Below are 72,089 nucleotides of genomic sequence, written 5' to 3'. Positions count from 1 at the left end.
CTGTTTTCTGCTGATTGAACACATCAATGATTTACATTACATTGTTGTAACTAGGCAAGGGTCAATCTGGATAGTCATGACGAGCAAAGCTTGCTTGTGCTTTTCAAGGAAGCATTGCAGCAGTATCGGTGTTACCTGAGGAAATCACACTTTGATGGCAAGTCTATAAACGAATTTCCGGTGAAGTCTCCTGTGCTAAATTTAGACGACATTGAATGGAAAAACCTTGTTATGCACTGGTCTCGTTCCCAGGATGAGGTACTGTCTATGAAATCACATGACAATTTGAACTTCTACTTTTCCGCATGTGCCTTATGGATCTTTTTTGCAGGAAATCTGCTCGAAGAAGAATTCCGGTTTGACAAGAACGACAGGATATCGCAAATATGTTGCCCGCTTCTTTGCTCTTGTTAGTACCTGTTCTCCTGTATCACTGTACTTGCATACATACCTAGTTCATTATGTGACAGCAGTATGCATGATAGCTTGCTTATCAATTGTTCGCTCCAAATTATCTAATCTGTATGAATGGTTACATTAGTGTAGAATATATCCAATGCCAATGTTTTTTTAGCTCTGCATTGTTCTTGTAAGTACATGTTGTCCTTTATCAGTGTACTTATAATGACAGGTAGTTGTTCATGTACCATCACTCTGTAGCTTATTTTCCTTTGCCCTCCATTTTCTACACATCAGATCTATATTTACTCTTACCATAAGGTTGGTACTGAAGAAGTTTAGTTGTGCATTGCTCTTGGTTGTACCTTTTGCCTGTATCGATGCACTTACATTTATAGCTACTTGGTTATGTAGCATCACTCTTCATCTTATCTTAAATATTCTCCATTTTTTTGTATATTATCACATCTATATTTACTCTTAACAAAATGTAGAATAAAGGCAATGCTTTTGAAGAAGATTATGTGGTAAACTTCTTGAATTGCCCCCCCCCATCAGCATGGACAAGGCCTTTATAGAGCCTGTCTTCACCAATAATGTAAGTTTGTCCATCTCAAGCCTTCAAACTTTGTTGTATATATTTGGTTAGGCGTGATTGAAACAGCTGTTTATTTTTGGTGTTTGCATCAAATTGCTTGTTTAAAGTTTATTATATGTAGTTCATAAACAAAAGTTCATCCTTTCTCAATTTAAGTTTTTAGTTGTACAACCAAGTTCCTTCTTCATACCATGTAAATTAAACTATACAGAGCAAGTGATCTTCTTTTGCACTGCATGTATGCTTCTGTTCTTCATCTGTAATCCAGTGGTGTGGTGAACCTACCCACTACAGCACAATGTCATATTCTACAATGTCTTAACTATGAAAAATGTCATGTCATTCTACTATTATTTAAACCATCTCTTTATTTGCCAATCTAAAATGGTATAAATTGACAGCACACTAACCATTGATACTTATGAGTTCTTGATCTGTAATCCAGTGGTGTCGTGAAGCTGCCAACTCCTTCACAATGTCATTTCCTGCCATGTCTTGACCTGAACAATACCATATTGTGTTAATGCAAATTTAAACTGTGTCACTTTATTTGTCAGTAAGAAATGTGATGAATTGTCAGCACTGATACTTTTATGTGCAAAACTTGTCATCTGTCTGCTTGTTTATCTTTCAGAGTGAGGAAGATATAAGTGTTGAACAAGCGCAGTCTCATCATCTTGCTCAGCTGCTTATGCTGCAGCTCCCCAGCAGGGCTAACCTTTCTTGAACTCTATTGAAGTGCTGTCGGTTTTGTATATTATTTTGTCGGCGTGTTTATTTGCACTGGTGGTGATCTTTGATGCCCAGTGTATGTAATCTGTTGTCTGCTTGTGCTTTATTATCATAGTGGCGAACTTTGATGCCCAGTGGATGTAATATGCCATAATTTCTTTATTGTATAGTATAAGTTTTTTCTTATTCACGATGCTGCAGTTATTTTACTGTATATATATCCTGTCTTCGCAGTAAATCAGCCAAGCCGTAAAATTATGGTACATAATCGGGCCGTCATGCAATCACGATGTAGGTTGGGCCTGAAATGTGCCGATCAGCTCACGGGCCGGCAGCAGCCCGAAATGAACCCCGGCCCATGATTGTGCGAATCAAATCACAGGCTTTTAACAGGCCGAAAAATTGTCTCGGTCCTTGTTTGGCCCAATCAGATATCGGCTGTGAGCAGGCCGGATGCAAACCGGGCCGTAGTTAGGCCCAACTATATGACGGGCTTTTAACAGGCTGAAATTAATATAGGGCCGAAATGTTAAACGGGCCCTTAACAGGCCCAAACTAATATCAGACCAAATTACTAAGTGGGCCTTTAGCAAGTGGGCCCAAAAGCATAGTGTCAAGTTGACGGGCCGAATCTGATATGGGCCATAATTAGGCCCAAAACCTCTTAAAGGGCCAGACCTGATCTGGGCCGTAATTTGGCCCAGTACGTGGTAGGCTTTTAATGGGTCGGATCTCATATGGGCCACTATTAGGCCCGGAGCGTGGCAGGCCATTAATAGACCGTATCAAATATGGGCCGGCATTTGGCCCAAAACATGGCAACCAGTTAACGGGCCGGCCTACTAAGGTCCTCAAAATCTTGTGGGCCTACAGCTGGGCCGGCCCATTAATGTCGGTGAAATCTCATGGGCCTTTATCTGGGCTGGCCCATTATGATCCGCAAGAATTTTGTGGGCCTTTACCTGGGCCGGCCTATTATGGCACACAAAAATCTTGTGGGCCTTTACCTGGGCCAGCCCATTATGGCCCGTGAAATCTTGTGGGCCTTTAGCTGGGCCAGCCCATTATGGTCTGCAAAATCTTGTGGGCCTTTAGCTGGGTCAGCCCATTATGGTCCGCAAAATCTTGTGGGCCTTTAGTTGGGCCGGCCCATTTAAACTTGTTGGGTCGTGCCATGTGCCGACGTATCATAGGCGCCTTCTGTCCAGTGAGTGGATGGCATCTGTCCCGATGATGAGCCGACACGTGTTTCCTCTAGCCAATGATGATTTTACATGTGGAAAATCCCCATTGGTCGGGGCTGTTAACGGGTTATCGGATCCAAAACCTGACCTGATAGCTTAACGGCGTTCCGTTACGGTGGATGCCACGTGTCGTCACCCTTGACGAAAGCACTTCTGTGACGCGCGATTTATCATCATGGAAGTGGACACTTCCGTGATGATAATTTTGGTAATGTCATGGAACACTTCTACGACAGCGCAGGTATGACTATCTTGATTCTGTCATAAATTTGTCATGGATGTACATGCATGACAAAAAAAGCGACCTACTGTGACAAACACGTATCATCACGGAAGTTTATTTTTTTTGTAGTGATAGCCCCATGGACAGAACCATTCCTGGTCTACCTAACTAGGCAGGAACTTCCGAAGGACCAAAATGAGGCACGCTGCATAGTGCGGCGATCTAAGGCCTACAGGGTCCACGATGGAGAATTGTATAAAAAAAGCACTACCGAAGTCCTTCAAAGGTGCATCTCCGAAGAGGAAGGGCGGAACCTTTTGGCAGAAATCCACGCCGGACTCGACGGTCATCACGCGCAGCCCGGGCTCTTGTAAGCAAGGCCTTCCGTACAAGATTCTATTGGCCAACGGCCCGGGCAGATGCACAGGACTTGGTCCAACGTTGCGCCGGTTGCCAGCTCTTTGCAAATCGAAGCCACATGCCACCCACCGCCCTCCAAACAATCCCCATTACGTGGCCCTTCGCGGTTTGGGGGCTTGACATGGTTGGACCCCTTAAAGGGGGAACCCCCAAGAAAAAATACTTACTGGTCATGGTGGATAAATTCACCAAATGGATAGAGGCCAAACCTGTTAAAATAGCCGAATTCGGACCAGTGATAGACTTCATATCTGGGGTCGTACACTGTTATGGCGTCCCCCACAGCATCATCACTGACAATGGTACAAACTTCACAGCCGATGAGGTAAAACTCTGGCGCAGCAAAATGGGCATCAAGCTCGATTATGCTTCAGTCTATCACCCATAAACCAACGGACAAGTCGAGCGAGCAAATGGTCTTATAATGAGCGGCATTAAACCCAGATTAGTGTGTTCCTTAACGGAGTCTAACACGCACTGGGTAGAGGAGCTCGACTCCGTACTCTGGGGGCTGCGGACCACGCCGAATCGTAGTACCGGATACACACCCTTCTTTATGGTGTACAGCGCAGAGGCAGTCTTGCCCTGTGACATAATTCATGACTCACCTCGAGTGCGCATGTACGAAGAAAGAGAAGCCGAGCTCGATCGGCAGGACAGTCTGGACACCCTGGAGGAGGAGCGCGACGTAGCCAAAGCCCGTTCCGCATTTTATCAGCAACAGGCTCGCAAATATCAAAGCAGAGAAGTACGGGCCAAAACTTATAACGTTGGCGAACTAGTTCTATGCCTGCCGGATAAGAAAAAGAACAAGCTCGAGCCCAAATGGGAAGGTCTCTTCATTATTGACCAAGTTCTGACCGGCAGAGCGTACCGACTGCGGGATGCATCGACTAGTCGACTCGAGCCGAACCCATGGAACGCGGCCAGGCTCCGAAGATTCTACGCCTAGCGCCGGACCCTATGTTCGTCCCCTCCCTTTGTCCATTTTTTGCATATACATTATCTGTCTTGTTTTTCTTTCTTCCTTTCTTTTATTATTTCTCTAGGCCTTTAAGGGCCAACTTGTGCCTCGCTTGCACATTATAGATTCTCTAGCCGCGCACATAATACCTGGGGGCTTCTTTCACAGAAGCTTAATTATTCATCTGGGCCTCAGGCCCCGAACATGTTTCATGCTTCCGCATGTACCTTTTTTCGCCATTATATGCATCGATATGACTTAAGTTTTGGCCAAGCTGGGTTGCCTGGCTCTTGTATTTATGCCCTACGTTCCTATTAATTCGGCTAGGGCATAAGGGGAGCACCTCTGCGATTGTTACTGCCGGGTCAGCCGAACGTGTACCTCAGACTGGGTGAAGCCGAAAGCTAGCGTTCTTAAGGGAATATTCGGTCGGTGAACAAAAGATGATTTTTATTTATTGTCCATATCTACCTCCAGATGTTTTTCCTGCGTTTCCTATCGCAGTCCGGACATGCACTTTAGGGCATGCTTACCCAGGGAAAGGAACCCTTAACGGAACTATTCTCCATGGAAGATGTTTCTTACTACCCATGTAATATAGCATAACTAGTTGGGTACTTGTTTGTTCAAGCACTAATGACCCCTACGCCTGGTCTCCACGCATACCCCAGTTCTTATATAACTGAGCGGGTATTTAAATACACTCCGGACTATCGGGTCCCGAGGTTGAAGCGAAAAGGTCCGCCAAGAAAAATGATCTACGATCCGGCTAGAAGGCATTATACATGTCACTTTCATTACATAGTCATGCAGACTGACTAAATTCCTCTTCTATACCATCCCATAGGCGGTCTAGCTTACAATCCTGTTGGGAATACTTTGCGGCTAATTCTACTTGCTCATAAACTAAGCTAACGGGGATCTCTTTTCCGTCGGGCCCCACAGGTCTGACCTCGGCCATGTTATTTGGGTCTGCCTTGGTATACCGCGTCTTCACCATGGCCCAGTCTTCTCTGGCACCCTGTCAGCAGGCCGATATCTTCCATAACCGGAAGCGCCACTGTGCTCCTTTGAGCTTCTCTGCAAGCTCTACAACGCCCTCTGGTAGGGAGACGGATGGCCACAAGGCCTGGGCAACACCCTGCATCACCTGCCGAACTTGTTCGTGCAGATGTGACAGCTCAGATAGAAGATCACCCGCAGGCCCAGGCATTTCCTCCGCGGGACGACCCGTCAGCATACCTACAGACATAACGTTGTTAGTCGGCTTCTTCGCCGAACTCCTTTAAAAGGATTCATTCAAGTACTGAAAATGCCGCGCCGAAGCCGCTTATTCTCCTTCTCGGAGTCTGCAAGCTGGCCATGAACGTCTTTTAGTTCCACGCTCAGCTTAATATTAGCATCTTGGAGATTGTTTTTCTCCCGCCTAACCTCAGTCAGCACGCGTTTGCCAGCCTCTAGCTGTCGCATAACATGCTGGTCCTCCGGATTTTCTCCGGATTCATCTGCGACATCTATTGTTAGATCTGCAGCCATGCCGCACATTATATGGTAACCATCATTCTTTAAAGTAAATGTTACCAGCAGGTGACTTTTTCAGTTCCTGCAATGCGGCAACAGCAGCCCGCAGTTGGGTCTTGCATTGCTCTAGCTCCTGTGACAGTCTAGTATTCTTCTCTGTAAGAACCTGCACAATAAAGATGATCCTTAAATCAGTTCTGCTAACTGTTTCAAGTCTCAGGGGCTACTGATACATATAAATCATCAGATTTACTTACCCGCACATCCTTTACATACTGATCCGTGGCTCTGGCTAGACCATCTTGAGAAACTTGGAGATACGCCTCTCCAGAATTGAAGGCATCAAATGCCTCTGGCGAGAAACAAGCGTCACGGAGTACGGCTCGGCAGCGCCTATGATTCAGGGCACTTTCCACTTCTGAGTTTGTAGCGGACAATCTATCCGCATCCTCTGTAGGGGGATTATCCGGCGCCCGCCCTATATCGGCTTCCGCCTCTATGTCCAGTCCTGGCGCCCGACTGGTGGAAGCGTCATTAGTAACATCGTCGGACATATTCCGGCGAGCATTTTTTCTGTTAAAAAAACACGGGCATCATTATATTTCGAGAAAGACGACAACCACGGAGCGGGGTTTTTCATACCTTTGCGCCGGCGTCTCCGTCCTGACCGCCTTCCTTTTTGGCCTACCCGGCCTCGGTGCCTCTTGTGGGCGAGTTGTTGCGGGTTCGGCAGGGCGTCCCGAATGCCTTCCCTGTAAAAATGCCATGTGTATGGTGGGTGAGGTGTCTAAAAGGGGGATCCTAGTTTTTGGAGTTGGGATTTTTGGTTTTTCTTACGTGCGATGCAGGGAGCAGTCCGGGATAGTCGGCCGTAATGGCCACCATGGCATCATCGCAGCCTAACTGATAGAACTGCCGGTCTATCAGCTCCACAGATATAACCGGATCTTCTTCAAGTCCGGAGTCGAGGGCCCGGTCAGGGTCCTCTGGTTGTGGAGAAGGGCTGCTGACCTCCTTTATGGCTTTTCGCAGTTCCTGCCGCAAAGTGGCAAGGTGAATACTTACGACAAAGAATGCGGGAAAAACGGGAGTAGGGAGATGTAACTTACCCAGCTTGGAGGATTGTACATGGAGAATCCATCCCGTGGCTTGATGCGAGTGAACTCCTCTTCCTCACCCTTGAACAATTCGGACAGAATTTTCGCTAAAGTGGCAGCATTGTCCGGACCCTTACACCTGCAGCGGGTGGCGTCGTCCGCCCCATTATAACACCACAAGGGGTGCCCACGATATTGAAGTGGTTGCACTCCCCGCATTATGCAAATCAACATAACTTCGATTACTGTCAATCCTGACCGAGCCAGTGCTTTAATTCGGTTCATCAGATAGAGGACTTCTCCATTGTCTTCCACCTAGGGGCTCCGTGGGCGCCATCTTCGGTGTTTCTTCAGAGGAGCATTGTTGAACTCAAGAAGACCCTGCCGAACAGGGTCCGAAAGGGGAACGTCCTCCATATAAAACCATTCTGAAGGACAGTCTTCGAATGACTTCTTCAGAGTACTGGACAGGTATCCGGTATCGGCGATGCGCCATATTTCGGCTCCGCCCACTTGATAAAGTGACCCCCTCTGTGTGCGAGGGACGAGGCAAAATAGCCTTTTCCACAGCTCGAAGTGAGCCTCGCAGCCCAGGAACAACTCATAGAGAGCAACATAGCTGGCGATATGTAGGATGGAGGCGGGGTGAAATTGTGTAATTGGAGGCCGTAGAACTCCAGGAGCCCGCGGAGGAACGGATGAATTGGAAATCCGAGTCCCCTTAATAGATAGGGAACAAGGCAGACCCGTTCCCCCATAGAGGGACAGGGAAAGCTCTCCGCTTGCTCCCCACCATTGTAGGTGGCAAGCCCGGCTCAAACGGGCACCATGTACTCTGGAGGGAGAAATCCCTTAGTCTGCAGTTCGACTAAACGACTGTGTGGTACTGAACACCTCTCCCAATCACCGGGCTTAGGGCTTCGGGGGCGGGAGGAGGAGCTACGGAGGTCGGCCATGCTGGAATGGATCTTTCCGGAACGCGCTCTGATGGACTCTCGCTGAGGGAGGATGGTATGGATCGGATCTAAGGATCCCCATCCCTTTAATAGACAATTTATTTATCTGGTTAGGGAGGCGAATGTAAAAACACCCTGGCACCTCGTATTCATTCGACACGTGGGAGAAAGCCATTATTGGGCACAGAAGCCAAGAGGTCCAAACATTTATGGGACCGGACACTGCTTTACAAACATTCGAAAGATGGAGAAGAACCCGCCTTGCAATGCCGAAGACAATACTGCGCGCCGGACTCATCGTCATTGAAGCCTGGTTCGTGGGCTACTGAGGGAGTCCTGGATTAGGGGGTATCCGGACAACCAGATTATATCCTTTGGCCGGACTGTTGGACTATGAAGATACAAGATTGAAGACTTCGTCTCGTGTCCGGATGGAACTCTACTTGGCGTGAAAGGCAAGCTAGGCAATACGGATATGTATATCTCCTCCTTTGTAACCGACCTTGTGTAACCCTAGCCCCCTCTGGTGTCTATATAAACCGGAGGGTTTTAGTCTGTAGGACAACATATAATCATACCATAGGCTAGCTTCTAGGGTTTAGCCTCTCCGATCTCGTGGTAGATCAACTCTTGTAATACTCATATCATCAAGAATAAATCAAGCAGGACGTAGGGTTTTACCTCCATCAAGAGGGCCCGAACCTGGGTAAAACATCGTGTTCCCTGCCTCCTGTTACCATCCAACTTAGACGCACAGTTCGGGACCCCCTACCCGAGATCCACCGGTTTTGACACCGACACCTGGGCTCTCCATTCATCAAGTGAGCTAATGTCAAAAAGCCTCTTCTCACCAGCAAGTTTGAAATCATAATTAAGCTCTTTAATGGCCCAATATGCCTTATGTTCTAGTTCAAGAGGTAAGTGACATGCCTTACCATAAACCATTTTATATTGAGACATACCCATAGGATTTTTGTATGCAGTTCTATAGGCCCATAATGCATCATCAAGTTTCTTGGACCAATTCTTCCTAGATCTATTAACAGTCTTTTGCAAAATTAATTTAAGCTCTCTATTGCTCAGTTCTACTTGACCACTAGACTGTGGATGATATGGAGATGCAATTCTATGATTAACATCATACTTAGCAAGCATTTTACAAAAAACACCATGAATAAAATGTGAGCCACCATCAGTCATTAAATATCTAGGGACTCCAAACCTCAGAAAAATAACTTCTTTAAGCATCTTAATAGAGGTGTTATGATCAGCACTACTAGTTGGAATAGCTTCTACCCACTTAGTAACGTAATCAACAGCAACTAAAATATGAGTATACCCATTAGAGGAAACAAACGGTCCCATATAATCAAAACCCCAAACATCAAATGGTTCAATAACAAGTGAATATTTCATAGGCATTTCTTGACGTCTACTAATATTACCAATTCTTTGACATTCATCACAAGACAAGATAAACTTACGGGCATCTTTCAAAAGAGTAGCCCAATAAAAACCGGATTGCAATACCTTATGTGCAGTTCTGTCTCCAGCATGGTGCCCTCCATAAGCCTCGGAGTGACACTTGCGTAGGATCTATTCCTGTTCATGCTCAGGTACACAACGTCTAATAACACCATCTACTCCTTCTTTATAAAGATGTGGGTCATCTCAAAAGTAATGTCTTAAATCATAGAAGAACTTTTTCTTTTGTTGGTATGTGAAACTAGGCGGTATAACTTTAGCAACAATATAATTAGCATAATCAACATACCGTGGAGCAGTACGAGAAGCATTTATGATAGCTAATTGTTCATCAGGAAAGCTATCATTAATAGGTAGTGGGTCATCAAGAACATTCTCTAACCTAGACAAGTTGTCTGCAACGGGGTTCTCGGCTACCTTTTTATCAATAATATGCAAATCAAATTCTTGAAGCAAGAGAATCCATCTAATAAGTCTAGGTTTAGCATCTTTCTTTTCCATAAGATATTTAATAGCAGCATGATCAATGTGAATAGTTAGTTTAGAATCAACTATATAAGGTCTGAACTTATCACAAGCAAATACAACTGCTAAAAACTCTTTTTCAGTAGTAGCATAATTTCTTTGAGCACTGTCTAGAGTTTTACTAGCATATTGGATAACATTTAATTTATTATCAACCCTTTGTCCTAAAACAGCCCCTACAACATAATCACTAGCATCACACATAATTTCAAATGGTAAATTCCAATCAGGACGCTGAACAATAGGTACAAAAACCAAAGCTTTCTTAAGTATTTCCTTCCTCTACAATAACCTTTATTATGCAATTTGTCGCTTTTATTACTTCCATATCACACGATCGTATAAAGCTTATTTCCTCCACACCAATCAATCATACATATTTAGAGAGCAATTTTTATTGCTTACACCGATGACAACTTACTTGATGGATCTTACTCAATCCATAGGTAGATATGGTGGACTCTTATGGCAAGACTGGTTTAAGGGTATTTGGAAGCACAAGTAGTATCTCTACTTGGTGCAATGAATTTGGCTAGCATGAGGGGGAAAGGCAAGCTCATCATGTTGGAAGATCCAAGACAATATAATTCATCTCAGATGTAAGAAAACATAACCCATTACGTTGTCTTCCTTGTCCAATATCAACTCTTTAGCATGTCATATTTTAATGAGTGCTCACAATCATAAAAGATGTCCAAGATAGTATATTTATATGTGAAGACCTATCTTTCTTTATTACTTCCTATTAATTGCAACGATGACCAAAACTGTGTTTGTCAACCCTCAACAACTTTTATTCATCATACTCTTTCTATGTGAGCTCATTACTCTCCATAAGACTCACATGATCTCTTTGTTTCTTTATATTTCTTTCTCTTTTCTTTTATTCCCATAGGATCATGGCAAAATAATCAAGCCCTTGACTCAACACTAATCTTTATTATATAGCTCACGGACTCGATTACATAGAAGGATAATAAAGCAAAACTCATAGCTAGATCACACTAGGAACTTTTATTCTACTAGATCAAGATATTATCAAAAGGATTGAACTAAGAAAAACGGTAAAGATAAAGTGATGGTGATACGATACCGGGGCACTCCCCCAAGCTTGGCAGTTGCCAAGTGGAGTGCCCATACCAGATACTCAATTCTTCTTTGTGGGTGGATACGGTGGTGATTTTGTTGATGGCGTAGGCTTCTTCCTTAATTTGCGCTTGAGCACAGAATTTTGGTCCCTTAGGTCCTCGATCTCCTGCTCCAAGCTTAGTATCTTTTTGCATAGTTCCTGCTTATTCTCCTGCAAGAGGTGAAAAGGGATAAACTCGATCTTAGGTTTCTTTACCCTATCCGGGAGGCTTGACTTTTTGAACTCCACATGCATGTCCCCAGGTTGAGGTAGTGGGACTTCATCTTCATCTAAGCTCGTCTCCTCCTTTCCCTTAGGTTCATAGTCCTCTTCTTCTTCCGTAGTCCAACCGCAATGCTCCACATCCCCATAGACCTTAGGATCTGCAGGTTAATCAGCCACGTAGCTTTCTCCTTCCGAATCCTGGGACGACATGTTGCTTATCTGCAGCAGGACAGCTCAAAACAAAGACCAGAGATATTTGTGTGATATGGGTGTCAAAACCCCCGGGAGATTATATAATGAATTTTTACCGACCAAAATACGTGTCGTGTACGAAAACGGAGTCCGGAGAGCACACGAGGTGCCCACGAGGTAGGGGGCGCGCCCAGTAGGGTAGGGCGCGCCCTCCCCCCTCGTGGAGCCCTCGTGTCCTTCCCGGACTACTGCTTATTTTTCTATTTTTCTAAATATTCCAAAACAGAGAAATATTGCCTTAAAAACTGTTTTGGAGTTGGTTTACTTACCGTACCACATACCTATTCCTTTTCGGAGTCTGAAACGTTCCAGAAAGTGTCCCTTATGTATTCCTCCGGGGTTACGGTTTCGATAACATTGGTTTCAACATTTATGGGATTACCTGAGATATAGTGTTTGATTCTTTGACCGTTCACCACCTTCGGATTGGTGCCTTCGAAGTTGTTGATTTTTATGGCACCGCTCGATAATGTAAGGACCTTCCCATTTAGAGAGAAGCTTTCCTGCAAAAAATCTTAAACGAGAGTTGTATAGCAATACATAATCACCTACATTAAACTCACGCTTTTGTATCCTTTTGCCTTGTTCAAGAATTCATCCGATTAAACAGTTAACTTGCCGATTAATCCCTACTCATATGGTCACCGAGTACCCAATAAACCGATTAATCGTCCGATTAATTGATTAAATGGTTGATTAACTTGCCGATTAGCCGATTAATCCCCTACTCACCAGCCAACCGAGCAGCTACCAGTTAACGATTTCCTCAACAATGTCCTTTTGTCGTGCCATCTTTTAACTTTTTCTTTAAACAACTTGGCATTTTCGTAGGCTTGGGTTCTCCATTCATCAAGTGAGCTAATATCAAATAACTTCTTCTCACCGGTAAGTTTAAAATCATAATTAAGTTCTTTAATAGCCCAATAAGCCTTGTGTTCTAGTTCGAGAGGTATGTGACATGCTTTTACATAGACCATTTTATACGGAGACATACCCATAGGATTTTTATATGCAATTCTATAGGCCCATAATGCATCATCAAGTTTCTTGGACCAATTCTTTCTAGACCTATTAACAGTCTTTTGCAAAATTAATTTGAGTTCTCTATTACTCAATTCTACTTGACCACTAGACTGGGGGTGATAAGGAGATGCAATTCTATGATTAACATCATATTTAGCAAGCATTTTACGGAATGAATAAAATGTGAACCACCATCAGTCATTAAATATCTAGGGACTCCAAATCTTGGAAAAATAACTTCTTTAAGCATTTTAATAGAAGTGTTATGATCAGCACTACTAGTTGGAATAGCTTCTACCCACTTAGTAACATAATCAACAGCAACTAAAATATGTGTATAACCATTAGAGGAAGGAAAAGGTCCCATATAGTCAAAGCCCCAAACATCAAATGGTTCAATGACAAGTGAATAATTCATAGGCATTTCTTGACGTCTACTACTATTACCAATTCTTTGACATTCATCACAAGATAAGACAAACTTATGGGCATCCTTGAAGAGAGTAGGCCAATTAAAACCAGATTGCAGTACCTTATGTGCAGTTCTATCTCCAGCCTCATGGAGCTTTAGTATCTCCTTTCTTACCACTTCTTTCATTTTAGGATTCAGCCGGCGTTGATGATCACGAACTGGTTTAGCATCTTCTTCCAAATTAATTTTATGTTGACATAGAGTGGGACTAATGCCCTTAAGATCATCAAGAGTATACCCAATAGCAGCGTAGTGCTTCTTCAGAGTTTTCAATAATCTCTCTTCCTCATGCTATGAAAGGTTAGCACTAATAATAACAGGATATATCTTTTTCTCATCAAGATAAGCATATTTAAGAGTATCAAGTAACTGTTTAAGCTCAAACACGGGATCACCCTTGGGTGGAGGAGGATCCCCTAGGATTTCAACAGGTAAATTGTTTTTCAGAATAGGTTCCTGTTTAAAGAATACTTCATCCAATTCCCTTCTTTCATTCATAAACATATCATTTTCATGGTCTAGCAAATATTGTTCTAAAGGATCACTAGGAGGTATGGCAATAGAAGCAAGACCAATAATTTCATCCTTACTAGGTAATTCTTCTTCCTGGTGTTGTCTACTAAATTTAGAAAAATTAAATTCATGAGTCATATCATCTAAACCGATAGTAACATCTCTTTTGCAATCTATGGTATCATTAACAATATTTAAGAAGGGTCTACCAAATATAATGGGACAAAAGCTATCTTTTGGGGAACCAAGAACAAGAAAATCAGCAGGATATTTAGTTTTCCCACACAAGACTTCAACATCTCTAACAATTCCCATTGGTGAAATAGTATCTCTATTGGCAAGTTTAATTGTGACATCAATATCTTCCATCTCAGCAGGTGCAATATCATGCATAACTTCTTTGTATAAGGAATAAGGTATTGCACTGGCACTAGTGAAAGAACATGCGGTGCCCCCATGTTTGGTTTTGGTAATTGAGGACAATCTCTATGGACTAATGGTTGCTTTGAGTTATATTTGAAGGTTTTGTCCATAGGCTTTTCTTGGAGTACATGTGTTGGTTTCAAGGATAGTTTGTGTCGACCAAGGTGCTATTCAAGGAATTACCTAAATATTGGTCTTGTGAGAGGTTGCTCAAGACTAAGTCAAAGAGTGAATCAAGTTGATCAACCCACAAAGCGTAGAAGATGTACCGAGAGGGATCAAGTGATCCCATGGTATGGTAAGCATTGTCAATTACGCTTTGTGTACTAACCCATGGTCTTCGTGAGGGTTCTTTGTGGGGTTAGGTTGCGGTGTGCAAGTTCAAGTGGAGCATCACGAAGAGATCAAATGCTTGAAGCTTGCCGTCCTTTGTGGTGACAATGGACTTGTGAAGATGGGCGGAAGAGTGGCTCACCCATAGTGGAGTATGGGGGAGCAATCAACTAGTCTTCATCAAGTCAACACAATCAAGAAAGGTTGTGGTGTGCAAGTTCAAGTGGAGCATCACGAAGAGATCAAATGCTTGAAGCTTGCCGTCCTTTGTGGTGACAATGGACTTGTGAAGATGGGCGGAAGAGTGGCTCACCCATAGTGGAGTATGGGGGAGCAATCAACTAGTCTTCATCAAGTCAACACAATCAAGAAAGGTTGTGGTGTGCAAGTTCAAGTGGAGCATCACGAAGAGATCAAATGCTTGAAGCTTGCCGTCCTTTGTGGTGACAATGGACTTGTGAAGATGTGCGGAAGAGTGGCTCACCCATAGTGGAGTATGGGGGAGCAATCAACTAGTCTTCATCGAGTCAACACAATCAAGAAAGGTGGTCCAACTTGAGGGAGTCAAGATCGTCATCATCTAGCTCAAGTGGACCATGTGCAAGGCAAAGGTTTGCCCTTGATAGGTTTTCTATTTTACCGGTCTCATGATGGTAGTTGGGAGACCGGGTTATAGGATCGATTGTCGTACTATCAAGGGGGGGCTCTCGATGAGTAGCTTGATCGTATCGTTCGCTGAGAGCTCAAACCATTGCATCCTTGCATCATCTTTTTTGGTTCTTGTTTGGTTCTCTTTGTGAGTCTTAGAGCTTTTGGTCATCTTGATGACAAGCTCGAGTTCATCGAAAACGGAGTTCACATGCATCTTCTATGATGTTTTCGATGTTGGAGGTTATGCTCGTTCTTCTCTGTTGGAGGTCTCACTCCTCCATTTGTTAGGCATACCTCCCCTGCCTCTTCTTACTATAACCAGTCGTTGTTTTGATGCTACTCGTCGTCTTGTTTTCAACAAGCTTGAGTTTGCTCAATTCGGAGCTCATATGCAGAAGTTATGGCAGTTCTTGTTTTCTTGAGTGTGGTTTTTGTCTGATCCCAGCGGTAGTACTGCGAGCCCAAGCGGTAGTACCGCTTGGAGCTCTCAGCCATAGTACCGCTGCAGTGCCGCTCTTCTACCGCCTCGATTTTGGGTCCTACTCTTTTCGTGTCGGGTTTAGCAGTAGTTGCATGGCAGTAAGGCACGGTAGTACCGCCTAAGCGGTAGCACCACTCCGGTCGGGCGGTAGTACCATTTTTGCTTCACTGCCGCCATACTCTGCTCTGCCTGCCTCTTTTGGTCACGTGTCCTGCTCCTCCAGCGGTAGTACCGCTGGGGTGAGCGGTAGTACCGCTTATATGCGGTACTACCGCCCCAAGGTTCATGTTTTGTTGCTCCTTTTCCCTGTTTCTTCCGCCTGAGCGGTAGTACCGCTCGTGGAGCGGTAGTACCGCTCGTGTGCGGGCTGAGCAGATAACGGTTGGATTTTCCCCCTCCTATAAAAGGGGGTCTTCTTCCCCAATGAACCTTATCCTTTAAGCTCGTGTTCTTCCCCCATTGTTGACCTTCTTCGAGCTTGCTAACTCTCAATCCTTCCATGGATTCTTGCTAGTTTTTGAGGGAAAAGAGAGAGAAGATCTAGATCCACATTTCCACCAATTACTTTCTCCTCTATGTGAGGGGAACCCCTTGGATCTAGATCTTGGAGTTCTTGGTGTTCTCCTTCTTGTTCTTCCTCTCATTTTCCTCCCTAGCATTAGTTGCTTCGGTGGGATTTGAGGGAGAAGGACTTGGGCACTCCGTGTGCCCTTGCCATTGCATTTGGTGCATCGGTTTGAGTTCTCCATGGTGATACGTGGAAGTTACAAGTTGAGAAGCTTATTACTCTTGGGTGCTTCTTACCCTTGAGCTTGTTCCTCTTGGGTACTTGGGCGCCCTAGACGGTTGAGGTCACCTCGGAGCCATATTCCATTGTGGTGAAGCTTCGTGGTGTCGTTGGGGAGTTAACCCCAACCTTGGTGGTGTTCGGAGCTCAATCATTGTGGTGTAAAGCTCTGGGCAAGCGTCGGGGTCTCCAATTAGGTTGTGGAGATCGCCCCGAGCAATTTGACGGGTACCGATGACCGCCCCCAAGGGTTGCCAAAGTGTAAGGGTTCGGTGACCGCCCCCAAGGGTTGCCATTTGTACGGGTTCGGTGACCGCCCTCAAGGGTCCCTTAGTGGATGTCGGCATTCTGGGAACGGGGGTCCCCAGACTTGTCTGCCTGCGGCCTGCGGCGTGGCTCAAAGGGGGGCCCAGCACGGCCCGTCTTCACCAACACAAACCCAAGACCCTCGCGAGGGGCCAAGCCTCGCGGGGCGGACAACGCGGAGCTACCTCGGTCGCGGCCCGTCAGGCTGGCTCATGAGGAGGCAGAGAGATCAAGGCGGGGTACCTCACGAGGTGCCCGTGACGCAAGCCATGACGACTCAGGGCGCCAGGCGGGTGCCAGCCCGCGCAGCGTCCTCCTTTTCTCTTTGGTGCAAAGGGGGCAAGCGCAGCCGCGGAGTACCGAGGCATCAGGAAAAGGTTGCCATTTCGGTGCAACGAGACCAAGACCAGGAGGACTACGAGATGGAGGTCACCATGGAGCCCAAGACGGCGTCATCACCAGAGCTTTGCGCAGGGAAGACTACTTTTGTCAGGATAGCTGATACTTGTTGTCCCCCTTCAAATTAGCCCGCCATTGTTGGCTCCCTTCCCGCTCGATATTTGAGAAGAGGACCAGGGCCTCTATAAATAGGACCAGCCACCCACAAAGCAGGGGTCTCTCGAAAAGGGGTTCGGTCGGTTGGAGGAAGCAGAGAGAGAAAGAGAGAGAGAAAGGTGACTGAACTCCTCCGAGCAGTTCATCGCCCCAGCCAAGAACAGACCCTCGCGAGGCTGTTCTTCCTTGTATTGTTCATCATCATCAGTCCAAGAGGCAATCCACCACACCACACACTGGAGTAGGGTATTACACCACAACGGTGGCCCGAACCAGTATAAACCCTGTGTCTCTTGCGTTGTTCTTTCCTTAGTTTTAGATCCTAGCATGGCGGAGGGGTGCAGGTAGGTAGGAGGCGAAATCTCTGTGCGCACCCCAGTGTTCGAACCTCAAGGGTCTGCCGGAACCCGAAATCCGACATTTGGCGTGCCAGGTAGGGGTGCGCCGGAATTCGTCTTCCACCGCCCCGTTCTCCTCCGACCATCACGCCCCAAGTCTGACGCTTGTCGGGCCCGCGCCGAGCACCGGGCCGCACTTGCTTCCCGCGTCACCCAGACGGCCCCTGTCGGCGGGCATCCACGCCGTTCCCCATCACCTGTCGTCAACGCCGCCACCGGCCTGGCGGGGGACGAGCGGCAAGCATCGTCCCAGCATCCATCCGTGCGGCAAGACGGCCGCACCGCCACTCCCTCCCTCGCCCCGGCTGGATCTTCATCCCGCGCGCTTCGCGCGTCCATGGAGGCTCGGGCCGCGCTCATCGCGGCAAACGAGCACCTGCGCTACTTTCCCGTCGACGACGTCTACGAAGAATGGCTCGACCGCGTCGCCGAGCTCGTCCGCGCCGCGGGGGGGCTCTCCTGCGCCATTCGTTCCACTGCACCGCACCCCGCCCCGCGCGGGCGACGAGGCTCCGGCGGCGCCCCGGCCGCCTCCTCCTCAAGAAGATGCCATGGATCCAAGGCGCGTGGCCCCTGGGCGGAACCCGCTCCGTCAGGCGCCAGCGCGGCAAGAGCAGATCTGCCAGGAAGTCCCTCGCCCGCAAGAAGCTGCCCGGGCGCTCCCTGCTCCAGCACGTCGCGACCATGCTCCTACTCCCGCGCGTCAAGACCCCGCGCTGCTCTTAGCTGCAGCACGTGGGGACATGCAAGACCAAGCTCCCCGTCACCCAAGGCCACCCGTGGCCACAGCAGGCTGCCGCGCCTACACCACCGAACTACACAGCGTCGCGTGGCCCGGCAAGTTCAAGCCAGACTTTCCTCCTCGCTATGACGGCACAGCTGACCCTGCAGAGTTCCTCCAGCTCTACGAGCTGGGCATCGAAGCTGCCAACGGAGACGAGAAGGTCATGGCGAACTGGTTCCCCATGGCACTCAAGGACGGGGCCCGCACCTGGCTCCTGAACCTGGCTCCAGGCACAATCTCCTCCTGGGACGAGATGCGCACCCGCTTCATCGCCAACTTCCAAGGCACTCGCGACCGGCCACCCGCCGTGAGCGACATGCGCCGCATCAAGCAACAGCCCGGGGAAACCCTGCAGAAGTACATCCAGCGCTTCAACAACGCACGCCTCAAGATTCCCAAGGTGACTGAAGAGGCCATCATCTCAGCCTTCTCCGACGGCGTGCGCGACGTCAAGATGAAGGAGGAGCTGGCGATGCATGAAGACCTGTGCACTTCCTTGGAGCTATTCAACCTGGCAAACAAGTGCGCCAGGGCTGAGGAAGGGCGTCTCTCCCTCCTCGAGCTGCCTGCCGCAGACCCAGAGGAGAAGAAGCTCAAGGCCAAGGATGTGAAGCGCAAGGGGGCTGCCGTGCTCGCGGCAGAACCAGACACCAAGTGGGGCAGAGATTAGCCTGAACCTTCCAAGGGCGGCCGGTACTGTGTGTACCACGACCTCCACACCCACAACACCAACGAATGTCAAGAACTCCGAGTTGTGCGAGAAGGAAGGATCGGCCGTCGCCCTGACCGCGGTGGCCGGGGCTACGGTCGAGGAGGAGGAAGGAACGCAGGACGCTGGGAAGACCGTGGCCCGTGCCAAGGGTGGCGCGACCTACCTCACGAGGATCGCTGGCAAGACCCGCCTCGTGAGAGAGGATGGAGGGATCAGCCTTGCGAGGGAGACTGGAGGGATCAGCCTCGCGAGGATCGCTCGCAAGGCAACGCAGGCCTCCCACCGCTGCCGCCGCAACCAAGGAGAAACGATGACCGCCACCAGGACAAGGAGGCTGGGGACTTCCAGGAGCCGCGCGCGATCGCCTGCATCCTGGGCGGGGCTCAAGCCCCAGCCTCTCAACACATCTTCAAGCAGTTCGCCCGTGAAGTGAACACAGTCCTCCCCAGGCTCGAAGCCACGCGCCCTCTCAGGTGGTCGGCGTGCGCCATCACATTCAGCTCAGCAGATCAGCTCAAGTGTGCGGCTACAGCCGGAGTTCTCCCGATGCTTTGCTCCCCAATCATCAGCAATGTGGTGGTCACCAAGACCCTCATCAATGGCGGGGCAGGGCTCAACGTCCTGTCCGTGGAAACATTCAACAACCTCCAAGTGCCCTACAGCCAGCTTCAGCCAACCAAGCCCTTCTCCGGTATCACCGACGGCTCCACGGTCCCGATTGGGCAGGTCCGCCTCCCTGTCACCTTCGAGGCACGCGACAACTACCGCACCGAGCTCATTGACTTCAACGTCACCCACATTCGCCTACCGTACAACGCCATCCTTGGATACCCAGCGCTGGCCAAGTTCATGGTCGTAACTCACCACGGCTACAACGTCCTCAAGATGCCAGGAAGCGGCGGAGTCATCACGGTGCCATGTGAAGAGAAGGACGCGGTGTGTTCCCTGGAACAAGCCTTTCAGGCCGCATCACTGGAAGACCCGGATCGCGGAAGCAGGAGGCTTCCCGAGGCCGCCCCCAAGAAGAAGAAGACATCGTCCGGCCCGGCCCCTTAGGAGGCAGGCCCCTCTGGGCCCGCGCCTGCCCAGGGGGAACCTCCCTCCATCGCATAGAAAAGCGCGTCTGGCGCCCTCCTCGGGCAGGGCTCCGGGGCTCTCCCCTGGAGGGCCACCGACCTAGCTAGGGTCACGAGGGAGGCGCTTGGGCACCACCTGGAGGCGTGTTTTGAAGCACGTTTCCCTTGAGAAGGAGCAAGGCAAGGAGATCCAGACCCTCAGGAGTTCGTCAGCAAGGCCATTCAGGAGCTATAGGAGTCAAGAGTCATGAGAGGCGGCCGTCGCCTACCAGCAGTGGCCCCCCATCCAGGCGAGGATGGCGGGCTGCACGTCTGCATCGATGTACCAGGGCTCAACCAAGTCGCCTCCCTGGAGCGCCTCTGGCCCTCGCAAGTGGGGCGCTGCGGAGGTCCACCCCACAGCTACGTTCGCATGCCTTATGGCTTGCCGAGCGCGGCTGACATGTACCAGCGCCTCATGAGGGGCATCGCGGAGGCACGAGAGGCCAGGCGTTCCACCGCCCTGGCGGAGATGGAGATGGTCCGCGAGGAGCCGCCAGCACCTCCGGAGCCTCCCGAGGCCCCTGGGCCTGGGGGCTCATGAGGATCAGCTTCCGCAGCCCACCGAGTCTACTACACCAACACTCCTTCGTCCTCAAACATCATCAGGTGACATCTCTCTAGTTTCACTTCCAACTGGGAGCGCCCCCCCCCAGGGCTGCATTATTCCCAGGCCGCGTGGGTCCGTCCCTGCGGCGTGTATCCCTTTTTATTACATGTCATTAGCTTACCTTGTTGGGGGCGCCCCTCGGGCTGCATCACCCCCAAGTCGCTCGGGCCTGACCCAGTGATCTCCGCATTCCCAGCATCTATTTGAACGAGTCCACTCCTTCGCGGCTAATGTGTTTTACCCAGTTGCCTGCTCAGCTGACGCCAACTAACGAAGCTGCTCCCAAACGGCACGACGCTTGCGCATGGGTCCGTCCCTGCAACGCTGACAAACCTGGATGGCTGAGCTCTGGCCGCGGCAGCCCCGCATAGCGTCACCTCGTCAAGCCTTCAGTGCCTCACTACCCCTCGGAAGCAACCCACGGCTGACCGTCAATTGTCATGGCAACCCTTTGCTTTTTCTATGATGGACCTGCAGGACCTCCCGAAGGAGCTGCGTCAGGCGAGGCCCTTGCGGTGTCTCCTTCGCTCTCGTCCGCGTGAACCGCTTGCACGTTGAAGGGGGGGTGCCTGAGCATCGCGACTCAGGGCTCCTACTGGCTCTCCAGCCCTCACCCTCTGGCCTTGACCACGGCATCGCGACCTGGCATACCAGCGACGGCTGAGACTCGCTCGAGGGCCGGGACCCGAGGACGTAGAGCAGAAAGGGGAGCAAAAGCGAGAGGGGAGAGACACACGAGGACCTCGCCAAGCAGCCTCGCGCCTGCCGATGCATGGACCCAGCGACACACCAGAGAGCGGCCCCTGATCCTCGAGATAAGTCATCGCCCGGAAGCGCCGGCTACCATGGCACCATCCCCGCACCTAATGCTATCCCATGTTAGCGACGCCGCTCTCCTTTCTCACCGAACGACGGCTGCTTGGGTGCCAAAGGGGACCTCCTGAGCATCGCGACTCAGGGGCTCTTACCGAACTCCGGGTCGCTCACCTCCTGGCCTTGACCACGGCATCGCGACCTGGCATACCAGCGACGGCTGAAGCCGCCTTGAGACTGGGACCTGTCGGTGAAGAGCACCAAGCCCTCGTGAGGTTCGAAAGGGAGGACCGAGCTAAGACGGAATGAGCAACTCGCGCAAATTTACGACAAGGGTTATATTAACAAAACAGGATCACAGGCACCTTACAAGCCCCCACGGGGCGCGTTTTTGGTTCCTCGCAGGGAACAGATCCTGAAGAGACGCAAACTACGCGCATTCTTACAACAGACGCCATCATCAATGGTGGGCCGTCAATCATCGATGCCAACCCCATCCAGATTAGAGTCGACGGCGGCCTGACGAGCCCGCCCTGCTCCAGGAGCGGCGCCGGCTCGGGGGGCTCGTAGCTGTCGTCGCTCGTCTCCGGAGTCGCGAAGAACTCGCCGGAGTCGCTGGAACCTCCGACGTCTCCACCGCCTGAGGAGCCTCCAAGGGAGCGGGTGGCGAGCCCAGTCCTCATCGTAGCAGGGCCCAGGCCACCTTCCCCGGGGCAGCACTCCAGCCGGCGCCTGCTCGCATCGAAGACCTTGAAGAGCATCACCGAAGCACCGTCATAGTCCAAGTGGATCGCGAAGACGCCCCTTGTCCTGCAAACCCGGGCGATCTCTCTCCAGCCCCGAGTCATGTAGACCTCGCCCGGGGCGACGACCGCGACCTCTGCCTCGGTCACGAGGGTGCTGCAGCCGGCGTGCTGCAGCCAGAGCTCCAGGGGCTCCCCCGCGGGATGATGGAGGCAAAGAAGGGAGGCAGGCGGATCCAAGACTGAAGAGGAATGGTGACGTGGAGCACGAACTCATGGGAGGAGCCCTCGGTGTGGACCCCAGGGGGGACGACCCACACCTTCATGACCCATCAGCGCCGACGGCGGCGCCTCCCGTGGCGGTCAGCATCAGCTCCTCCGGGGCCCTCGACGTGGGCGTACAATGGAAGCGGGAACCCCGGCGGCGCCCGCTCGCACAAAGGCCTCGGCACCACCTGAAGGGCCCCCTCGTCCGGGCCACGGGGGATGAGCCGTTTCTTCGGTGGGAGTGGGTCTGGCCCCTCTCGGGGAGCCTTTCCCTTCTCTGCCGTCGAGAACCAGCGGATCGGAGTCATCGCGGCAAGACGGAGCAAGGATTGGGAAGAAGGAGAAGCAAGGAGGGATGGAGTGGAAGGGCGCGCGCCGTTCCGTACTTATGGCCGGCGAAGGCCAACCGACGACCTCCACGATCGCAGGTAATCATGACCCGTTTTTGCATGCAGGGACTTGTCCAATCCATGCAGTTGCCGAGGCGTCGTCGGGCAGGGGAGACGCCCACGTCCAATCAACCGCCACGTGGCGCCCAAGGCCACAGGCTGTTAGGGCCCGCGGCGCTTCGCTCTTGCCCTTCCGCCTCCCTGCACGGCCAAGTCCGGGCGCGCCTTGGGCCTGGGGGCTACTGTTGGTGTTCTGGGAACGGGGGTCCCCAGACTTGCCTGCCTGCGGCCTGCGGCGTGGCTCAAAGGGGGGCCCAGCACGGCCCGTCTTCACCAACACAAACCCAAGACCCTCGCGAGGGGCCAAGCCTCGCGGGGCGGACGACGCGGAGCTTCCTCAGGCGCGGCCTCGTCAGGCTGGCTCACGAGGAGGCGGAGAGATCAAGGTGGGGTACCTCACGAGGTGCCCGTGACGCAAGCCATGACGACTCAGGGCGCCAGGCGGGTGCCAGCCCACGCAGCATCCTCCTTTCCTCTTTGGTGCAAAGGGGGCAAGCGCAGCCGCGGAGTACCGAGGCATCAGGCAAAGGTTGCCATTTCGGTGCAACGAGACCAAGACCAGGAGGACTACGAGATGGAGGTCACCGTGGAGCCCAAGACGGCGTCAACACCAGAGCTTTGCGCAGGTGAAGACTACTTTTGTCAGGATAGCTAATACTTGTTGTCCTCCTTCAAATTAGCCCGCCATTGTTGGCTCCCTTCCCGCTCGATATTTGGGAAGAGGACCAGGGCCTCTATAAATAGGACCAGCCACCCACAAAGCAGGGGTCTCTCGAAAAGGGGTTCGGTTGGTTGGAGGAAGCAGAGAGAGAGAGAGAGAAAGGTGACTGAACTCCTACGAGCAGTTCATCGCCCCAGCCAAGAACAGACCCTCGCGAGGCTGTTCTTCCTTGTATTGTTCATCATCATCAGCCCAAGAGGCAATCCACCACACCACACACTGGAGTAGGGTATTACACCACAACGGTGGCCCAAACCAGTATAAACCCTGTGTCTCTTGCGTTGTTCTTTCCTTAGTTTTAGATCCTAGCATGGCGGAGGGGTGCAGGTAGGTAGGAGGCGAAATCTCCGCGCGCACCCCAGTGTTCGAACCTCAAGGGTGTGCCGGAACCCAAAATCCGACAGTGGAATCACGGCATCTTGCATTGTGCGAGGGAGTGAGGAGATTACGGTGGCCCTAGTGGCTTCTTGGGGAGCATTGTGCCTCCACACAGCTCCAAACGGAGATTAGCATCCGCAAGGGTGTGAACTTTGGGATACATCGTCGTCTTGGCGTGCCTCGGTTATCTCTTACCCGAGCCCCTTTACTTATGCACTTTACTTTGTGATAGCCATATTGTTTCTTGTCATATATCTCGCTATCACTTAGTTGTTTATCTTGCTTAGCATAAGTTGTTGGTGCACATAGGTGAGCCTAGTTGTTGTAGGTTTTGTGCTTGTCAAATTAACCGCTAGGTTTATTCCGCATTTGTTCAAGCCTAAACCGTAATTATTTTAAAGCGCCTATTCACCCCCCCCCCTCTAGGCGACATCCACGATCTTTCAACTAGCTCCCATATCACATAAGCCATGATAACAATGATCTCCTATTTTAACAGAAATAATAGGCATGCATACCACAGGTCTAGGTTTATCTTTATCACGGGGTTAAGCAATTCTAGCAGTTTCATTACAGAAATAAATAACATGCCCATCTATATTATCAGACAAGAGATCTTTAACAATGGCAATATTAGGTTCAACTTTAACTTGCTCAGGAGGTGTATATGTTTTAATATTGCTTTTATGAACCACAGTTGAAGCTTTAGCATGATCCTTTATCCTAACAGGGAAAGGTGGTTTCTCAACATAAGAAGTAGGAACAATAGGATCATTATAAGTGATAGTCTTTTCTTCAACTTTAATAGGTGCAGCTACTTTTACTTCTATGGGAGGATGATATTTAAACCACTTCTCCTTGGGGAGATCAACATAAGCAGCAAAAGATTCACAGAAAGAAGCTACTATCTCAGAGTCAAGTCCATATTTAGTGCTAAATTTACGAAAAATATCGATATCCATAAAAGATTTAACACAATCAAAACTAGGTGTCATAACTGACTCCTTACCTTCGTCGAGATCCCAATCTTCAGAGTTGTGTTTAATTCTTTCCAATAAATCCCATTTGAATTCAATAGTCTTCATCATAAAAGATCCAGTACAAGAAGTATCGAGCATGGAGCGATTACTGAAGAAAGTCGAGCATAAATTTTTTGAATAATCATTTCTTTTGAGAGCTCATGATTGGGGCATGAATATAACATTGACTTAAGCCTCCCCCAAGATTGAGTGATGTTTTCTCCTTCGCGAGGCCAAAAATTATATATATATAATTACGATCACGATGAACAAGATGCATAGGATAAAACTTCTGATGAAATTCCAATTTGAATCGTTGGTAGTTCCATGATCCAATATCATCACATAGCCTAAACCATGTCAATGAATCTCCCTTCAAAGATAAAGGGAAGACCTTCTTGATAACATCCTCGGGCATACCTGCAAGCTTAAATAATCCACAAACTTCATCCACATAGGTGCAAATCGAGATGTAATGTTTCGTCACCTGTGAAAGGATTAGCTAGCAGTTTCTCTATCATACCTGAAGGAATTTCAAAGTAAACATTTTTAGTAGGTTCAGTAGGTTGAGGAGCAACTCTTTTCTCTACTGGTCGGGGTGAAGATACCCCGAAAAATCCCCTCAAAGGATTATGTTCCATAGTAACAAGTGATAGTAAATTTCAGCACACTATATAAATTTTTCCTTACCAAATTCCACCTACCAAAGGCGCTTCACTCCCCGATAACGGCGCCAGAAAAAAGTATCTTGATGACCCACAAGTGTAGGGGATCTATCATAGCCTTTTCGATAAGTAAGAGTGTCGAACCCAACGAGGAGCAAAAGGAAATGATAAGTGGTTTTCAGCAAGGTATTTTCTGCAAGAACTGAAATTATCGGTAACAGATGGTTTTGTGATAAGGTAATTGGTAACGGGTAACAAATAGTAAAAGTAAATAAGGTGCAGCAATATGTCCCAATCCTTTTTGTAGCAAAGGACAAGACTGGGAAAACTCTTATATAAAGTAAAGCGCTCCCGAGGACACATGGGAATTATCGTCAAGCTAAGTTTCATCACGTTCATATGATTCGCGTTCGGTACTTCGATAATTTGATATGTGGGTGGACCGGTGCTTGGGTACTGCCCTTACTTGGACAAGCATCTCACTTATGATTAACCCCTATTGCAAGCATCCGCAACTACAACATAAATATTAAGGTAAACCTAACCATAGCATGAAACATATGGATCCAAATCAGCCCCTTACGAAGCAACGCATAAACTAGGGTTTAAGCTTCTGTCACTCTAGCAACCCATCATCGAGTTATTACTTCCCAGTGCCTCCCTCTAGGCCCAAACAATGGTGAAGTGTCATGTAGCCGACGTTCACATGACACCACTAGAGGAAAGACAACATACATCTCATCAAAATATCGAACGAATACCAAATTCACATGACTACTTATAGCAAGACTTCTCCCATGTCCTCAGGAACAAACGTAAATACTCACAAATCATATTCATGTTCATAATTAGAGGGGTATTAATATGCATAAAGGATCTAAACATATGATCTTCCACCAAGTAAACCAACTAGCATCAACTACAAGGAGTAATCAACACTACTAGCAACCCACACGTACCAATCTGAGGTTTGGATACAAAGATTGGATACAAGAGATGAACTAGGTTTTGAGATGAGATGGTGCTGGTGAAGATGTTGATGGAGATTGACCCCCTCCCGATGAGAGGATCGATGGTGATGACGTCGGTGACGATTTCCCCCTCCCGAAGGGAAGTTTCCCCGGCATAACAGCTCCGCCGGAGCCCTAGATTGGTTCCGCCAAGGTTCCGCCTCGTGGCGGCGGAGTTTCGTCCCGAAAGCGTGCTTATCATTTTTTTCCTGGACGAAAGACTCCATATAGCCAAAGATGGGCATCAGAGGGCTGCCGGGGGGCCCACGAGGCAGGGGGGCACGCCCAGGGGGGTAGGGCGCCCCCCCCCCCCCACCCTCGTGGACAGTGGGTGGCCCCCTTCTGGTACTTCTTTCACCCAATATTTTTATATATTCTAAAACTTGCTCCCGTGAAGTTTCAGAACTTTTGGATATGTGCAGAATAGGTCTCTAATATTTGCTCCTTTTCCAGCCCAGAATTCCAGCTGCCGGCATTCCCCCTCTTCATGTAAACCTTGTAAAATGAGAGAGAATATGCATAAGTATTGTGACATAATGTGTAATAACAGCCCATAATGCAATAAATATCAATATAAAAGCATGATGCAAAATGGACGTATCAGATGATTTTCCACTTCACTCTGAAATTCTTTGAACTTTTCAAATGTTTCAGACTTATGTTTCATCAAGTAGATATACCCATATCTGCTCAAATCATCTATGAAGGTAAGAAAATAACGATACCCGCCGTGAGCATCAACACTCATTGGACCGCATTCATCAGTATGTATTATTTCCAACAAGTCTGTTGCTCGCTCCATTGTTCCGGAGAACGGAGTCTTAGTCATCTTGTCCATGAGGCATGGTTCGCAAGCATCAAGTGATTCATAATCAAGTGATTCCAAAAGTCCATCAGCATGGAGTTTCTTCATGTGGTTTACACCAATATGACCTAAACGGTAGTTCCACAAATAATTTGCACTATCATTATTAAACTTATATCTTTTGGCTTCAATACTATGAACATGTGTATCACTACTATCAGGATTTAGTAAAAATAGACCACTCATCAAGGGTGCATGACCATAAAAGATATTACTCATATAAATAAAACAACCATTATTCTTTGATTTAAATGAATAACAATCTCGCATCAAACAAGATCCAGATATAATGTCCATGCTCAACGCTGGCACCAAATAACAATTATTTAGGTCTAAAACTAATCCCGAAGGTAGATGTAGAGGTAGCGTGCCGACGGCGATCACATCGACTTTGGAACCATTTCCCACGCGCATCGTCACCTAGTCCTTAGCCAATCTTCGCTTAATCCGTAGCCCCTATTTCGAGTTGCAAATATTAGCAACAGAACCAGTATCAAATACCCAGGCGCTACTGCGAGCATTAGTAAGGTACACATGAATAACATGTATATCAAATATACCTTTCACTTTGCCATCCTTCTTCTCCGCCAAATACTTGGGGCAGTTCCGCTTCCAGTGACCAGTCCCTTTGCAGTAGAAGCACTCAGTCTCAGGCTTAGGTCCAGAGTTGGGCTTCTTCACTTGAGCAGTAACTTGCTTGCCGTTCTTCTTGATGTTACCCTTCTTCTCTTTACCCTTTTTCTTGAAACTGGTGTTCTTGTTGACCATCAACACTTGATGCTCTTTCTTGATTTCTACCTCCGCAGCCTTTAGCATTGCAAAGAGCTCGGGAATCGTCTTATCCATCCCTTGCATATTATAGTTCATCACGAAGCTCTTGTAGCTTGGTGGCAGTGATTGAAGAACTCTGTCAATGACACTATCATTAGGAAAATTAACTTTCGGCTGAGTCAAGTGGTTGTGGTACCCAAACATTCTGAGTATATGTTCACTGACAGAACTATTCTCCTCCATTTTGCAGCCGTAGAACTTATTGGAGACTTCATACCTCTCAATCCGGGCATTTGCTTGAAATATTAACTTTAACTCCTGGAACATCTCATATGCTCCATGACGTTCAAAACGTCGTTGAAGTCCCGGTTCTAAGCCGTAAATCATGGCACACTAAACTATCGAGTAGTCATCAGCTTTGCTCTGCCAGACGTTCATACCATCTGGTGTTGCTCCTGCAGCAGGTTTGTCACCTGGCGGTGCTTCCAGGACGTAATTCTTCTATGCAGCAATGAGCATAATCCTCAAGTTACGGACCCAGTCCGTGTAGTTGCTACCATCATCTTTCAACTTAGCTTTCTCTAGGAACGCATTAAAATTCAACGGAACAACAGCACAGGCCATCTATCTACAACAACATAGACATGCAAAATACTATCAGGTACTAAGTTCATGATAAATTAAAGTTCAATTAATCAAATTACTTAAGAACTCCCACTTAGATAGACATCCCTCTAATCATCTAAGTGATCATGTGATCCATATCAACTAAACCATGTCCGATCATCACGTGAGATGGAGTAGTTTTCAATGGTGAACATCACTATGTTGATCATATCTACTATATGATTCACGCTCGACCTTTCGGTCTCGGTGTTCCGAGGCCATATCTGCATATTCTAGGCTCGTCAAGTTTAACCTGAGTATTCCGCGTGTGCAAAACTGCCTTGCGCCCGTCGTATGTGAACATAGAGCTTATCACACCCGATCATCACGTGGTGTCTCGGCATGACGAACTGTAGCAACGGTGCATACTCAGGGAGAACACTTATACCTTGAAATTTAGTGAGAGATCATCTTATAATGCTACTGTCGAACTAAGCAAAATAAGATGCATAAAGGATAAACATCACATGCAATCAATATAAGTGATATGATATGGCCATCATCATCTTGTGCCTTTGATCTCCATCTTCAGAGCACCGTTATGATCACCATCGTCACCGGCTTGACACCTTGATCTCCATCGAAGCATCGTTGTCCTCTTGGCAACTATTGCTTCTACGACTATCGCTACCACTTAGTGATAAAGTAAAGCAATTACATGGCGATTGCATTTCATACAATAAAGCGACAACCATATGGCTCCTGCCAGTTGCCGATAACTCTGTACTAAACATGATCATCTCATACAATAAAATTTAGCATCATGTCTTGACCATATCACATCACAACATGCCCTGCAAAAACAAGTTAGATGTCCTCTACTTGGTTGTTGCAAGTTTTACGTGGCTGCTACGGGCTGAGCAAGAACCGTTCTTACCTACGCATCAAAAACCATAACGCGGTATAGTGATTGCTTTTTTATCTTCAGAAAGAACCATGTTCATTGAATCCGATTCAAGTAAAGTTGGAAAAACTGACACCCACCAGCCACCTGTGTGCGAAGCACGTCGGTAGAACTAGTCTCGCGTAAGCGTACGCGGAATGTCGGTCTGAGCCGCTTCATCCAACAATACCGCTGAAACAAGAATCAACTAGTGACGGCAAGCAATATTTATATACCCACGCCCACAACTCCTTTGGGTTCTACTCGTGCATATAACGTCTACGCATAGACCTGGCTCGGATGCCACTGTTGGGGAACGCAGTAATTTCAAAAAAAAAATCCTACGCACAGGCAAGACCCATCTAGGTGATGCATAGCAACGAGAGGCGAAGAGTGTTGTCTACGTACCCTCGTAGACCGTAAGCGGAAGCGTTATGACAACGCGGTTGATGTAGCCGTACGTCTTCACGATCCGACCGATCCTAACACCGAAGGTATGGCACCTCCGCGATTTGCACACGTTCAGCTCGGTGACGTCCCGCAAACTCTAGATCCAGCTAAGTGTTGAGGGAGAGTTTCGTCAGCACAATGGCGTGATGACCGTGATGATGAAGCTACCGGCGCAGGGCTTCGCCTAAGCACTGCAATGATATGACCGAGGTGGAAAACTGTGGAGGGGGAACGCACACGGCTAAACAATCAATTTGTGTGTCTATGGGGTGCCCCCTGCCCCGTATATAAAGGAGTGGAGGAGGGGGAGGGCCGGCCCCTCTATGGCGCGCCCAAGGGGAGTCCTACTCCTATCGGGAGTAGGATCCCCCCCCTCCCTAGTTGGATTAGGAGAGGAAGGAAGGGGGGGAGGGGGGAAAGGGGGGCACCCAATTCGGATTGGGCTTGGGGGGCGCCCCCTCCTAGGCTCCCTTCTCCTCTCTCCCACTATGGCCCAATAAGGCCCATATACTTCCCGGGGGGTTCCGGTAACCTCCCGGTACTTCGGTATATGCCCGAACTCACCCGGAACCATTCCGATGTCCAAACATAGGCTTCCAATATATCGATCTTTATGTATAGACCATTCTGAGACTCCTCGGCATGTCCGTGATCATATCCGGGACTCCGAACTACCTTCGGTACATCAAAACACATAAACTCATAATACCGATCGTCACCGAACGTTAAGCGTGCGGACCCTACGGGTTCGAGAACTATGTAGACATGACCGAGACTCATCTCAGGTCAATAACCAATAGCAGAACCTGGATGCTCATATTGTTTCCTACATACTCTACGAAGATCTTTATCGATCAAACCGCATAACAACATACGTTGTTCCCTTTGTCATCGGTATGTTACTTGCCTGAGATTCGATCGTCAGTATCTCAATACCTAGTTCAATCTCGTTACCTGCAAGTCTCTTTACTCGTTCCCTAATGCAACATCCCGTAACTAACTCATTAGTCACATTGCTTGCAAGGCTTATAGTGATGTGCATTACCGAGAGGGCCCAGAGATACCTCTCCGATACACGAAGTGACAAATCATAATCTCGATCTATGCCAACTCAACAAACACCATCGGAGACACCTGTAGAGCATCTTTATAGTCACCCAGTTACGTTGTGACGTTTGATAGCACACTAAGTGTTCCTCCGGTATTTGGGAGTTGCATAATCTCATAGTCATAGGAACATGTATAAGTTATGGAGAAAGCAATAGCACTGAACTAAACGATCAAAGTGCTAAGCTAACGGATGGGTCAAGTCAATCACATCATTCTCTAATGATGTGATCCCGTTTATCAAATGACAACTCTTTGTCCATGGCTAGGAAACTTAACCATCTTTGATCAATGAGCTAGTCAGGTAGAGGCATACTAGTGACACTGTTTGTCTATGTATTCACACATGTACTAAGTTTCTGGTTAATACAATTCTAGCATGAATAATAAACATTTATCATGATATAAGGAAATATTAATAACAACTTTATTATTGCCTCTAGGGCATATTTCCTTCATAATCCAGGACTCTCTCACCACCAGAGTGGAAGTTGGAGTCGGTGCCATCGGACGGTCTCAACAACAAGGCTTAGGGCGGTGTCATCGACCAGACAACTCTTCCTAGGCGCAAAGGGCGGAGGGTGCCTTAATCCAGGGTCACCTAAAGTCATGGTTGTGCTTCTGAGGTGTTTTTGGCATCGGTTGTAACACAACCTTGGTTCTGTGTGTCACGCCAGGACCTTGGTTCTTTGTGTCATGCCTCCTCGCCGTTTGTGCCTTGTAATTGACACAATTTTGTGGTTGGTGTGATTGATAACCCATGGATTAGCATGGTATCAACTGTTTGACTCTTCTTCCATGAAATTGATACACCTCTCTATAATGTGTTCTGCTTCTTGACGATGTTCGTTCAGTGAGAGACCTTTGAAGGTGCTTGTAGAGGTAGGATATGTTTGCATACCTTTATAGGGGCGAGCGTACGTGCATATATGTGTGAGCGTTTGCAGTTGTAAAAAAAGACAGAAATAATTTCTGTCTAAATTTCATAGCCCAGTGGACAACTTAATTTTTCTAAAAGTTGGATGAAACTAGATTTTAATTGTGATTATTAATTTAAGCTTAGATAAGATTAGCACACACTACATCAAAGAAATCACGCCCTCCCTCCCCAACACAAATGCTTTGTTGTAAAAGCTAAGCTATGTAGTCTCCTTCACCATCTTGCAAAATTGAGTAAAATTCTGGTTCCTAGACCTAACCAACAGCCTCGCAAGTTTACAAATCTACATGCAACAGTGAAACAAAAATATTGACATTTGCACATACTGTCTTATAGTGCGCATTAGTTTCCGCAAAAGTCAAACTTCATAAACTTTAATCATATCCATGGAGAAAAAAAATCACATCCACAATACATAGTACATCATATGAAAACACTCCATTTCATGATAAATCTAATGATATTGGTTTGGTATTCTAGATGTTGATGTTTTTTTTTTTGATAAATTTGGTTAAAATTTGTGGAATCTGACTTATAAAAAATAAATAAACGAAGGGAGTACTGTAGAGTAAAGCGGAGCCCCAAGATTTTTGCATTTCCTTTGGATTTGTGACTTGCTATCGTGGTCCATTAAGCAGTGCAGAGAAGAGCACAAATCTCAGCGCAACAATCGATCGACGACGCCAAAAACCCACGAGACAACTAGACAACCGGTGGCCACCGGGGGGGAGACGGAGCGCGCGGCGGATATGGCCGCACTCGCCCACCACCACCGTGTCCTTTCCTTCACCTCCTTCGCAACTCCAAGAACTCACCTACCCTGCGCGTCCTCCTCGTCGCCTCCCACGCATGCCCGCCTCAGAGGCGCCCGTGTTCTCCGGCACGCCTCCGGCGACAGCAGTAGCGCGGCCCTCGCCACCAGCTCGTCGCTGGAGGAGCTGTCCCGGAGCTGCACCACCTGGTCATGGCGAGGGATGCGCGTGAACTACCTGGTCAGGGGGGAGGGCCCGCCCGTGCTGCTCGTCCACGGCTTCGGCGCCTCCGTCGCGCACTGGCGCAGGTGAGCAAGAGCCGATCGATCCCGGCCAGGTTCTACGGATATTTTACTTCACGAATATTTCACTGGACATTTCTTTTCAGGAACATTGGCGTGTTATCTGAATCCAACACCGTCTATGCCATCGATTTGCTCGGGTTCGGGGCGTCAGACAAGCCTGCTGGATTCTCTTACACCATGGAAACATGGGCCGAGGTAAGTCCTCGGTTTGGCTAATACTCCCTCTGTAAACAAACCTAAGACGTTTTAGGTCACTTATTACAGAGGAAGAAGTAGCTAATAATCACCAGATCATGGCGTGTAATTAAATTGCTTAATTGCGTGTCTGGTTTTGTGCCAAGCAGTTGATCCTGGAGTTCTTGGACGAGGTCGTCAAGAGGCCCACCGTGCTTGTTGGCAACTCTGTGGGCAGCCTTGCTTGTGTCATTGCCGCCTCAGGTTAGACAAGTACACATGTCGAATATGGAATGGTAACTCTGTAGCTCCGTGTTCATGTCGAATATGGAATGGTAACTCTGTAGCTGGTTCTGAAGAATGATTTTGCAGCTGACAATTATACATGTGCCCATCCCATGTGACAGAGTAGCTGCAAGAATGCCTAACTTCTGAATTCTTTAGATGGCAACCTTTTTTTTTTTTACTAGGCAGGTGTTAACTTCTCTTTTAAACAATTGAATCTGCTCCCCTGCTCCAGCCTCTGTAGTCATTTCACTCACTTTGAAACTTGTTTGTTAATGCTGGGCAACAGATTCTACCAGGGACCTTGTCCGGGGACTCGTGCTACTGAACTGCTCAGGTGGGATGAACAACAAGGCGATCGTCGATGACTGGAGGATCAAGCTGCTCTTACCTCTGCTCTGGCTAATCGACTTTCTGCTCAAACAAAAGAGTATCGCATCGGCGCTCTTCGGCCGCGTTAAAGAAAGGCATGTCTTCACTGCATGGTTTCCGACTGACATGGTGATGTAGTATATACTGATTCCTGAGCTGAAACAGGGAGAATCTGAAGAATATCTTGATGTCTGTCTACGGAAACAAAGAGGCCGTGGATGATGAACTGGTCGAGGTAAATACGCTCTGCATCTCCTGAACCATCAGCAAATTCTCTCATGCAGTTCAGAAGATATCTGAGTGGCAACCAAACGATGGCTGATGCCTTCCTGTCGTAGTGCTGTGCAGATCATAAGGGGGCCGGCTGACACCGAAGGTGCTCTCGACGCGTTCGTGTCGACGGTGACGGGCCCGCCGGGGCCTAGCCCGATAGCCCTGATGCCGACGATCAAGATTCCGGTCTTGGTTCTGTGGGGAGACGAGGACCCCTTCACCCCGATCGACGGGCCCGTGGGGAAGTACTTCTCCGGCCTCCCGTCCGAGCTTTCCAACGTGAGACTCTACATGCTGGCGGGGGTTGGCCACTGTCCGCACGACGATCGGCCGGACCTCGTGCACGAGAAGCTGCTGCCATGGCTGGCCAGCCTCCCGTCTGCGGCAGAGCCTGAGGTGGCGGTAGCTTAACTGGTGACCAGTGAGCTAACGATGAGCTAAAGAGATGAGCGTATATATCTGTCTTTTTTATGAACCCTCAAGAATCTGTCTTTACACGATCAGAGCATCTAGAACAACAAATACCAAATGTCGGCGCGTCCGCGGGCACTGAACAAACAACACATAAAATTGCTCCTCCACAACCGGATGCATCTAAACCGAATACTCAAATTCATATTAGCTCATGCAACATAGTACGTAGCTAAACACATTGTCATCGGACAACCAAAAAATCAACAAGCTCTCCTAACTACGAAGAGAAAGACGACCGGAGAAGTTCATCCACGGCTGGTCTTGCCCTTGCCTTTGCCTTTCCCGTCGTCCTTGCGGCAGTAGGGGTCGAAGACGCGGAACGGATCGGGGTGGATCTGCTCATTGTCGGAGCTGTCCGATCCGCCGCCGTCCTTGTCTTTCCCCTCCTTGGGAGGCAGTCCGGCCATGACGCGGACCACTCGGCTTTGGTATTTTGCCATTGTCTTGACTGCCCTCCTCCGCCGCTTCTGAGCTACGCGGGCACAAAGGGATTCCTCCTCCTCTGCATCGCGGGCTGCCGAAGCCTCCTTTGCATCGCAAGACTCTCTAATGAGCAAACATCTTTTATATATAAGTTTACTTCAAAGCCAAACGAGAAGAATGATGGCTAATTTTCTGTGGATCACAGTATCCATCTAACTTGGTATGCTTGTTCCATTACCGTTCTGACAGAATGATGGTTGAATTCTGTAGCATCCTGCTCGGGACAGATTTAGTATTCATTTATCGGAGCTGCTTTGGATATCTGAATATACTGTAATTCGTAACAGATCCAATACATCATTGCGCCTCTTGATCAATTCAACTGAAGGATGAAGTTCCTGTCACTGCCAAGAGGGTATCGTTTATCTATATTCGCAATTCCACAGTTGGAAGCACAGTTCAGCCAATTAAAAGGTTATTGTAGTAACTACATACAAATCAACAGAAATAAAAGCACAAATGATGATCCTAATTAACTTATAGCACTAGCAGTTAGCACGAACCACATGATGAATTGGTCACTGAGATAGTTTCACAGTACAAGTCAGGCAACAAATTTGTACACCGAGAAGTCCGGTCAAGGATAGAAACTCAATCTACAACTCGATGTAGTATGAAATGCAGACAAATCACCATCTCCATTTTCACGCATTGCACCACAGAAGTAACATCAAATTAGACTGCAAACAAGTACGGCTAATCCGGGGCTCCTGGTAAATTATGGCAAATCAACTTATCGCCACCTCAATATCGACCCAACAGAGACCAAACGGCGAAACAAATTCAGAAACGCGGCATCTGCAGAGAGAAGTTTGATTTCCAACAAACACATGCGAGCTACACAGGAAACAGCGAACTAGACAGGTCGGGGTTCCATCAAGCTTTTCGAATCTGCAGGCGGCGAGAGAGACATGCGACCGTCGGCCGGGCCTAGCCGCCGAAGCCGTAGAGGGTGCGCCCCTGGCGCTTGAGCGCGTAGACGACGTCCATGGCGGTGACGGTCTTGCGGCGGGCGTGCTCGGTGTAGGTGACGGCGTCGCGGATGACGTTCTCGAGGAAGATCTTGAGCACGCCGCGGGTCTCCTCGTAGATGAGCCCCGAGATGCGCTTCACGCCGCCCCTCCGCGCCAGCCGCCGGATCGCCGGCTTGGTGATGCCCTGGATGTTGTCGCGCAAAACCTTCCTGTGGCGCTTGGCGCCGCCCTTGCCGAGCCCCTTGCCTCCCTTGCCACGCCCGGACATGGCTGCCGATCTCGAGCTGCGAGCGGATGTGGAACCGGAGGAACGGCGGTGGCTACTGGCTACTGGTGATGTGATTTGGGGGCAGGGGCCAAGGGCGTTTTAAAGGGGGCGAGAGGTTGGAGGAGGCCTCTGCCTGCCGTTGGATGCGGATGGAGTGGACGGTGGAGATGGCGATCCGGGGGCGGGATGCCGCGGATCGGTGACGTGGCCGGAAGCTTGGACCGGTGGATTGGCGGGCTGGGTCAGAGCTATGGCGGCGGCTCGAAAATTTTGGCCATTTCAGAAAAAATGCAGAGGAATTTGAGGAATTTTGGCCATTTTAAAATGCAGAGGAATTTTGTGTTCAGAAAAAATGCAGAGTAATTCGCTATTCAGGCACTCAAATGTTTAAACGTATTACAGGAGTGCATTTAGGCCAAAATTACTCAAATGTTTAAATATATTCAGGCACTCGAAATTTTTGGGCTGTGGGCCGGCGGGGCCAGGTGTTTGTTCAGAACTGCTGTGCTGTGTCGTGTTCTTGAATGCATGGAATTTTCTCTGTCGAAATGAGAATGATTGTCTTCAGTTATTCTGCAAGGAACAGACTTTTTTTATGGTTGTATTCCAAGATAAGTTGCTAATTCACCGTGAATATCAATTCAATTTGATATACTTGTTGCGTTGCTGTAGCATGTCCTCCAATGAACGACTCTTATTCCTTCATCCGAACTGTTTTTGAGTTCCGAAGATAATCTACAAGAAACTTGCTCGAACGCAATGCATCAATGCTATTCTCATTTTTCGTCGCTAACTGGAGTTCACTTTTTTAGGATTCAAGCATTCGGATAACCCTTTACAAAATTACATACAATAACTTAGCGATCAGGTAATTGGTGCTAGAAGCTTAATGGCCTCCAAAAATTCTGCATCCCTTTTGAGTCACATGAGAATGCCATTAGAAACCTTCTCCCGTCAAAGAACTCGTATCATGCATCAGTAATAAATTTCATAAATTTAAATTAATTGTACGGTTCATAAACATAATACTGCCTCTCTTCCTTCAAAATTAAGTTTCGAGATGCTTGACTGTTCTAACATCAGCTTACCACCATAAACATTCGGATCCCACAGCAGCACTGCTGTAAACTGCCCAGAACGAACAGCTTTTTGCGTCAAGTGTGTGCGCGCGCTAGTCGATTGGAGAATAGGTACCAAGAAATTGGCGTTGGTATTACTGTGGCAGCAGTTACCCATGGGCGACCACTAAAATTCTCTTAAGTATAGAGCAGTGTGCCTCACGATAAACATCTAATCAAGAAAAACTGTAGTCGGAGGCATCCTTGTAACTGTGTTTGTAGTTTTGAGATTATACAGGATTGAGGCACTTTCAGCGCTGATGCGATCATCAGGAAGCACTACTGTTTATGTAAGGTACACAAAACTGAACTGAATGGGCATAGTTATTTGGAATTTTGACATCTGTTCAGGAGTATTACATCTGTTCATCCAGGTTCGGAGGCAACCAACCGGAATAGTTATTTGGAATTTTGACACACTACTACAGTAACATTTGTAAGCTACAAAATCGAAGCAATTAAGAACAAAGTAGCTGAAACTGGCAGGTCACTTCACATGCTTGGGATAGGGCACATGTTCTCTTTACACTCCTGAATGTAACAAATGTTCAGGATACTCTATCCAAGCAATGGCCAGTCCACCGGAACAGAACATAAAGCAAACAACTGCTGCTTCGACAGGCAGAACCGCAGGATGTACTTAGTTTAGAGCATGGTTCATAGACTTACAGGGTTGCAATGTAATCAGGCAAAATATGGATGCTTTTCAACAGAATATGTGCACTGAACATCAGACACACAGGTGCTGTCATGCAACTTGTTGATAGACGGAACTGAAGACGAGCACACTAGCGGACAAGCAATTTTCAGGTACCAACTCAACTGCCAGTTCGTTCAGGTTCAGAGGCAGCTAGCTAGGTTCAAGCTCTGAATGATAAAAGCTGAAATTCAGGGCAAAATAGAAAGAGCTAGCTAAATCTGGCAAGAACTCTGACAAGTTGGGAACAGGAATTCAAACACAGATGAATGAGAACGGGAAGCCAACATTTTTCATTTCCACCGCTGATGGCAACAAGAGGGTACCATCAGATTAGGCACAACGCATCGACCATGGCAAGAACACTACAAGCACACACATTTCCACCGACGAACTCAGCCTAACAGGGATCTAACAGACGGCGCATGGGTTGCAGCCTAGGCCCTCTCGCCACGGATGCGGCGGGCGAGCTGGATGTCCTTGGGCATGATGGTGACGCGCTTGGCGTGGATGGCGCAGAGGTTGGTGTCCTCGAAGAGGCCGACGAGGTAGGCCTCGGCGGCCTCCTGCAGGGCGGAGACGGCGGAGGACTGGAAGCGGAGGTCGGTCTTGAAGTCCTGGGCGATCTCGCGGACGAGGCGCTGGAAGGGGAGCTTGCGGATGAGCAGCTCCGTGCTCTTCTGGTACTTGCGGATCTCGCGGAGCGCGACGGTGCCGGGGCGGAAGCGGTGGGGCTTCTTGACGCCGCCGGTGGCCGGGGCGGACTTGCGGGCGGCCTTGGTCGCCAGCTGCTTCCGCGGCGCCTTGCCGCCGGTGGACTTCCTCGCCGTCTGCTTGGTGCGGGCCATGGAGTCGGAGACGCGCCGGGGGGTTGAGGCGGGGCTGGTTGTCGCTCGCGCTTGGAGATTTGGGGACGGGCTGGGGTGAAGAGGAAGAAAGGGAGGGATGGTGTTAAATAGAGAGAGGAGGCGCGCGCCGGCGCCGAGCGGGCGGGGGATTTTGGAGGGGAGGGCGCGTGAGTTTTGCTTTTCGGGAAGGAAGATGAGCGTGGAGCGTTGGATGTGTGATGCGTGGACGGTCAGATTTTGTATGGAGGGAGTGATCCGTGGGGTGGTGGTTCGCGTGCTGTGATTGGTTGGGTGCGAGTGAGGCGGATCGTGGAGGTCGCGTTGGATGTATGCCCGGCTCCCTTTCACTTCTCGTCGGTACAGAACAGGGCCGGCCGGTTCGTTCGCTCGCAGCTGCGATCGCTGCGTTCGATCCGTTCCTTACACCGTCTCCACTCGGCCGTAAGGACGACCCCCAGACACCTTTTTTAGCACCGGTGATAAAAAAATAATCTAAATCATGTTCTTAAGACATCATTTTGCGTCGGATTTAAACAATAATAGCCCCGGCGACCTCATGCCAAACCCAGCCCCCCGGGGGGCACCTGGGGCGTCCGACGCTTTTTTGTGCATGGTCAAACCCACCAGTCAGCCTCTCTCCTCCCTTTTTCTGCTAGGCCCACCCCACCCACTAGCATGAAAAAAGAATATATCCACTCTATCTCTCCGCAAGCACATCTCCTCGCTCCGATTGCGCTCGCCGCCGTCTCCTTGCTGCCCGCCGAGCCTTCGCCCTGGCCGCCGCGCGCCGTCACCACGCCTCCTCGCCGCCCGCTTGGCTGGACGAACGGGCCGTGAACTGGGCGCCCTCGCCCTAGGAGCTGCCGGAGGCTGACGACGAGGAGACGCTCACGCAGGACCACCCGGCAGTACAACGTGCTCACGGAGGCGCTCGCGGAGGCCAGGAGGTTCGACCAGCTCCGGTGGCTGGTCTGCGAGATGGCGGCCGTTGACGACGTCATGCCCGGGCAGTAGATGCAGGCTGCCATCGCCATCAAGAGGGAGGACGGCCACACAGAGGGCATCGAGGACTTTGTCCAAGAGCTTTCGCTGGATGCTAGGATTCCGTATGTCGTTGGAACAAGTCTGACAGTAAGAGTAGGGGGTAGGTAGGAGGAGGCAGGATCCTAGCTATGGCGAGAATGTCCACGCAAGTTTACGAGTTCAGGCCCCTCTCGAAGGAGGTAACAGCCCTACGTCTCGGTGTCGCGGAGGCTGATCGACTAGATATGTGTGAAGGTTAAAGGGGGTGTGAACTCTTGTGCCATAGGAGCGGGTGACTTATATAGAGTGCGTCAGGCCCCTCTAGCCCTCGGTTACACAGGGTTCAATGTGAGTTAAGATAGGGGCATTACTGGTAACGCCAGCTATTAATGATCTTTATGACTACGGAGTGAATGCCCGGTGGTTGCCATCCTGGGGTGATTGTAGGCCTTCTATGCTCCGAGTGATTGTTTTGTATGGCCGAGTGTAATGATTATGTCGAGTGGTATTGGGATATCCGAGTGGAATCTGCCGTCGAGTGGATTACACTTCAGGGTGATTTCAGTTGGTATCTTCTGTAGAACTTTGTATGTCTTTGACTCTAGGGTAGTGTCCTTGGGTAGGGTGTCTAGGTTAGGTCTACGACCCTACGCTAGGTACATGTCATCGTCATTAGCCCTCAAATGGATTGAGGTCCGAGTGAGGAACGGTTGGAGTTGATTCCGACTCGATTCAATGCTTCAGAGGCATTTCTTCAAGGTATTGAAAGTACTCGGATACTTTAACCCTGCATCAGTCGCCTCGGTCGATTCTAGCTTCTGAAATCGCCGAGTGGATTATGCCGCAAATCTTCGAGTGAATTAGGATTTGATATCTTCGGTGCGATTGACTGCTCCGCGATTCCCGGATCTCATGTGATTCAAAAATTCGGAGAAGCGCGTGGGACAGGGCGTGGCGCAGTAAGCGGGGCGAGTAGATAGGGACTCCTCGATCTTTGCGCCGCCTTTTTCGCCACGCATCGAGCCCACGCCTGTTACGGGATGTGATAAGATTGCTCGGGCCCACAAGTCAGCCACTCGGCAACGGGTCCATAAAACGCGTCGTTGCCGATGCGGGGTACTGTGCATCCCATTCATTCCCCTTTCTCTCTTCTTCTCCGTCTCGCATCTCTCTGCTCTCCGCACCTCTGTCAAACCCTCTCGAGCTCCGTTGCCATGGTGAAGGACAAACCATAGCCCTGGAGCACGCGAAGAAGGCGACGACGGTGGCGAAGGGCAAGAAGACTGCGAGGGGGTCGTTGTCGCGGTTTGGTCTGCCGCCTGGTTGGATCCAGGGGGACTGGATCCGCTCGACCGTCGCACAGGAAGACCTTGAGAATTTTGCCTCCAATGGCCTGATTGCTCACGGGGCCTGGAGGTTGCTGGAGGGGGAATCTGAGCCTCAGTCGCGCGAGGGTGAGCGCGTCCTCCTCACCACCCATGTTGAGTGAGGTTTCTCCCTGCCTCCGCATCCGTTCTTTCGGGGTTTTTTGAACTTCTTCGGTGCTCATATTCACCACTTTCCTCCCAACACAATCTCATATCTTGCTGCATTTGTTTCCATGTGCGAGAACTTCCTGGGGTGCTAGCCGCACTAGGGTTTGTTCAAGCACATTTTCACTTGTCGATCTCAATCGGTAAAGAAAGCCAACCCGGATGAAGAAAAGACACACGTGATCCAAATGCGTGGGGGGTTAGGGATCCAAATGAGGGGTAGTAGTAATTTTCCGCCCCTGACCTTTCCCGAGTCAGTTAGAGGATGGCAGTCGACTTGGTTTTACTGCAAAGACATCCCGACTCCTAGTCAGTCGATCGACCTCCCCCCTTTCACCTTTGATAGACTCCTTTAGCCTTCTTCACTGAAAGTAACCGTGGCTGAGAAGGGTGAGGTGTCCATGTTAGTCGACGCGGTTGTCGCATTGGTTAAAGGCGGAGTGACGGGCATGGATCTGTTGGAGGCATTCCTCAGTCGACGGATCCAGCCTTTGCAAGCCCGTGACCATCCCATGTGGATGTATTCGGGTCCAGAAGACACCGCTCGAACCCACCCAGAGGAGGTTCGCGAGGAGACGGTGGCACAGTGGCTCCGTAGCATTACTGGCAACAAGGATAACCCTCGGGGGTCAAGGAGGATTTTGCCATTCGACGCCCAGAACGCACCCGGAGAGGTCAGGCCTTTTCAGTCGAGTGTTTATAACTTCTTTGATATGCAACTGTCTCGAAATCCGACTGATACTTGCAACTTGTGTCTCGTAGGTTTTCACCAAGATGTACTTAATGCCGAACGGGGAGCAGCACCCATAGGGGGTAGAGAGTGATGGAGAGAGCGCTGATGACCCACAAGTATAGGGGATCACAACAGTTTTCGAGGGTAGAGTATTCAACCCAAGTTTATTGATTTGACACAAGGGGAGCCAAAGAATATTCTCATGTATTAGCAGCTCAGTTGTCAATTCAACCACACGTGAAAGACTTAATATCTGCAACAAAGTATTTAGTAGCAAAGTAGTATGGAAGTAACGGTAACGGTGGCAAAAGTGATAGTAGCAGCATTGTAGCAATTGTAACAGTGGCAACAGAAAAGTAACGAAGCAAAGATCAATGCGTGAAAAGCTCGTAGGCAATGGATCAGTGATGGATAATTATGTCATATGGCATTCATAATGCAACAGTTATAACATAGGGTGACATAGAACTAGCTCCAATTCATCAATATAATGTAGGCATGTATTCCGAATATAGTCATACATGCTTATGGAAAAGAACTTGCATGGCATCTTTTGTCCTACCCTCCCGTGGCAGCGGAGTCCTATTGGAAACTAAGGGATATTAAGGCCTCCTTTTAATAGAGCATCAAACCAAAGCATTAACACTTAGTGAATACATGAACTCCTTAATATACGATCGTCATCGGGAGTGGTCCCGACTATTATCATTCCGGGGTTGCCGGATCATAACACGTAGCAGGTGACAATAACTTGCAAGATAGGATCAAGAACACACATATATTCATGAAAACATAATAGGTTCAGATCTAAAATCATGGCACTCGGGCCCTAGTGACAAGCATTAGGCATAGCAAAGTCATAGCAACATCAATCTTAGAACATGGTGGATACTAAGGATCAAACCCTAACAAAACTAACTCGATTACATGGTAAATCTCATCCAACCCATCACGGTCCAGCAAGCCTATGATGGGATTACTCACGCATGGCGGTGAGCATCATGAAATTGGTCATGGAGGATGGTTGATGATGACGATGGTGATGGATTCCCCTCTCCGGAGCCCCGGACGGACTCAAGATCTGCCCTCACGAGGAAGATCAGGGCTTGGCGGCGGCTCCGTATCGTAAAACGTGATGAATCCTTCTCTCTAATTTTTTTCTTCCCGAAAGTGAATATATGGAGTTGAAGTTGAGGTCGGTGGAGGTCCAGGGGGGGCACAAGGTCGAAGGGCGCGCTCCCCACCCTTGTGGCTAGGGTGTGGGCCCCCTGCTGCTGATTCTTTCACCAATATTTTTTATTAATTCCAAAACTTGGCTCCGTGAAGTTTCAGGTCATTCCGAGAATTTTTTATTCTGCACAAAAATAACACCATGGCAATTCTGCTGAAAACAACGTCAGTCCGGGTTAGTTCCATTCAAATTATGCAAGTTAGAGTCCAAAGCAAGGGCAAAAGAGTTTGAAAAAGTAGATACGACGGAGACGTATCAACTCCCCCAAACTTAAACCTTTGCTTGTCCTCAAGCAATTCAGTTGATAAACTGAAAGTGATAAAGAAAAACTTTTACAAACTCTGTTTGATCTTGTTGTTGTAAATATGTAAAGTCAGCATTCAAGTTTTTAGCATAGATCATGAACTAACCATATCCACAATAACATTTGGGTCTCACATTTACTCATATCAATGGCATAATCAACTAACGAGTAATAATAATGAACCTCGGATGACAACACTTTTCTCAAAACAATCATGATATGATATAACAAGAGGTATCTCGCTAGCCCTTTTTGAGACCGCAAAACATAAATGCAGAGCACCACTAAAGATCAAGGACTGACTAGACATTGTAATTCATGGTAAAAGAGATCCAGTCACAGTCATACTCAATATAAATTAATAACAATGCATAGAAATGACAGTGGTGCTCTCTAACTGGTGCTTTTTATAAGAGGATGATGACTCGACAATAAAAGTAAATAGATAGGTCCTTCGCAGAGGGAAGCGGGGATTTGCAGGGGTGCCAGAGCTCGAGTTTTGAAATGGAGATTGAATAATATTTTGAGCGGTGTGCTTCCATTCTCAACATAAAAACTAAGAGATATTGGTATCTTCCATGCTACATACATTATAGGCGGTTTCCAAATATAATGTTAAAGTTTATACTCCCCCACCACCAACAAGCACACTCTATGGCTGGTCTGAAACAACGGGAACCGTCCAACTAACAACAATCCTAGGGGAGTTTTGTTTGCAATTATTTTGATTTGATTTGCTTTGAGCATGGGACTGGGCTTCCCGGTTACCAGCCATTTTCTCGTGAATGATGAGCGGAGTACACTCATCGTGAGAATAACCCACCTAGCATGGAATATATTGATAACCCTAGTTGGTACATGAGCTATTTGAGCATACAAAATAGATTATCATTCGAAGGTTTAGAGTTTGGCACATGCAAATTTACTTGGAACGGTAGGTAAATACCACATATAGGAAAGTATGATGGAATCATATGGAACAACTTTGGGGTTTTTATGGAAGTGGATGCACAAGCAGCATTCCCGCTTAGTACAAGTGAAGGTTAGAAAGAGACTGGGAAGCGACCAACTAGAGAGCGACAATAGTCATAAACATGCATTGAGATTAACCAACATTGAGTGCAAGCATGAGTAGGATATAAATCACCATGAACATAAATATCATAAAGGCTATGTTGATTTTGTTTCAACTACATGCGTGAACATGTGCCAAGTCAAGCCACTCGAATCATTCAAAGGAGGATACCATCCTATCATACTACATCACAACCATTTTAATTTCCATGTTGGCATGCAAGGTAAACCATTACAAACTCCTAGCTAATTAAGCATGGCATGAGTAACTATAATCTCTAATTGTCATTGCAAACATGTTTCATTCATAATAGGCTGAATAAGGAACGATGTGTTGGAGAACGTAGTAATTTCAAAAAAATTCCTACGCACACGCAAGATCATGGTGATGCATAGCAACGAGAGGGGAGAGTGTTGTCCACGTACCCTCGTAGACCGAAAGCGGAAGCGTTAGCACAACGCGGTTGATGTAGTCGTACGTCTTCACGGCCCGACCGATCAAGCACCGAAACTACGTCACCTCCGAGTTCTAGCACACGTTCAGCTTGATGACGATCCCCGGACTCCGATCCAGCAGAATGTCGGGGAAGAGTTCTGTCAGCACGACGGCGTGGTGACGATCTTGATGTTCTACTGTCACAGGGCTTCGCCTAAGCACCACTACAATATTATCGAGGATTATGGTGGAGGGGGGCACCGCACACGGCTAAGAGATCAATGATCAATTGTTTTTTCCATGGGGTGACCCCTGCCCCTGTATATAAAGGAGCAAGGGGGGAGGCGGCCGGCCTAGGAGGAGGGCGCACCAAGGGGGGAGTCCTACTCCCACCGGGAGTAGGACTCCTCCTTTCCTTGTTGGAGTAGGAGAGAAGGAAAGAGGAGGAGAGGAAGAAGGAAAAGGGGGCTGCACCCCTTGTCCAATTCGGACCAGAGGGGGGCCGCGCGCCTCCTTCCTTTTGGCCTCTCTCCTCTATTCTCGTATGGCCCAATAAGGCCCATATACTCCCCGGCGAATTCTCGTAACTCTCCGGTACTCCGATAAATACCCGAATCACTCGGAACCTTTCCGATGTCCGAATATAGTCGTCCAATATATCGATCTTTATGTCTCGACCATTTCGAGACTCCTAGTCATGTCCCCGATCTCACCCGGGACTCCGAACTCCTTCAGTACATCAAAACTCATAAACTCATAATATAACTATCATCGAAACTTTAAGCGTGCGGATCCTACAGGTTCGAGAACAATGTAGACATGACCGAGACACGTCTCCGGTCAATAACCAATAGCGGAACCTGGATGCTCATATTGGCTCCCACATATTCTACGAAGATCTTTATCGGTCAAACCGCATAACAACATACGTTGTTCCCTTTGTCATCGGTATGTTACTTGCCCGAGATTCGATCGTCGGTATCTTAATACCTAGTTCAATCTCGTTGCCGGCAAGTCTCTTTACTCGTTCCGTAATACATCATCTCGCAAATAACTCATTAGTTGCATTGCTTGCAAGGCTTAAGTGATGTGCATTACCGAGAGGGCCCAGAGATACCTCTCCGACAATCGAAGTGACAAATACTAATCTCGAAATACGCCAACCCAACATGTACCTTTGGAGACACCTATAGAGCACCTTTATAATCACCCAGTTACGTTGTGACGTTTGGTAGCACACAAAGTGTTCCTCTGGTAAACGGGAGTTGCATAATCTCATAGTCATAGGAACATGTATAAGTCATGAAGAAAGCAATAGCAACATACTAAACGATCGAGTGCTAAGCTAACAGAATGGGTCAAGTCAATCACATCATTCTCCTAATGATGTGATCCCGTTAATCAAATGACAACTCATGTCTATGGCTAGGAAACATAACCATCTTTGATCAATGAGCTAGTCAAGTAGAGGCATACTAGTGACACTCTGTTTGTCTATGTATTCACACATGTATCATGTTTCCGGTTAATACAATTCTAGCATGAATAATAAACATTTATCATGAAATAAGGAAATAAATAATAACTTTATTATTGCCTCTAGGGCATATTTCCTTCAGTCTCCCACTTGCACTAGAGTCAATAATCTAGTTCACATCGCCATGTGATTTAACATCAATAGTTCACATCTTTATGTGGTTAACACCCAGAGTTCACATCGACATGTAACCAACACCCAAAGGGTTTACTAGAGTCAGTAATCTAGTTCACATCGCTATGTGATTAACACCCAAAGAGTACTAAGGTGTGATCATGTTTTTCTTGTGAGATAATTTTAGTCAACGGGTCTGTCACATTCAGATCCGTAAGTATTTTGCAAATTTCTATGTCTATAATGCTCTGCACGGAGCTACTCTAGCTAATTGCTCCCACTTTCAATATGTATCCAGATTGAGACTTAGAGTCATCTGGATCAGTGTCAAAAATTGCATCGACATAACCCTTTACGACAAACCTTTTTGTCACCTCCATAATCGAGAAAAATATCCTTATTCCACTAAGGATAATTTTGACCGCTGTCCAGTGATCTACTCCTAGATCACTATTGTACTCCCTTGCCAAAATTAGTGTAGGGTATACAATAGATCTGGTACACAACATGGCATACTTTATAGAACCTATGGCTGAGGCATAGGGATTGACTTTCACTCTCTTTCTATCTTCTGCCGTGGTCGGGCTTTGAGTGTTACTCGATTTCACACCTTGTTACACAGCCAAGAACTCTTTCTTTGACTGTTCCATTTTGAACTACTTCAAAATCTTGTCAAGGTATGTACTCATTGAAAAAACTTATCAAGCGTCTTGATCTATCTCTATAGATCTTGATGCTCAATATGTAAGCAGCTTCACTGAGGTCTTTCTTTGAAAAAATCCTTTCAAACACTCCTTTATGCTTTGCAGAATAATTTTACATTATTTCCGATCAACAATATGTCATTCACATATACTTATCAAAAATGTTGTAGTGCTCCCACTCACTTTCTTGTAAATACAGGCTTCACCGCAAGTCTGTATAAAACTATATGCTTTGATCAACTCATCAAAGCGTATATTCCAACTCCGAGATGCTTGCACCAGTCCACAGATGGATCGCTGGAGCTTGCACATTTTGTTAGCACCTTTAGGATTGACAAAACCTTCTGGTTGCATCATATACAACTTTTCTTTAATAAATCCATTAAGGATTGCAGTTTTATTATCCATTTTCCAGATTTCTTAAAATGCGGCAATTGCTAACATGATTCGGACAGACTTAAGCATAGATACGAGTGAGAAACTCTCATCGTAGTCAACACCTTGAACTTGTCGAAAACCTTTTGCGACAATTCTAGCTTTGTAGATAGTGACACTACTATCAGCGTCCGTCTTCCTCTTGAAGATCCATTTAATCTCAATGGCTCGCCGATCATTGGGCAAGTCAATCAAAGTCCATACTTTGTTCTCATACATGGATCTCATCTCAGATTTCATGGCCTCAAGCCATTTTGCGGAATCTGGGCTCACCATCGCTTCCTCATAGTTCGTAGGTTCGTCATGGTCAAGTAACATGACCTCCAGAACAGGATTATCGTACCACTCTGGTGCGGATCTCACTCTGGTTTACCTACGAGGTTCGGTAGTAACTTGATCTGAAGTTACATGATCATCATCATTAGCTTCCTCACTAATTGGTGTAGGTGTCACAGAAACTGGTTTCTGTGATGTACTACTTTCCAATAAGGGAGCAGGTACAGTTACCTCATCAAGTTCTACTTTCCTCCCACTCATTTCTTTCGAGAGAAACTCCTTCTCTAGAAAGGATCCATTCTTAGCAACGAATGTCTTGCCTTCGGATCTGTGATAGAAGGTGTACCCAATTGTCTCCTTTGGGTATCCTATGAAGACGCACTTCTCCGATTTGGGTTTGAGCTTATCAGGTTGAAACTTTTTCACATAAGCATTGCAACCTCAAACTTTAAGAAACGACAACTTAGGTTTCTTGCCAAACCATAGTTCATACGGTGTCGTCTCAACGGATTTAGATGGTGCCCTATTTAACGTGAATGCAGCTGTCTCTAATGCATAACCCCAAAACGATAGTGGTAGATCGGTAAGACACATCATAGATCGCACCATATCTAATAAAGTACGGTTATAACGTTCGAACACACCATTATGCTGTGGTGTTCCGGTGGCACGAATTTGTGAAACTATTCCACATTGTTTTAATTGAAGACCAAACTCGTAACTCAAATATTCGTCTCCGTGATCAGATCATAGAAACCTTTTTTTCTTGTCACGATGATTTTCCACTTCACTCTGAAATTCTTTGAACTGTTCAAATGTTTCAGAGTTATGTTTCATCAAGTAGATATACCCATATCTGCTCAAATCATCTGTGAAGGTCAGAAAATAACGATACCCGCCGCGAGCCTTAACACTCATCGGAATGCATACATCAGTATGTATTATTTCCAATAAGCCAGTTGCTTGCTCCATTGTTCCAGAGAATGGAGTTTTAGTCATCTTGCCCATAAGGCATGGTTCGCAAGCATCAAGTGATTCATAATCAAGTGATTCCAAAATCCCATCAGCATGGAGTTTCTTCATGCGATTTACACCAATATGACCTAAACGGCAGTGCCACAAACAAGTTGCACTATCATTATTAACTTTGCATCTTTTGGCTTCAATATTATGAATATGTGTATCACTACGGTCGAGATCCAACAAACCATTTTCGTTGGTGTGTATGACCATAGAAGGTTTTATTCATGTAAATAGAACAACAATTGTTCTCTAACTTAAATGAATAATCGTATTGCAATAAACATGATCAAATCATATTCATGCTCAACGCAAACACCAAATAACACTTATTTAGGTTCAACACTAACCCCGAAAGTATAGGGAGTCTGCGATGATGATCATATCAATCTTGGAACCACTTCCAACACACATCGTCACCTCACCCTTAACTAGTCTCTGTTTATTTTGCAGCTCCCGTTTTGAGTTACTAATCATAGCAATGGAACTAGTATCAAATAATTAGGGGTTGCTATAAACACTAGTAAAGTATACATCAATAACATGTATATCAAATATACATTTGTTCACTTTGCCATCCTTCTTATCCGCCAAATACTTGGGGCAGTTCCGCTTCCAGTGACCAGTTCCTTTGCAGTAGAAGCACCCAGTCTCAGGCTTAGGTCCAGACTCAGGCTTCTTCACTTGAGCAGCAACTCGCTTGACGTTCTTCTTGAAGTTCCCCTTCTTCCCTTTTCCCTTTTTTCTTGAAACTAGTGGACTTGTTAACTATCAACACTTGATGGTTTTCTTGATTTCTACCTTCGTTGATTTCAGCATCACGAAGAGCTTGGGAATCGTTTCCGTTATCCCTTGCATATTATAGTTCATCACGAAGTTCAACTAACTTGGTGATGGTGACTAGAGAATTCTGTCAATCACTATCTTATCTGGAAGATTAACTCCCACTTGATTCAAGCGATTGTAGTACCCAGACAATTTGAGCACATGCTCACTGCTTGAGCTATTATCCTCCATCTTTTAGCTATAGAACTTGTTGGAGATTTCATATCTCTCAACTCGGGTATTTGCTTGAAATATTAACTTCAACTCCTGGAACATCTCATATGGTCCATGACGTTCAAAACGTCTTTGAAGTCCCGATTCTAAGCCGTTAAGTATGGTGCACTAAACTATCAAGTAGTCATCATACTGAGCTAGCTAAACATTCATAACGTGTGCATCTGCTCCTGTAATAGGTCTGTCACCTAGCGGTGCATCAAGGACATAATTCTTCTGTGCAGCAATGAGGATAAACCTCAGATCACGGATCCAATCCGCATCATTACTACTAACATCTTTCAACTTAGTTTTTCTCTAGGAACATATCAAAATAAAACTAGGGAAGCAACAACGCGAGCTATTGATCTACAACATAGATATGCTAATACTACCAGGACTAAGTTCATGATAAATTAAAGTTTAATTAATCATATTACTTAAGAACTCCCACTTAGAAAGACATCCCTCTAATCTTCTAAGTGATCACGTGATCCAAATCAACTAAACCATAACCGATCATCACGTGAAATGGAGTAGTTTTCAATGGTGAACATCACTATGTTGATCATATCTACTATATGATTCATGCTCGACCTTTCGGTCTCAGTGTTCCGAGGCCATATCTGCATATGCTAGGCTCGTCAAGTTTAACCTGAGTATTCTGCGTGTGCAAAACGGGCTTGCACCCGTTGTAGATGGACGTAGAGCTTATCACACCCGATCATCACGTGGTGTCTGGGCACGACGAACTTTGGCAACGGTGCATACTCAGGGAGAACACTTTTATCTTGAAATTTAGTGAAAGATCATCTTATAATGCTACCGTCAATCAAAGCAAGATAAGATGCATAAATGATAAACATCACATGCAATCAATATAAGTGATATGATATGGCCATCATCATCTTGTGCTTGCGATCTCCATCTCCGAATCACCGTCATGATCACCATCGTCACCGGCGCGACACCTTGATCTCCATCGTAGCATCGTTGTCGTCTCGCTAATCTTATGCTTCCACGACTATCGCTACCGCTTAGTGATAAAGTAAAGCATTACAGCGCAATTGCATTGCATACAATAAAGTGACAACCATATGGCTCCTGCCAGTTGCCAATAACTCGGTTACAAAACATGATCATCTCATACAATAAAATTTAGCATCATGTCTTGACCATATCACATCACAACATGCCCTGCAAAAACAAGTTAGACGTCCTCTACTTTGTTGTTGCAAGTTTTACGTGGCTGCTACAGGCTTTAGCAAGAACCGTTCTTACCTACGCATTAAAACCACAACGATAGTTTGTCAAGTTGGTGTTGTTTTAACCTTTGCAAGGACCGGGCATAGCCACACTTGGTTCAACTAAAGTTGGAGAAACTGACACCCGCCAGCCACCTGTGTGCAAAGCACGTTGGTAGAACCAGTCTCGCATAAGCGTACGCGTAATGTCGGTCCGGACCGCTTCATCCAACAATACCGTCGAACCAAAGTATGACATGCTGGTAAGCAGTATGACTTATATCGCCCACAACTCACTTGTGTTCTACTCGTGCACAACATCAACGCATAAAACCTAGGCTCTGATACCACTGTTGGAGAACGTAGTAATTTCAAAAAAATTCCTACGCACACGCAAGATCATAGTGATGCATAGCAACGAGAGGGGAGAGTGTTGTCCACGTACCCTCGTAGACCGAAAGCGGAAGCGTTAGCACAACGTGGTTGATGTAGTCGTACGTCTTCACGGCCCGACCGATCAAGCACCGAAACTACGGCACCTCCGACTTCTAGCACACGTTCAGCTCGATGACGATCCCTGGACTCCGATCCAGTAGAATGTCGGGGAAGAGTTCTGTCAGCACGACGGCGTGGTGACGATCTTGATGTTCTACTGTCGCAGGGCTTTGCCTAAGCACCACTACAATATTATCGAGGATTATGGTGGAGGGGGGCACCGCACACGGCTAAGAGATCAATGATCAATTGTTTTTTCCATGGGGTGCCCCCCTGCCCCTGTATATAAAGGAGCAAGCGGGGAGGCGGCCGGCCTAGGAGGAGGGCGCACCAAGGGGGGAGTCCTACTCCCACCGGGAGTAGGACTCCTCCTTTCCTTGTTGGAGGAGAGAAGGAAAGAGGAGGAGAGGAAGAAGGAAAAGGGGCTGCACCCCTTGTCCAATTCGGACCAGAGGGGGGCCGCGCGCCACCTTCCTTTTGGCCTCTCTCCTCTATTCCCGTATGGCCCAATAAGGCCCATATACTCCCCGGCGAATTCCCGTAACTCTCTGGTACTCCGATAAATACCCGAATCACTCGGAACCTTTCTGATGTCCGAATATAGTCGTCCAATATATCGATCTTTACGTCTCGACCATTTTGAGACTCCTCGTCATGTCCCCGATCTCATCCGGGACTCCGAACTCCTTCGGTACATCAAAACTCATAAACTCATAATATAACTATCATCGAAACTTTAAGCGTGCGGACCCTACGGGTTTGAGAACAATGTAGACATGACCAGGACACGTCTTCGGTCAATAACCAATAGCGGAACCTGGATGCTCATATTGGCTCCCACATATTCTACGAAGATCTTTATCGGTCAAACCGCATAACAACATACGTTGTTCCCTTTGTCATCGGTATGTTACTTGCCCGAGATTCGATCGTCGGTATCTTAATACCTAGTTCAATCTCGTTACCGGCAAGTCTCTTTACTCGTTCCGTAATACAGCATCTCGCAACTAACTCATTAGTTGCATTGATTGCAAGGCTTAAGTGATGTGCATTACCGAGAGGGCCCAGAGATACCTCTCCGACAATCGAAGTGACAAATCCTAATCTCGAAATACGTCAACCCAACATGTACCTTTGGAGACACCTGTAGAGCACCTTTATAATCACCTAGTTACGTTGTGACGTTTGGTAGCACACAAAGTGTTCCTCCGGTAAACGGGAGTTGCATAATCTCATAGTCATAGGAACATGTATAAGTCATGAAGAAAGCAATAGCAACATACTAAACGATCGAGTGCTAAGCTAACAGAATGGGTCAAGTCAATCACATCATTCTCCTAATGATGTGATCCCGTTAATCAAATGACAACTCGTGTCTATGGCTAGGAAACATAACCATCTTTGATCAACGAGCTAGTCAAGTAGAGGCATACTAGTGACACTCTGTTTGTCTATGTATTCACACATGTATCATGTTTCCGGTTAATACAATTCTAGCATGAATAATAAACATTTATCATGAAATAAGGAAATAAATAATAACTTTATTATTGCCTCTAGGGCATATTTCCTTCACGATGAACTAATCATATTTACAAAAACAAGATAGGTCGAGTTCATACCAGCCTTTCCTAGTCTCAATCATTTCATCATATATCGTCATTATTGCCTCTCACTCGCACGACCAAATGGTGTGGATAATAATAATAGTGCATGTGCATTGGACTAAGCTGGAATCTGCAAATATTCATTCGAAGGAGAAGACAAGGTAATATGGGTTCTTTGTTAGATCAACAATAATGCATATGAGAGCCACTCAACATTTTCATCATGGTCTTCTCCTCTCGACCCCCAAAGAAAAGAAAAGAATTTCAAAGAAAGACATTGAAATATTTTTGGAGTTTTTGTTTTTCTGAAGTAAAGCAAGAACGAGAAAAACTATTAACACGGGAAAGCTCCCAAGAAGCAAAAGAAGAACGAGAAATCTTTTTGAATTTTATTTTAATACTACACTAAGCATGCATAGAAAGTAAACTAACTACAACTATGTTTTTGGTTTTCTTAAGGTTTTTCAAACACTCAAGAATAAAGCGGGAAAAAGAAAGTAAACTAACATGGATAATACAATGAAAAAGTATGAACACCAACAACTGAAATGAGTGTGTGAACATGAATATAATGTCGATGAGAAATACGTACTCCCCCAAGCTTAGGCTTTTGGCCTAAGTTGGTCTATGGCCATCACTGGCCTGGATGATATCCGGAATCATAGTTGGGGTCGTACTATGCTGCGGCAGCTACCGCTTGGCGAGCAACCTCCTGAAGACGAGCGGCCTCCGCTGTCCTCTCATACTCGTTTGCCTCCTCTCCAGTTATAAAATATCTCCCCTTTGTCTGAAAATTAAAGAAGGCAGGAGCAGGAAGGGTAACATAGATGGGACGCCGTCTATCAAATATTAGTCGATATTGGAGGAATTGATCATTCCTCTCAAGAAACTAATATCGTACCAAAGCATTATAATCTAGAAAAGCAGGTGGCAACTCAATATCATGCCCTCTAATAGGTACATCCAAATATTTAGCTAAACGAGTTGCATAAATCCTGCCAAAAAATCTCCATATTTAGCATTATGGTGTAACCTCCTGGCAATAATGCCCCCCAAGTTATATCATTTATCATCTAACACCGCACTCTCGAGGACACTTAGATCAGAGGCACAAAGGTGGCTATGATCGTGTTTACCATTAATACATCTTCCTATAAAGAGAGCAAAATAATGTATGGCAAGAAAATGAATGCTCCCCATGGAGGCTTGTGTAATATTTCTAGTTTCTCCAACAGTGATGCTAGCAAGGAAATCATTATATTTAGATTTGTGAGGTTCACTAAAACTACCCACTGCGGAACTTTGCACGCATCACAAAAATCTTCTAGGTCCATGGTATACGATTCATCGTAAAGATCAAATAGGACAGTATGAGTATTATGCTTAGATGAAAACTCAAACCTCCGCATGAAGGAATCAGTGAGATAATAGTACTGTAAGCATTGGTCCGATAAGAAGTCCTCGAGGTTGGCATTTTGTATGTACGCATAGAATTCATCCTTGAAACCTGCATGATCCATAAATTTGTCTGACAGCCAATCACACGGCTTCACTTGAGCTTCCCCTGGTAATTAAGGGTCTGGTTCATGTATTGCACGCATGGGTCCTTGCTTTCTCAAAGAACCACCTTGATACATTTTCCTGGACATTTTTCTTCCTCTAAAAATTTCTGAAATTTTTAGTGACTCAAAATAAAAGTGAATCAAACTCAGGAAAATTGATAGCAACTACTCCTACAAGTTCCTAGAGGCTAAATCATGCATTAAAACTACTTTCGACCATAAAATTTTGACATGCAAGCTCAAGAACAAGGTCACCATAGCAGAAAAAATTTGCAATGAATAAAGCACTAGAACAAAAACTAATTAGACCATTTGAGGAGTCACATACCAAAGAACAATCCCCCAAAGCATTTTTGTGAATGGAGCTTTGAGCAAGGAGATCAAAAATGGCAGCAAGATGAGCAAGAACACGAGTTTGAGCAATGGAGTGATTTTTTCTGGAGGAAGGAGTGCATGGGTGCTGGAATAAGTGAAGGGGGCCATGTGGGGCCCACAAGATCAGGGGCGTGCCCTCCACCCTTGTGGCCAGCTAGTGAGCCCCCCGGTGTGTTCTTTGCACCAAAAATTCTAAAATATTATATAGAAATCATACCAAATTTTCAGGGTATTTGGAGAACTTTTATTTTCAGGACAATTTTTATTGCATGGTTAATTCAGAAAACAGACAGAAAATACTGTTTTTGCTTTATTTAATCTAAATAACAGAAGGTAAAAGATGGGTACAGAGAGTTGTGCATTCTAAATTCATCCATCTCATGTGCATCAAAAGGAATCCATTAACAGGGTTGATCAAGTCTTATTAACAAACTTCTCCCGAATGACATGAAACCGGAGAATTTTCGAATAACACTAGAGGCCAGTTCTTTTGGGCGATTCTACCGGAATCACCCCCTCCCCAGCTTCTTATAAAATCACCACTCCATATCTTTTTTACAATCCTAGCTAATTAGACCCTAACTAGATAGGATTTAAAAAAAATGAAGTGGCGATTCTGGGAGAAGCTGGGGAGGGAGGTGATTCTGGGAGAATCGCCGAAAAGAACTGGCCCTAGGTTACCTCAACGGGGACATGCATTTCCCCAACAATAAGAATATCATATTTCTTCTTGACAGTAGGTAGAGAGAATTCAAAACCTCCAATAGTAATGGTCGAAATTTCTCCAATAGAATTGATACTATGAACTTGAGGTCGTTTCTTCAGAAATTGTACCGTATGCTCATTACCATTGACATGAAAAGTGACATTGCCTTTGTTGCAATCAATAACAGCCCATGTAGTATTCAAAAAAGGTCTACCAAGGATAATCGACATACTATCATCCTCGGGAATATCAAGAATAACAAAGTCCGTTAAGATAGTAACGTTTGCAACTACAACAGGCACATCCTCACAAATACCGATGGGTATAGCAGTTGATTTATCAGCCACTTGCAAAGAGATTTCAGTAGGTGTCAACTTATTCAATTCAAGTCTACGATATAAAGAGAAAAGCATAACACTAACACCGGCTCCAAGATCACATAAAGCAGTTTTAACATAGTTTCTTTTAATGGAGCATGGTATAGTTGGTACTCCTGGATCTCCAAGTTTCTTTGGTATTCCACCCTTAAAAGTATAATTAACAAGCATGGTGGAAATTTCAGCTTCCAGTATCTTTCTTTTATCAGTAGCAATTTCTTTCATATATTTAGCATAAGGAGGCATTTTAAGCATATCAGTCAAGCGCATACGCAAAAAGATGGGTCTAATCATTTCAGCAAAGCGCTCAAAATCCTCATCATCCTTTTTCTTGGATGGCTTAGGAGGAAAGGGCACGGGTTTCTGAACCCATGGTTCTCTTTATTTACCGTGTTTTCTAGCAACGAAATCTCTCTTATCATAACATTGATTCTTTGATTGTGGGTTATCAAGATCAACAACAGGTTCAATCTCTACATCATTATCATTACTAGGTTGAGCATCAACATGAACATCATGATTAACATTATCACTATGTTCATGTTCATCACCAGATTGTGTCTCGACATCAGAAATAGAAATATCATTGTGATTCTCATGTGTATCTATAGGAGGTTAACCAGCATGCAAAGTCCTATCAGTTTTCTTTTTCTTTTTAGTACGAGGAATAGGTGCATCAGTATTAGTTCTCTGAGAATCCTGCTCAATTCTCTTATGGCGACCCTCATGATACAGAGGTTCCTGGGTCATCTTACCACCTCTAGTCATAACCCTAACCACATTATCATTATTCTTACTATTAAACTCATTAAGCAAATCATCCTGAGCTTTAAGTACTTGTTCTACTTGAGTTGTAACTATGGAAGCATGTTTACTAGTAAGCTTAAGATCATTAACATTTCTATTCATATAATTACTCAAGTGATCAAGCATGTAAGCATTACATTTCAATTGTCTACTAACATAAGCATTGAAATTTTCTTGTTTAACAAGAAAATTATCAAACTCATCTAAGCATTGTCTAGCAGATTATTATGAGGAATATCACATTCATCAAATCTACGGAGAGAGTTTACCTCTACTACATGTGTCGGGTTATCAAGACCATGTATTTCCTCAATAGGCGGTAAATTTTTAACATCTTCAGCTTTAATACCTTTTTCTTTCATAGATTTCTTTGCCTCTTGCATATCTTTAGGACTGAGAAATAGAATACCCCTTTTCTTCAGAGTTGGTTCAGGAAGTGTCCAATAATTTTCATTACTCAATATATTATTCAAAAAAATCAGCTTGCTCAATAGTTCTTTCCCTGAAAACACAACCAACACAACTATCCAGGTGGTCTATGGTAGCATCAGTTAGTCCATTATAAAAGATATCAAGTATTTCATTTTTCTTGAGAGGATGATCGGCAAAGCATTAAGTAATCAAAGAAGCCTCCCCTGAGCTTGTGGGAGACTCTCTTCTTCAATTTGCACAAAATTATATATTTCCCTTAAAGCGGCTTGTTTCTTATGAGCGGGGAAATATTTTGCAGAGAAGTGATAAATCATATCATGGGGACTACGCACACAACCAGGAGCAAGAGAATTAAACCATAACTTAGCATCACCCTTTAATGAGAAAGGAGACAATTTAAGGATATAGTAATAATGATTTTTTTTCTCATGAGCAAATAGGGTGGCTATATCATTCAATTTAGTAAGATGTGCCACAACAGTTTCAGAGTCATAGCCATGAAAAGGATCAGATTCAACCAAAGTAATTAACTCAGGATCAACAGAGAATTCATAATCCTTATCAGTAACAAAGATAGGTGAAGTAGCAAAAGCAGGATCATATTTCATTCTAGCATTCAAAGATTTTTCTTTCAGCTTAACTAACAATTTCTTAAGATCTTCTCTATCATTGGAAGCAAATGAGTCTCTAGCAGTTTCTTCATCCATAACATAACCCTCAGGAACAACAAGCAATTCATATCTAGGGGGAGAATCATAATCATTAGTTTCAATAATATCATCAGTTTCCGTAATTTCATTCTCTCTAGCCCTAGCAAGTTGTTCATCAAGAAATTCACCTAGTGGCACAATATTATCAAGCAGAGAAGTAGTTTCATCATAAGCATCATGCATAACAGAAGTGGCATCATCTATAACATGCGACATATCGAAATCAATAGCATGTGTAGGTGTCGCAAGTTTACTCGAAACAGAAGGAGAATCAAGTGCAGGGCTAGATACCAGTTCCTTACCTCCCCTCGTAGTTGAGGAAAAAAATAGTTCTTTGATCTTTCAAATTCCTCATAGTGATCAAAATATATAAATCCCAAGTGACTCAAAGAATAGAGCTATGCTCCCCAGCAACGGCGCTAGAAAAAGGTCTTGATAACCCACAAGTATAGGGGATCGCAACAGTTTTCGAGGGTAGAGTATTCAACCCAAATTTATTGATTCGACACAAGGGGAGCCAAAAAATATTCTCAAGTATTAGCAGCTGAGTTGTCAATTCAACCACACCTGAAAGACTTAATATCTGCAGCAAAGTATTTAGTAGCGAAGTAGTATGGAAGTAATGGTAACGGTGGCAAAAGTGATAGTAGCGGTATTGTAGCAATTGTAATAGTGGCAACGGAAAAGTAACGAAGCAAAGATCAATATGTTAAAAGCTCGTAGGCAATGGATCAGTGATGGATACTTATGTCAGATGGCATTCATCATGCAACCGTTATAACATAGGGTGACACAAAACTAGCTCTAATTCATCAATATAATGTAGGCATGTATTCCAAATATAGTCATACATGCTTATGGAAAAGAACTTGCATGACATCTTTGGTCCTACCCTCCCGTGGCAGCGGGGTCCTATTGGAAACTAAGGGATATTAAGGCCTCCTTTTAATAGAGTACGGACCAAAGCATTAACACTTAGTGAATACATGAACTCCTCAAACTACGGTCATCACCGGGAGTGGTCCCGACTATTGTCACTTCGGGGTTGCCAGATCATAACACGTAGTAGGTGACTATAAATTGGAATATAGGATCAAGAACACACATATATTCATGAAAACATAAATAGGTTCAGATCTGAAATCATGGCACTCGGGCCCTAGTGACAAGCATTATGCATAGCAAAGTCATCACAACATCAATCTTAGAACATAGTGGATACTAGGGATCAAACCCTAACAAAACTAACTCGATTACATGGTAAATCTCATCCAACCCATCACGGTCCAGCAAGCCTACAATGGGATTACTCACGCACGGCGGTGAGCATCATGAAATTGGTCATGGAGGATGGTTGATGATGAGGATGGCGATGGATTCACCTCTCTGGAGCCCCGAACAGACTCCAGATCTGCCCTCCCGAGGAAGAATAGGGCTTGGTGATACGTCTCCAATGTATCTATATTTTTTGATTGTTCCATGCTATTATATTATCTGTTTTGGATGTTTAATGGGATTTACTATGCACTTTTATACTATTTTTGGGACTAACCTATTAACCGAAGGCCCAGTGCAAACTGCTGTTTTTTTTGCCTATTTCAGTGTTTTGCAGAAAAGGAATATCAAATGGAATAAAACCTTCACGAGGATCATTTTTGGAACAAACGCAATCCAGGAGACTTGGAGTGGACGTCAAGGAAGCAGCAAGGAGGCCACGAGGCAGGAGGGCGCGCCCCCCACCCTCGTGGGCCCCTCGCAGCTCCACCGACCTACTTCTTTCGCCTATATATACTATTATACCCAGAAACCATCGGGGAGAGCCATGAAACACCTTTTCTACTGTCGCAACCTTCTATACCCGTGAGATCCCATCTTGGGGCCTTTTCCGGCGCTCCGCCGGAGGGGGATTCGATCACGGAGGGATTCTACATCAACACCATAGCCTCTCTGATAATGTGTGAGTAGTTTACCACAGACCTTCGGGTCCATAGTTATTAGCTAGATGGCTTCTTCTCTCTCTTTGGATCTCAATACAAAGTTCTACTCGATTCTCTTGGAGATCTATTTGATGTAACTCTTCTTTTTGTGGTGTGTTTGTCGAGATCCGATGAATTGTGGGTTTATGATCAAGTTTATCTATGAACAATATTTGAATCTCCTGTGAATTCTTTTATGTATGATAGGTTATCTTTGCAAGTCTCTTTGAATTATCAGTTTGGTTTGGCCTACTAGATTGATCTTTCTTGCAATGGGAGAAGTGCTTAGCTTTGGGTTCAATCTTGCGGTGTCCTTTCCCAGTGACAGCAGGGGCAGTAAGGCACGTATTGTATTGTTGCCATTGATAACCCACAAGTATAGGGGATCGCAACAATTTTCGAGGGTAAAGTATTCAACCCAAATTTATTGATTCGACACAAGGGGAGCCAAAGAATACTCTCAAGTATTTGCAGCTGAGTTGTCAATTCAACCACACCTGGAAACTTAATATTTGCAGCAAAGTATTTAGTAGCAAAGTAATATGATAGTAGTGGTAACGGTAGCAAAAGGTAACAGTAGTAAAAGTAATGTTTTTGGTATTTTGTAGTGATGATAGCAATAGCAACAGGAATGTAAGCGAAGAACAGTATATGGAAAGTTCGTAGGCAATGGATCAGTGATGGAGAATTATGCCGGATGCGGTTCATCATGTAACAGTCATAACCTAGGGTGACACAGAACTAGCTCCAGTTCATTGATATAATGTAGGCATGTATTCCGAACATAGTCATACATGCTTATGGAAAAGAACTTGCATGCCATCTTTTGTCCTACCCTCCCGTGGCAGCGGGGTCCTTACAGAAACTAAGGGATATTAAGGCCTCCTTTTAATAGAGTACCAGAACAAAGCATTAACACATAGTGAATACATGAACTCCTCAAACTACGGTCATCACCGGTAAGTATCCCGATTATTGTCACTTCGGGGTTAACGGATCATAACACATAATAGGTGACTATAGACTTGCAAGATAGGATCAAGAACACTCATATATTGATGAAAACATAATAGGTTTAGATCTGAAATCATGGCACTCGGGCCCTAGTGACAAGCATTAAGCATAGCAAAGTCATAGCAACATCAATCACAGAACATAGTGGATACTAGGGATCAAACCCTAACAAAACTAACTCGATTACATGATAGATCCCATCCAACCCATCACCGTGCAGCAAGCCTACGATGGAATTACTCACGCACGGCGGTGAGCATCATGAAATTGGTGATGGAGGATGGTTGATGATGACGATGGCGACGGATTCCCCTCTCCGGAGCCCCGAACGGACTCCAGATCAGCCCTCCCGAGAGGTTTTAGGGCTTGGCGGTGGCTCCGTATCGTAAAATGCGATGAATTCTTCTCTCTGATTTTTTTTCTCCCTAAAACACAATATATAGAGTTGGAGTTGGAGTCAGCGAGGCAACAGGGGGACCACGAGGTAGGGGGGCGCGCCCTAGGGGGGCAGGCGCGCCCCCACCCTCGTGGAGAGGTGGTGGCCCCCCCGGCCTTCATCTTTTGCAGGTATTTTTCATATTTTCTGAAAAGTTGCTCCGTGAAGTTTCAGGTCATTCCGAGAATGTTTGTTTCTGCACATAAATAACACCATGGTAATTCTGCTGAAAACTGCGTCAGTCCAGGTTAGTTCCATTCAAATCATGCAAGTTAGAGTCCAAAACAAGGGCAACGTGTTTGGAAAAGTAGATTGTTGGAGACGTATCAGCCATCGAGTATAAAAAGATGGGGTTTATATCATATTGCATGAGTTTGTCCCTCTACATCATGTCATCTTACTTAAATCATTACTCTGTTCTTATGAACTTAATACTCTAGATGCATGTTGGATAGCAGTCGATGTGTGGAGTAATAGTAGTAGATGTAGAATCATTTCGGTCTACTTGTCGCGGACGTGATGCCTATATACATGATCATACCTAGATATTCTCATAACTATGCTCAATTCTATCAATTGCTCGACAGTAATTTGTTTACCCACCGTAATACTTATGCTATCTTGAGAGAAGCCACTAGTGAAACCTATGGCCCCCGGGTCTATCTTCCATCATATTAATCTTCCAACACATATCTATTTCTATTGCCGTTTATTTTACTTTGCATCTTTATTTCTATTTATCATACAAATACCAAAAATATTATCTTATCATATCTATCAGATCTCACTCTCGTAAGTGACCGTGAAGGGATTGACAACCCCTTTATCGCATTGGTTGCGAGGTTCTTATTTGTTTGTGTAGGTGCGTGGGACTCGAGCGTGATCTTCTGAAGGAAATATACCCTACAGGCAATAATAAAGTTATTATTTATTTCCTTATTTCATGATAAATGTTTATTATTCATGCTAGAATTGTATTAACCGGAAACATAATACATGTGTGAATACATAGACAAACATAGTGTCACTAGTATGCCTCTACTTGACTAGCTCATTGATCAAAGATGGTTAAGTTTCCTAACCATAGACATGAGTTTTATTTGATCAATGATCACATCATTAGGAGAATGATGTGATTGACTTGACCCATTCCGTTAGCTTAGCACTTGATCGTTTGTTTACTGCTATTGCTTTCTTCATGACTTATACATGTTCTTATGACTATGAGATTATGCAACTCCCGAATACCGGAGGAACACTTTGTGTGCTACCAAACGTCACAACGTAACTGGGTGATTATAAAGGTGCTCTACAGGTGTCTCCGATGGTACTTGTTGAGTTGGCATAGATCAAGATTATTAGGATTTGTCACTCTGATTGTCGGAGAGGTATCTCTGGGCCCTCTCGGTAATACGCGTCACTATAAGCCTTGCAAGCATGATAACTAATGTGTTAGTTATGGGATGATGTATTACAGAACGAGTAAAGAGACTCGCTGGTAACGAGATTGAACTAGGTATTGGGATACCGACGATCAAATCTTCGGCAAGTAACATACCGATGACAAAGAGAACAACGTATAGTGTTCTGCAGTTTGACTGATAAAGATCTTCGTAGAATATGTAGGAACCAATATGAGCATCCAGGTTCCACTATTGGTTATTGACCGGAGACGTGTTCGGTCATGTCTACATAGTTCTCGAACCCGTAGGGTCCGCACGCTTAAAGTTCTGTGATGATCGGTTTTATGAGTTTATATGTTTTGATGTACCAAAGGTAGTTCGGAGTCCCGGATATGACCACGGACATGACGAGGAGTCTCGAAATGGTCGAGACATAAAGATTTACATATTGGAAGCCTATATTTGTATATCAGAAGTGTTCCGGGTGAAATCGGGATTTTATCGGAGTACCGGGGGTTACCGGAACCCCCCGGGGGTTTAATGGGCCAAGATGGGCCTTAGTGGAGATGAGGAGGGGCGGCCAGGGCAGGACGCGTGCCCCCTCTCCTTCTAGTCCAAATTGGACAAGGAGGGGGGAGGGCGGCGCCCCCCTTTCCTTGCTCTCTCCCTCCTCCTTCCCCCTTCTCCCACTCCAAATAGGAAAGGAGGGAGTCCTACTCCCGGTGGGAGTAGGACTCCTCCTGGCGCGCCTCCTCCTGGACGGCCGCCTCTCCCCCTTGCTCCTTTATATACGGGGGAAGGGGGCACCTCTAGACACAAGTTGATCATAGAGATCTCTCCAGCCGTGTGCGGTGCCCCCCTCCACCATAATCCACCTCGGTCATACTGTAGCGGTGTTTAGGAGAAGCCCTGCTGCGGTAGCTTCATCAACATCATCACCACGACGTCATGATGACGAAACTCTTCCCCGAGCTCTAATGGATCGTGAGTTCATGGGACGTCACCGAGCTGAACGTGTGTTGAACGCGGAGGTGCCGTACGTTCGGTACTGAGGATCGATCGATCGTGAAGACGTATGACTACATCAACCGCGTTGTCATAACGCTTCCGCTTAACGGTCTACGAGGGTACGTGGACGACACTCTCCCCTCTCGTTGCTATGCATCACCATGATCCTGCGTGTGCGTAGGATTTTTTTTTTGAAATTACTACGTTCCCCAACAGTGGCATCCGAGCTTGGTTTTATGCGTTGATGTTATATGCACGAGTAGAACACAAGTGAGTTGTGGGTGATACAAGTCATACTGCTTACCAACATGTCATACTTTGGTTCGGCGGTATTGTTGGATGAAGCGGCCCGGACTGACATTACGCGTACGCTTATGCGAGACTGGTTCTATCGACGTGCTTTGCACACAGGTGGCTGGCGGGTGTCAGTTTCTCCAACTTTAGTTGAACCGAGTGTGGCTACGCCCGGTCCTTGAGAAGGTTAAAACAGCACCAACTTGACGAACTATCGTTGTGGTTTTGATGCGTAGGTAAGAACGGTTCTTGCTCAGCTCGTAACAGCCACGTAAAACTTGCAACAACAAAGTAGATGACGTCTAACTTGTTTTGCAGGGCATGTTGTGATGTGATATGGTCAATACATGATGCTATATTTATTGTATGAGATGATCATGTTTTGTAACGGAGTTATCGGCAACTGGCAGGAGCCATATGGTTGTCGCTTTATTGTATGCAATGCAATCGCCCTGTAATTGCTTTACTTTATCACTAAGCAGTAGCGATAGTCGTAGAAGCAATAGTTGGCGAGACGACAACGATGCTACGATGGAGATCAAGGTGTCACGTCGATGACGATGGTGATCATGATGGTGCTTCAGAGATGGAGATCACAAGCACACGATGATGATGGCCATATCATATCACTTATATTGATTGCATGTGATGTTTATCCTTTATGCATCTTATTCTGCTTTGTTTGACGGTAGCATTATAAGATGATCTCTCACTAAATTTCAAGATAAAAGTGTTCTCCCTAAGTATGCACCGTTGCCAAAGTTCATCGTGCCAAGACACCACGTGATGATCGGGTGTGACAAGCTCTACGTTCATCTACAACGGGTGCAAGCCAATTTTGCACATGCAGAATACTCAGGTTAAACTTGACGAGCCTAGCATATGCAGATATGGCCTTGGAACACCGAGACCGAAAGGTCGAGCGTGAATCATATAGTAGATATGATCAACATAGTGATGTTCACCATTGAAAACTACTCCATTTCACGTGATGATCAGTTATGGTTTGGTTGATATGGATCACATGATCACTTAGATGATTAGAGGGATGTCTATCTAAGTGGGAGTTCTTAAGTAATATGATTAATTGAACTTAAATTTATCATGAACTTAGTACCTGATAGTATTTTTGCTTATCTATGTTGTTGTAGATAGATGGCCCGTGTTGTTGTTCCGTTGAATTTTAATGCGTTCCTTGAGAAAGCAAAGTTTAAAGATGATGGTAGCAATTACACGGACTGGGTCCGTAACTTGAGGATTATCCTCATTGCTGCACAGAAGAATTACGTCCTGGAAGCACCGCTGGGTGCCAGGCCTGCTGCAGATGCTGCTGACAACGTTAAGAACGTTTGGTAGAGTAAAGCTGGTGACTACCCGATAGTTTAGTGTGCCATGCTTTACGGCTTAGAACCGGGACTTCAACGACATTTTGAACGTCATGGAGCATATGAGATGTTCCAGGAGTTGAAGTTAATATTTCAAGCAAATGCTCGGATTGAGAGATATGACGTCTCCAATAAGTTCTATAGCTGCAAGATGGAGGAGAATAGTTCTGTCAGTGAGCATATACTCAAAATGTCTGGGTATCATAATCACTTGACTCAACTGGGAGTTAACCTTCCTGTTGATAATGTCATTGAAAGAGTTCTTCAATCACTGCCACCAAGCTACAAAAGCTTCGTGATGAACTATAATATGCAAGGGATGAATAAGACTATTCCCGAGCTCTTCGCAATGCTAAAGCCTGCGAAGGTAGAAATCAAGAAGGAGCATCAAGTGTTGGTGGTCAATAAGACCACCAGTTTCAAGAAAAAGGGCAAAGGGAAGAAGAAGGAGAACTTCAAGAAGAACGGCAAACAAGTTGCTGCTTAAGAGAAGAAACCCAAGTCTGGACCTAAGCCTGAGACTGGGTGCTTCTACTGCAAACAGACTGGTCACTGGAAGCGGAACTGCCCCAAGTATTTGGCGGATAAGAAGGATGGCAAGGTGAACAAAGGTATATGTGATATACATGTTATTGATGTGTACCTCACCAGAGCTCGCAGTAGCACCTGGGTATTTGATACTGGTTCTGTTGCTAATATTTGCAACTCGAAATAGGGACTACGGATTAAGTGAAGACTGGCTAAGGATGAGGTGATGATGCGCGTGGGAAATGGTTCCAAAATCGATGTGATCGCCGTCGGCACGCTACCTCTACATCTACCTTCGGGATTAGTTTTAGACCTAAATAATTGTTATTTGGTGCCAGCGTTAAGCATGAACATTAAATCTGGATCTTGTTTGATGCGAGACGGTTATTCATTTAAATCAGAGAATAATGGTTGTTCTATTTATATGAGTAATATCTTTTATGGTCATGCACCCTTAAAGAGTGGTCTATTCTTGTTGAATCTCGATAGTAGTGATTGATACGTCTCCAACGTATCTATAATTTTAGACTGCTCCATGCTATATTATCTACTGTTTTGGACATTATTGGGCTTTATTATCCACTTTTATATTATTTTTGGGACTAACCTATTAACCAGAGGCCCAGCCCAGAATTGTTGTTTTTTGCCTATTTTAGGGTTTTGAAGAAAAGGAATATCAAACGGAGTCCAAACGGAATGAAACCTTCGGGAACGTGATTTTTAGGAAGATTATGATCCGGGAGACTTGGACCCTACGTCAAGAAAAGAAACAGGAGGCCACGAGGTAGGGGGCGCGCCTACCCCCCCAGGAGCGCCCTCCACCCTCGTGGGCCCCCTGTTGCTCCACCGACGTACTCCTTCCTCCTATATATACCTATGTACCCCCAAACGATCAGATACGGAGCCAAAACCCTAATTCCACCGCCATAACTTTCTGTATCCACGAGATCCCATCTCGGGGCCTGTTCCGGAGCTCCGCCGGAGGGGGCATCGATCACGGAGGGCTTCTACATCAACACCATAGCCTCTCTGATGAAGTGTGAGTAGTTTACCTCAGACCTACGGGTCCATAGTTAGTAGCTAGATGTCTTCTTCTCTCTTTTTGGATCTCAATACAACGTTCTCCCCCTCTCTTGTGGAGAACTATTCGATGTAATCTTCTTTTTGTGGTGTGTTTGTTGAGACCGATGAATTGTGGGTTTATGATCAAGTCTATCTATGAATAATATTTGAATCTTCTCTGAATTTTTTTATGTATGATTGGTTATCTTTGCAAGTCTCTTCGAATTACAGTTTAGTTTGGCCTACTAGATTGATCTTTCTTGCAATGGGAGAAGTGCTTAGCTTTGGGTTCAATCTTGCGGTGTTGTTTCCCAGTGACAGTAGGGGAAGCAAGGCACATATTGTATTGTTGCCACCGAGGATAACAAGATGGGGTTTTCTTCATATTGCATGAGTCTATCCCTCTACATCATGTCATCTTGCTTAAGGCGTTACTCTGTTTTTAACTTAATACTCTAGATGCATGCTGGATAGTGGTCGATGAGTGGAGTAATAGTAGTAGATGCAGGCAGGAGTTGGTCTACTTGTCTCGGACGTGATGCCTATATACATGATCATACCTAGATATTCTCATAACTATGCTCAATTCTGTCAATTGCTCAACAGTAATTTGTTCACCCACCGTAGAATACTTATGCTCTCGAGAGAAGCCACTAGTGAAACCTATGTCCCTCGGGTCTATCTTTATCATATTAATCTCCTACTACTTAGTTATTTCCTTTGCTATTTACTTTGCCTTTATTTTACTTTGCATCTTTATCATAAAAATACCAAAAATATTATCTTTATCATATCTATCAGATCTCACTCTCGTAAGTGGCCTTATAGGGATTGACAACCCCTATTTGCGTTCGTTGCGAGGATTTATTTGTTTTGTGCAGGTACGAGGGACTAGCGCGTAGCCTCCTACTGGATTGATACCTTGGTTTTCAAAAACTGAGGGAAATACTTACGCTACTTTGCTGCATCATCCTTTCCTCTTCGGGGAAAACCAACGCAGTGCTCAAGAGGTAGCAAGAAGGATTTCTGGTGCCGTTGCCGGGGAGGTCTACGCAAAAGTCAACATACCAAGTACCCATCACATACCCTTATCTCCCGCATTACATTATTTGCCATTTGCCTCTCGTTTTCCTCTCCCCCACTTCACCCTTGCCGTTTTATTTGCCCTATCTCTCTCTATCATCCCTCTCTTTCGCCATTTGCCTCTTTTGTCCGCTTGCTTTTTGTTTGCTTGTGTGTTAGTTTGTTTGCTTATCGTTATGGCTAGTCTATTATCTTCTCCATTGTCTCCCGAGAATGAAATTCTAAATTTTAAGCAAAGGGAGGGAGAAAATCTAAAAGATGCTTGGTATAGAATTTGCAATGCTCAAAATAGATCTACTAGGAAGCAATCTACTTCCGTTCTCCTTCGCAATTTTTATGTAGGCATTACTCCTTGGCACCGTTATGTTCTTGATACTATTACCGGAGGGAACTTTTTGGGTAGCCATACTTTTGATTCTTATAATGCTATGTTAGATTTATTAGGCTCACCCCCTCTCTTGGTTAATGGAACTATATTGACTTTGGAGCATGTAATGCAAAGGCTTGAAATTATTGAAAATAAGGTTGCTACCTTAGAGTTAATTGAAAATTTGGATAAAAAGATCCATAGCCGAATCTCTCAATATGGATCTAAAGTTGGAGTTACTTTGAAAGATATTAAAGAAAAGGAACCCATAGTTAATGAGAAAATAAATCACGATTCCGTTAGGATCGATAAACTTGAGAATATTATTACCAACTTGAAAACCGATTTTTCTTCCATAAAGAATACTCCAAGTCCTTCCACTAAAGTTGCCAAGTTTATGTACGTTCCTAAAAATAAGGGTGAATCCTCTAGTAAGGATGCGGATCTCAAATCTATAAGTATTCATCCCAATCTTTTTGCTATCATTAAGGAACCATTGTTACGAATGAATTTTTCGATCTTGTGCCTAAAAGTTTGATAATCAATAAAAATAAATAAATTCCTAAATATGGTAGATTCCTCATTGAAGAATTGCCCACCAAAGATGGCAATACCTAGATCTATTCTTGCTTGTTATGCCTAGCTAGGGGCGTTAAACGATAGCGCTTGTTGGGAGGCAACCCAATTTTATTTTTATTCCTTGCTTTTTGCTCCTGTTTAGTAATAAACAATTTATCTAGCCTCTGTTTTGATTGTGTTTTTTGTGTCTAATTAGTGTGTGTGCCAAGTAGAACCGTTGGGAAGACTTGGGGAAAGTCTTGTTGAACTTGCTGTAAAAAACAGAAACTTTAGCGCTCACGAGAACTACTGCCATTTTTATTTGGAAAGTGCTATTTGGTTAATTCTTTTTGCAGATGGTTAATAGATAAATTCCTCACGTTCAGAAATTTATTTTAGAATTTTTGGGATTCCAGATCTTGCGCTAGCTACAGATTACTACAGATTGTTCTGTTTTTGACAGATTCTGTTTTTCGTGTGTTGTTTGCTTATTTTGATGAATCTATGGCTAGTAAAATAGTTTATAAACCATAGAGAAGTTGGAATACAGTAGTTATAACACCAATATAAATAAATAATGAGTTCATTACAGTACCTTGAAGTGGTATTTTATTTTCTTTCGCTAACGGAGCTCACGAGATTTTCTACTTTAAGTTTTGTGTTGTGAAGTTTTCAAGTTTTGGGTAAAGATTTGATGGATTATGGAACAAGGAGTGGCAAGATCCTAAGCTTGTGGATGCCCATGGCACCCCCAAGATAATCTAAGGACACCTAAAAGCCAAAGCTTGGGGATGCCCCGGAAGGCATCCCCTCTTTCGTCTACTTCTATCGGTAACTTTACTTGGAGCTATATTTTTATTCGCCACATGATATGTGTTTTGCTTGGAGCGTCTCGTATGATTTGAGTCTTTATTTGTTAGTTTACCACAATCATCCTTGCTGTACACACCTTTTGAGAGAGCCATACATGATTTAGAATTTGTTAGAATACTCTATGTGCTTCGCTTATATCTTTTGAGTTATATAATTTTGCTCTAGTACTTCACTTATATATTTTAGAGCACGGTGGTGGATTTGTTTTATAGAAACTATTTATCTCTCATGCTTCACTTAGATTATTTTGAGAGTCTTTATAGCATGGTAATTTGCTTTAAATCCTAATATGCTTGGTATACAAGATTAATAATAAAACTTTCTTATGAGTGTGTTGAATACTATGATAAGTTTGATACTTGATAATTGTTTTGAGATATGAAGATGGTGATATTAAAGTCATGATAGTTGAGTAGTTGTGAATTTTAGAAATACTTGTGTTAAAGTTTGTGATTCCCGTAGCATGCACGTATGGTGAACCGTTATGTGATGAAGTCGGAGCATGATTTATTTTTTGATTGTCTTCCTTATGAGTGGCGGTCGGGGACGAGCGATGGTCTTTTCCTACCAATATATCCCCCTAGGAGCATGCGTGTAATACTTTGCTTTGATAACTTGTAGATTTTT

The 72,089-nt window shown here is 45.8% G+C and overlaps 2 protein-coding genes across 3 annotated transcripts; one reads left to right on the top strand and one right to left on the bottom strand.

Moving 5' to 3' along the window:
* Nucleotides 1–32,582: 32,582 nt before the first annotated feature.
* Nucleotides 32,583–35,370, top strand: LOC125532906 (pheophytinase, chloroplastic). The gene is made up of 7 exons (XM_048696770.1): nt 32,583–32,593; nt 33,267–33,740; nt 33,821–33,932; nt 34,082–34,175; nt 34,486–34,663; nt 34,734–34,803; nt 34,917–35,370. The coding sequence occupies exons 1-7, from the start codon at nt 32,583–32,585 to the stop codon at nt 35,250–35,252; spliced, it is 1,275 nt and encodes a 424-aa protein (XP_048552727.1). The 3' UTR covers nt 35,253–35,370.
* A 1,210-nt stretch (nt 35,371–36,580) lies between these two features.
* On the bottom strand, nt 36,581–39,787 carry LOC125518801 (histone H4). Of its 2 annotated transcripts, none has more exons than XM_048683671.1 (2): nt 36,728–37,113; nt 36,581–36,697 (listed from the first exon to the last, which is right to left on the bottom strand). In XM_048683671.1, the coding sequence occupies exon 1, from the start codon at nt 37,038–37,040 to the stop codon at nt 36,729–36,731; it is 312 nt and encodes a 103-aa protein (XP_048539628.1). In that variant the 5' UTR covers nt 37,041–37,113; the 3' UTR covers nt 36,581–36,697; nt 36,728. The 2 variants fall into 2 exon arrangements, with proteins under 2 accessions (XP_048539628.1, XP_048539636.1); XM_048683679.1 differs by adding an exon at nt 39,357–39,787 and having other exon boundaries at nt 36,598–37,050.
* Nucleotides 39,788–72,089: the final 32,302 nt, after the last annotated feature.

The sequence above is a fragment of the Triticum urartu genome, chromosome 1 (genome assembly GCF_003073215.2).
Source record: "Triticum urartu cultivar G1812 chromosome 1, Tu2.1, whole genome shotgun sequence".
Taxonomy (NCBI): Eukaryota; Viridiplantae; Streptophyta; class Magnoliopsida; order Poales; family Poaceae; genus Triticum; species Triticum urartu.
This window is presented reverse-complemented; position numbering and strand designations above follow the sequence as displayed.

Bases quoted from the DNA above. Each gene is read 5' to 3' on its own strand.
- LOC125532906 (XM_048696770.1), top strand. The intron at 33,741-33,820 runs GTGAGCAAGAGC...ATTTCTTTTCAG, and splicing joins TCCGTCGCGCACTGGCGCAG to GAACATTGGCGTGTTATCTG. The intron at 33,933-34,081 runs GTAAGTCCTCGG...TGTGCCAAGCAG, and splicing joins CCATGGAAACATGGGCCGAG to TTGATCCTGGAGTTCTTGGA.
- LOC125518801 (XM_048683679.1), bottom strand. From the start codon at position 39,703: ATGGCCCGCACCAAGCAGACGGCGAGGAAGTCCACCGGCGGCAAGGCG. The intron at 37,051-39,356 runs GCGCGTCACCAT...TCGCAGCTCGAG, and splicing joins CTCTGCGCCATCCACGCCAA to ATCGGCAGCCATGTCCGGGC.